Source organism: Benincasa hispida, chromosome 1 (assembly GCF_027475165.1).
Source record: "Benincasa hispida cultivar pf3 chromosome 1, pf3_genome.v1.1, whole genome shotgun sequence".
Lineage (NCBI taxonomy): Eukaryota > Viridiplantae > Streptophyta > Magnoliopsida > Cucurbitales > Cucurbitaceae > Benincasa > Benincasa hispida.
Window position 1 is genome coordinate 33,826,170 of NC_143478.1, and position 72,089 is coordinate 33,898,258.

At 33.9% G+C, this 72,089-nt stretch overlaps 4 protein-coding genes, 1 long non-coding RNA gene and 1 pseudogene across 8 annotated transcripts in view; 2 read left to right on the plus strand and 4 right to left on the minus strand.

The window, feature by feature from the left end:
- ATO (splicing factor-like protein) overlaps positions 1-1,018 on the plus strand; it is an 8,843-nt gene extending 7,825 nt beyond the window's left edge. Inside the window, exons 11-13 of the mRNA XM_039019303.2 lie at positions 1-6; positions 396-573; positions 677-1,018. The exon at positions 1-6 is cut by the window's left edge and continues 141 nt beyond it. Of these exons, the coding sequence (XP_038875231.1) occupies positions 1-6; positions 396-542 (153 nt within the window). The 3' untranslated portion in view covers positions 543-573; positions 677-1,018. The remainder of the gene's footprint in view (positions 7-395; positions 574-676) is intronic.
- A 319-nt stretch (positions 1,019-1,337) lies between these two features.
- Positions 1,338-6,323, minus strand: ORG1 (OBP3-responsive protein 1). Of its 3 annotated transcripts, none has more exons than XM_039019291.2 (14): positions 6,158-6,323; positions 5,602-5,928; positions 5,451-5,494; positions 5,292-5,370; positions 5,087-5,203; positions 4,507-4,689; positions 4,343-4,429; positions 3,748-3,854; positions 3,564-3,651; positions 3,286-3,366; positions 3,130-3,206; positions 2,429-2,564; positions 2,236-2,298; positions 1,338-2,060 (listed from the first exon to the last, which is right to left on the minus strand). In XM_039019291.2, exons 2-14 carry the CDS (start codon positions 5,908-5,910, stop codon positions 1,437-1,439), a joined length of 1,995 nt encoding a protein of 664 aa, XP_038875219.1. In that variant the 5' UTR covers positions 5,911-5,928; positions 6,158-6,323; the 3' UTR covers positions 1,338-1,436. The 3 variants fall into 3 exon arrangements, with proteins under 3 accessions (XP_038875219.1, XP_090167966.1, XP_090167969.1); XM_090311840.1 differs by having other exon boundaries at positions 5,607-5,928; positions 6,158-6,302; XM_090311843.1 differs by lacking the exon at positions 5,451-5,494 and having other exon boundaries at positions 6,158-6,302.
- Positions 6,324-9,166: 2,843 nt separating this feature from the next.
- On the minus strand, positions 9,167-17,322 carry LOC150038396 (uncharacterized; annotated as a pseudogene).
- A 12,125-nt stretch (positions 17,323-29,447) lies between these two features.
- On the minus strand, positions 29,448-39,110 carry SDG29 (SET domain group 29). 2 transcript variants are annotated; one of them, XM_039041045.2, is made up of 23 exons: positions 37,398-39,110; positions 37,218-37,273; positions 36,914-37,145; positions 35,956-36,084; positions 35,755-35,823; positions 35,589-35,657; positions 35,424-35,515; positions 35,173-35,265; positions 34,933-35,068; positions 34,454-34,556; positions 34,216-34,315; positions 33,729-33,853; positions 33,274-33,419; positions 33,081-33,185; positions 32,423-32,487; positions 32,106-32,313; positions 31,565-31,651; positions 31,408-31,470; positions 31,234-31,323; positions 30,658-30,744; positions 30,192-30,266; positions 29,979-30,079; positions 29,448-29,867 (listed from the first exon to the last, which is right to left on the minus strand). In XM_039041045.2, the coding sequence occupies exons 1-23, from the start codon at positions 38,322-38,324 to the stop codon at positions 29,777-29,779; spliced, it is 3,249 nt and encodes a 1,082-aa protein (XP_038896973.1). In that variant the 5' UTR covers positions 38,325-39,110; the 3' UTR covers positions 29,448-29,776. The 2 variants fall into 2 exon arrangements, with proteins under 2 accessions (XP_038896973.1, XP_090167633.1); XM_090311507.1 differs by lacking the exon at positions 35,956-36,084 and having other exon boundaries at positions 37,398-38,753.
- A 4,029-nt stretch (positions 39,111-43,139) lies between these two features.
- On the minus strand, positions 43,140-46,667 carry LOC120092834 (CCT motif family protein). The gene is made up of 4 exons (XM_039051062.2): positions 46,339-46,667; positions 44,596-45,093; positions 43,739-43,882; positions 43,140-43,533 (listed from the first exon to the last, which is right to left on the minus strand). The coding sequence occupies exons 1-4, from the start codon at positions 46,441-46,443 to the stop codon at positions 43,420-43,422; spliced, it is 861 nt and encodes a 286-aa protein (XP_038906990.1). The 5' UTR covers positions 46,444-46,667; the 3' UTR covers positions 43,140-43,419.
- On the plus strand, positions 43,817-48,404 carry LOC150038397 (uncharacterized). Its single transcript, XR_016527784.1, has 2 exons — positions 43,817-43,936; positions 48,061-48,404. It is a non-coding gene; the product is annotated as an uncharacterized LOC150038397 (long non-coding RNA).
- Positions 48,405-72,089: the final 23,685 nt, after the last annotated feature.

Sequence of the window (72,089 nt, forward strand, 5' to 3'; positions counted from 1 at the left end):
ATTGAAGTAAGTCTTTGCTACTACTTTGATCTCCCCATTCCATGAGCGTATTTATTGTTTTTGTATAAGAAACTATGCTTTTCATTGATAGATTAAATTGTACTGAAGAGGAAACACAGCCAAGGAGGCTGCTTACAAATATGTGCTCCAAGATGTCGCTAAGGAAAGAACTTAAGTGTAAAGATTAGAAACTAGAAAGGGTGCATCAAGATGATCCGACATTTCGACTACGTTTTCAATAAATAGATTTTACCCTTTCATTTTATTTATCAACATATGTCAAAAGGTTCTAGTCCATGGTCCGCCTAATACTTCATGCCTGCATGATTGGAAATTTAATTAAATTCTTTAGTGAGAATATAATGGGCCCGTTATTCACTCCTTTGATCTTTCAGGAGGCAAAAGACTTGTGGAAAAGAATACAAGAACGACAAGGAGTTAACAAGTGGCGACCAGATCTGGAAGAAGAATATGAAGATAAGGAGGGTAACATTTACAATAAGAAGACATATACAGATCTGCAACGCCAGGGATTGATATAAGAATCCCATTGATCATGGACGTCTTTCTCTAGTAAGTTCCATCTGAATTTCTGTCTACTGAGATATGGAAGAATGATAAGATTTTATCCTCCTTTCTTTCTGTGATAGTAAATGAGTTTTTCTAAATCTCTCAGGTTCCAATTATGGTTAGTCTTTGAAGTTTTGGAGGAAGCATTTAATCAAGTTGAATGAATAGGAGATCAAGAAAAGCTCAAGCAAATGTAATGGTTTTTTACAAGCTAAAATTTTGAGAAATCGTGTTCTATTCCGAGGTAGAAATGAACTGATATCATGGTTGTGCTATTTGAAATATAAGAAGTTCGCCATTGTTCTGCTGTCAACATCCTCAACGCAGTTGCTAATTCGTGCTGTTCTGACCTATGGCTTTATGACACTTCAAATTCGAGGATGTTTGATTTTAATTGACACTTCAAGAAAGAATTTTATGGGTAGTCGGGTCATACCTTTTCGACAAATTATATAATGAGCCGTCATATCTAAATATAAATGTGAGATACTTCTTTTAACACACATCTAACAATGAGAGAACTGTTCACTCGATTTCATTGAATTGTTTTTTATTTGGACATGGTTTCTGACATTTATCTAACAAGCGTGAACCAAAACATTGATGATCTAAAGAAAAATTTAGATTCGAAGTTGAGTTTAGACTATTAAATTATGCTCTAATATTTTGAAGGTTTTTAAAAAAGGTTTTATGGAAGTTTATAGTTGATGTTTTCATTTGGAGGAAAAAAATCATCGTTTTACTTTCTCCGTGGTTTACGCCAAAGGGACTCAAAAAGCCTAGAAGCATGGATTTACCATTGGCACATTTGATAATGAATTTTTTACAATGAAATTGGTTTAATAATTTGGGTCTCAAAGCTACCATCATCTATGGCTTTCATCCAGACAAGATCTGGTAAATAAAAGGGCAGATCCATCTACAGAACGAAGAATCAGAAGCCTGGAGTCCACATATGTCCCACAGATTAACTTCGACAAATCAAACAATTCCGGTGGAACTTGTGTCCGGACTTCCTGAATTATATTTCTTGCAGCATCTACGTCTTTGCTCAGCGGATCATCGAGACTCATTGTCAAATCAATGTCGCCTGGAACGAGCTTTACTGCTGGGAGGCTCGACGGAAGCTCCTCAAATGGAATTATCTTCCTCCATTTCTGACTAGACAACTTCTGGGCCAGAACATGCTGAGCTGTGGTGTTTTCTTCCTTCAGGTACAGTCTCCTTCCGGCTTGTATTCTGGAGGAAGAGTAACCTACCAGTTTACCATTGACGCCAATTTTATTCTGGGGCCAGTTATGACCTCTCATGACAGTGAAGCCAATGTCTGAGGTCAATGAGATGAGATTGTTTAACTTGGACTCTCTAGTAACTGTCAAGCACACGTCTCCGATAAGAACTCTAGCAGGAGGTTGACGAAGGGTGAGCCCGATGTGCCTCCCTGTTGAGTATAAAAAACGCCACTTTCCTGGGATTAACTCCTGCCAATGCTGTATAGGTGAAAGTCCAACATAAGCAGTTAGATGCCACAACTGATTATTACTTCTTGAACATAGACTTAACATGTGTCGTTTTACAGCATAAACGTATAGAACATCGGAATTGAAAGACATCCTCGTAAGTCGATGTTTTTCAGGTAATGTGATGTGTGTAAATATTCATCACCTTTGGTTTTGAATGAGGAGTCAGCATCTCCATCAATTCAATGAAGTGCGATAGCTTTCTTCGCTTAATCATAGAAAATAAGGGAAAAGAAAAACTAGTTAGTAAACCTTCTAAAATTTAAAATGTTCAGTGAGAGTGAGAGAGAGAGAGGGATAAAGGAGGAAGATGATGAAGAGATCTATTATGCACATACCTGAGGACGACTGTAAATATATTCCTCCGTAATTCGGACTGCAGTTGAACCAAGACCCCATCTAATAATTTCCATTGATGGAGCTACCCGCCATCTTGGTCCACAAAGGAATGGATGCCTGAGAGCCTCTAAACAGCTGCAGGATGGTTCAGTTACTTATTTCTTTATTTTGAAAAAAAGAACGAATTTCTCATTGAAATAGTTAACAGTTACACAGAAAAAGAGTTCCAAATGATGACCCAATGCCGGTATCTAACAATAGTTGCACCAAAGCTTTCACCATTTCCAAATCTATAACTTCCCAAATCCCATCTACAAAGAAAATGTATGCTCAACTCTTCTCCCAAAAAATAGTCGCAAAATAATACTTGAAAGTGAACATCAAGAGGATGTATCTGCTAGCTCAACTTTCCTCCCAATATAGACACTTGAACTTTTTGTCGTTTATTCCATTGTCCCCACAAAATTGCCTTAATGCCAATAGTCCAGATGACATTAGCCGTTTTCTAGAATTAGTGGCTGCTTAGCTACCCAAGTAAAGAAAGACCAAAGCATAAAAATAAAAAATAAATCTTAGTGCATTAAAAATTCCAACAAATAGATATGGGGTGACATACCCCATTAACAAAATTCTAAATATATTTTTACATTCTAACTCCCTTCTAAGAGGCTAGTCTCCAATGAAAATATATATACTTTACCTTATTCTTTTAGAAGGTTTGTTTGCAAGTAATAAGGACAGAAGGTTCCATCCTGCGCCCCAATTTCTATCAAGTATCTGCAAGATAAATGAACCAAAGATCTGCGCATACATTGTTGAAAAGTGATTGCAGGAAGATAATAATATTGATATTTACTTGTAATCCGACATTTCCAGCTGATAGTCTATGCTCAAGGACTTGTAATAGATATTCGCGCAAGCATGAAGGATCGTGGCCCTTTCCACATCAAGTAAACATGGTTACATATTTGAAATAAAATATTGTTGTATGTTAAACATGTGTCCACCCAATGTTAAAAAAATCGAAACAGATGCTGAATTAAACATTCCAGTGACAGATCTTGCCAATACAGATTGCAGTAAAAGCGGTTCTGGGCAAAAAAGTAATGCAATTATTCAGATGTCGTGTTATACCTTTGAGAAAAAGGATTTAAACTTCATGAATATCAATGGATCCATGAGTTCCTGTAAAACCATCTTTGCCATCATGAACCCCACACATCTACAACCGCAAGTGGAAAGGTATCAAGAGGACTACCCAGAAGTTTTAACAGGAAAAAAGATACTAAACAGTAATTCCTTTCTCCAACAACAATACCTCATGTCAAATGCAATCATCCTGTGCCGCCGATCCAAGTTATTTTCAGAAGTGTTATCACTTTCAGCATTTTCATGAAAGTAGGCAGCATTTCCCAAAATTCCAACCTGGTAAGACAAGTGCCGGATGGATATAAGATATGAAGGACAGTAATCTGCTGGTCCATTTCTTGAATATTAAGCTAGTAAATTAATATAATGTTTGTTACCATTTCTAAATTCAATAATCTAAAGCACATGCATAAATTTTACTGCTTCACATTCCGAGAGTAACCAAACCATAAAGCACATTTATTTAGAACATCTAATCACAACTTCAATCAAAAAGGAAATTGGGTTCCAATAAGATAAAAATACTCCCCCATATTTCAGAGTGCATTCAATTTGATTCATCAATTAACTAGCTCAGTAAAAAGTAATAAAATATTATCTCAAATATTCCCAGTTAGTATAGACAATAGGCCTTATCAGGCTTCAGCCCATGCATGTCTTATTTATAAATACGAGATTACTATCATGGTCATAAATAGAAATGATATAAATGGAAGAGCATCAGCCAATTCTTCTTGGTATCATACCGGACCAACTGTACTTACTTTGACATGTCTATCAACTGGGCTTATGTGAACATTTTCCAATCTCAGCTCAGTATGCGCAAGCCCATGGCTGTGCAAGTAATTAACCTGAGGTAAACAGAAGGAAGGCATCATGAACTAGCCACTCAGTTTCAAGGATATCCAACTTTCTACATTTTACCTACTCCAATCAAGAGATCCCTCATCAATACTCGAATGAGTCGTGAGTGGCGTGAAACTGCAGGTCCTCCAGTGGTAGTATCACCAACCTTTCTAACAGACTCTTCATCCAATGCAAGAGTAGCTTCCAATGTTGGAAGCCAATCTGATTGCTGAAGCCAATGCCTCAAAGAAAAACTACTGTGATGCTACAATTGAAAGCAGAAAGTCTGTATTAACATTACTTTTAAAAAAATTTCACATGAACAGAGCCATTGGGATTTAAAAATAAAAATAACTGTAAGAAGTCATAGAGCACAAGTTGGTTGTTCCAAACTCTTCCCAGAAGAACCAGTGCACCAAATCCTACCTTTAGTTCTAGCTGCTACAAAAAAAATCTTCATGACATGGCACTAGCCGTTCAGAAAAGTGAACTTCAGTGAAAATTGGGTTGATAGGGTTGCTAAAGTGATGGTTTCATGGGAAACTTTACAATGGCATAAAAGTTGAATGCAACAACCAATTTGAGGTAAACAAAATTTGATCAAAAGAAAAAGTACTCGGAGGCACAAAAATCCATATAATCTAACAACTTAGGACACCTACCCCATGGACCAGAGTAAATGAGGAGTGGCCATTACTCATAAGTGAAGATATGTAGCCATGAACTTGCATTGAATAGGAATGATACATCAGTCTGCGACGAGCCAGTTTCTTTAGTACCTATCCACATCATTAGTAACAGAGTCAAGTACAATATACCATTAATTGTTAGTAATTTCTTTTTAAACAATATGCATTAAATACAAACTTCTATAGCTCTTTTCCCTCTACGCTGAGCCTGAGCAGTTTTAAGCCTTCGAAGCACGACCTTTGTGTTGTATAAAGGGCTACATTAAAGAAAATAAAAACACTAGTTAAAACTTGAACTACTTGAAGAACATCAAATTCTAAAACAGAAGAAACTAACCTAAGGCGATTATTCACAAGTGCTTCAAAAACTATTTCATCCCCCTACCACATTGTTGCTAACATGTCAACAACTTGTAAGAGAAAGCAAACAGTGACATCAACTAAAAGAAAACCAAAAAAAAAAAAAAAAAGGAACAAATTTATCATACCCGACCTCCAAGGCCAGTGCTGACACAATCAAGAATCTTGAAATCCGACATCTTGAATCTGATGACATGGTCCAATTCTTCCTCCATGGAAACTGATAGAGGGCCTGGAGCATTGTCCTTCGATTCTGAAACAGATAAATCTTTTCGCACAGATGAACACAGTAGTCTTGAACATCGCGAACTGGGAGTTCTCCTCACAAAACGCACTGGAAGAGGCCCAATCAGTGTAGTCGACGGATTATCCTTATAACAAACACCCATTGCCCTTTCAAAACTTGGGTTCGAAGCCATTCCATGATACAGTCCCATGGATCACAGGTTCAGCCACTGAAAAAAAAACCCAATTGAGTAAGTCCCAAACTTTAGAGTGATTATCAAAGTTCTGAAAATGGCATGAAGAAAATTCCCTCCATCAACTAAACAGTGGGGAGACGAAGTACAATTACGGTCAAATATAGCCATCAACGGGAACAAAATTGACACAGAACATTAAAACAACTCCAAATTACAAGAAGAAGCATTCATAAGCAGAGAATAAAAAAATTGGTGGACTTACCCGGAAATCGGGGAGATGGGTTTGAGGATTTAGGAAGGAAACATTGAAAAATTATATAGAAAATGAAGAACGTGAAAGTTGCGTGGAAGAAAGAGTTGAAAACGTTGCTCCATAAGCTTTCCTCGCTCCCAAATATCTGAAGTATATGACTTTCTCTGGCCTTCTCTTTTTAACGGCTGATTTTGAATACTGTCTTATCACGCCCGCTCTGATGTTTACACGTCACCATTATTTTCGAATTAAATCTCTATTTTATCGTCTCTCTTCTGGCAGTTTTTTTCATCTTTATCCACATATTTCATAACATTTTATTTTAATATATAGGTTTCTCTCTTTTTTTCTTATTAATTAAATTAGAGGTTAAAACAACATTGTGATTTTTGTACTTTTAAGTTTATTCTAATTTAGAACCTATATTTTTAAATATTGAATTTTAATTATGTACTTATATCTTAAATTTAGTTTTTTCATAAACCAAAAATCTTTTATTTTAACCCCATTTGGTAATAATTTTGTTTTCTATTTTTGTTTTTGAAAATTAAGTCTACGGACACTATTTTCACCTCTAAATTTCTTCCTTTGTTATCTACTTTTCACAATGATTTAAAAACCAAACAAAAAATTTTGAGAACTAAAAAAAATAGTTTTCAAAATGTAGTTTTTGTTTTTAAAATTTGGCTAAGAATTTAACTATTATACTCGACAAATATACAAATCATTGTAACAAATGTGGAAGGAATAGACTTAATTTTCAAAATCCAAAACAAAAAAGGAAATGATTACGAAACGGGATCTTAATTATTAATATTTTTACTATAAATTTTTGAAAATTTGTTCACATATTATTATTATTTTGCATGAAAATTATTATTATTATTGAACTAATTTTCATAAAAGAAAAATTAACTTATTAAATTCAAGATTTATTGAAAATATAGAAATTAAAAATAGACATTTCAAAGTAGAAACTAAAATCAAACATTAAAAATAGTATTTTAAACTAAATTATAAAAAATACCTCTTTTTGAGTTAGTTTGGGTAGGTTTCAGTTATACACTTTTTCTTTATTTAAGAAATTCAATTATGTATGACATTGAAAATTTCCATACTTTTGAAAGTTGTTCAAAAGAATATTGTTGAAGAGTATTTTTGTTAAAATAATATGAAAATTGGCATGTATATAATTTGGAAGAGATATATTATAACTGTAATTTTATTTTCATAAATTGATTTGTACAATTTGATTATCAAAACATTTTAAGAATATTTTTGTTTGAGATGAATGGTTTTGAATTTTCATTGATATATCAATATTTTTATTAATATTTTCACATTATTTATAAATTCAACATCCACATGAGCAGTGAATCGACTCTTCCATTATATCGTAAAAAAATACATGAAACACAAGAAATAAACAACAATATGTGACTTATGTAAATATAATATAAATAATAAACATTTTAATATGTTTAAAAAAATATAATATTTTTTGTGGATTATTTTTTTTTGAATTTTTTTATAATTTTTCTTTGACATCATCATTTTATCGATATTTTTGTCAACATTATCGAAAAATTGAAACTTTGATATTTTTAAACATGGATAGTGATAGTAGTCTTAATCTTTTATATAATTATATAATATCAAAGGATTTAAACTATACTAACCTTTCAATGAAATGTAAATGTCTCAACCTATTGACAAGGGAAAGGTTTTTGACCTTCAGCTAAAAAGAGATGCTAAATAACCAAAAGAACATAGGGGCACTTGAATGATAGCAAATTTCTTTTTTTTATTAAAATTAAAAATATAGCAATAATTTTTCCAAATTTACTTTATTGGTGTATTAACATGTATATCACTAATATATCTGATTTACTTTATATCTGGTATATCAGTTATTTGGTATACTTTATATTTGACATATCAATGGACTAATATACCAAACCTAAAGTGTGTAAGTTATGTAATGGATATACCAAATTTATCATTCATAAACCAATTTATCAGTCAAGAAGTGCTTGTTCATTTAATATTATTTGCAAACTTAATTTCAATCCTCATTCATCTACTATAGAATATTATTTTTCTAATACATTATAATCGGTTTATAATGGTTCAACTCTATATGTTAGTAACCATTTTGAATGAATATTGATAAACTATTGATGCACCAATGTTACACTTTCAAATACTGTATACTAGTAGTATACCAACATTTTATAGTTAAAATGATTTGAGTTAATGTTGATATAATACTAATACATCAATATTATATTTAAAATGTTATATAGAAGAAATGCTGATATACTATTGATACACTGATGAAATACTTGAAATTAGTTTTTTATGAGCATTGATACAATATTGATAAACTAATTTGTACTTTAAATGAATTTTGAATAAGTGTCTAGCTATAACTACTAATGTACTGATAAGATACACTACAAGAAATCTGACATCTCCCGACTCACAATTCATCGGAAAAGTGTGGAAAACGCGTTGGGAGTGCCTTTCCCGACGAATAAAGGGTTGTCGGGAGAAACCCGTCGGGAGAGGAACTCCCGACGCACTTTAAAATGACGTCGGGAGTTCCAGTAACTGTCGACGCCTGATATATGGTGTTGACAGTTCTAGAACTCCCGACGCCCTATATTCGTTTATTTTGGACCACTTGAACAAATTTCCAACTGCTACCATATTTGATGTCATCAATGTAAAAGACTTGTTGTGCTTGGATAGCAAAGATGAAAGGCTCATCGACATACCAAAAGTGTGATGTATTGATCGATTTGTATCCTAAATCCACATGTGTCCTATTACTTTTGTTGTTATCTGTGTCAAACCATCTACACTTCAACAAGAAAACACGTCTTCTGTTCGCATATTGGAAATCTAATACTTCGTCTACAACATCGTAGAAATTGTTATCCACACTTGCATTCTCACTGATCTCCCCGACCACTAGGACTCCACTATTTTGTGTAGCTCGACGATTTTCACGCTCTACAGTGTGAAACCGTACCCCATTAATAATGCATCCATTGTAAGAGTGCACCTCAGACGAAGGTCCCATTGTAAGATCTCTTCTCCATTCATTACGACTGGTGGAGGTCCACCTTCAACTTTTCCATCATGTTGTCTACTTCGACGCCAACTATGATTCTTTGGAAGATAACGTCGATGTCCCATAAATGATATTTTTCCTCTTATCCCGAAGGACGAGTTATCTTCTTTGCATATTGGACATGCTCGATAACCTTTTGTACTCCACCCAGGTAAGTCACCGTACGCAGGGAAGTCATTAATCGTCCATAATAAGGTAGCATATAGTTGAAAAAACTCACCAGTAATAGAATCATAAGTTTGCACACTAATTGTCCATAACTCTTTCAACTCTTCAATCAACGGTTGCAAGTAAACATCAATTTCCTTTCCAGGAGATTTTGGACCAGGTATGAGCAAAGACATGAAGAAGTTTGTTTCCTTCATGCATTTCCAAGGGGGCAAATTATAAGGAGTTATCACCACAGGCCACATACTATAAGAAATGCTCATATTTTCAAACGGATTGAAGCCATTTAAAGCTAATCCCAAACGAACATTTCGGGGATCTAAAGCCAAATGAGGAAATTCACGATCAAAATGTTTTCACCCCTCTGCATTAGCTGGATGTCGCAATACATCCTCCATTTCAACTCGCTTATCTTTATGCCATCTCATGTTAGAAGCGCCTTCTTTTGATGCAAACAATCGTTTTAATCTCGGTATCAATGGAAAATGACGCAATACCTTATGTGGTATTTTTTTACCCTTGCCATCATTAACTTTGTACCGAGACTCACCACAAACGGGGCATTGTTGCAAATCTGCAAACTCTTTCCAATATAATACACAATCATACTTGCATGCATGAATAGACTCATAACTTAGGCCTAAATCATGCAATTTTCGCTTGGCTTCATAAAAGGAAGTAGGTACAAAGGTGTCAGCTAGAAACACTACTTTTAACAATTCCAGCAACATGTCAAACGATTTGTTACTCCAGCCATTGAGAACTTTGATATGTATCAACTTCACTAAAAATTTCAAGGACGAAAATTGCGAACAACCAGGGTATAATTCATTACGTGCTTCGGTCATTAAATCCTCGAATAAGTTCGTGGTATCTCTTTCTTGACCATTAAAGGACATTTCATTTTCAATCCTTCCTTCATTTGCATTTTCGTTTTCAATTGGAACTTGTAAATCGTTTATAAGATTCAACATCTCATTTTCTTTGACAATATTACTCTTTATACTATCTTCTTCAACATTCTGTATTGAATGACTTGTATGACTTCTAGATAAGTTTACTGGCTCTCCATGGTATACCCATTCAAAATATGAGGGAGATGTTCCATATGTTAATAGATGTCGTTCTACAATATCGATCTTTTCCTAAATTGAATTCATACAATTCTTGTATGGACATCTTATTCGTCCGGAATCATTAACATGAAACTTGCCATATCTAAAAACTGGGATACTCCTTCTCTATACTCCACTGATAACTTATTCTTTAGTTTAATCCATTCTTTATTCATCCTTAAAAATAAATCTTTCCTGACCAACTTGTAATCCAAAACAATAACCTGGATTAGAGGACAAAGTACAAAGTATTTATTAAGCATGAACTTTGATTAAAAATTTCCAAGTTTGTTTGGAGTATTTAAAATTTTAATTAATTTATAATACGTGATTTGATTTTTTTTTGCCCCTAATGTTATTGATATTTTCCCCTAAACTAAGTCCAAAATTAAGTAAGTTGAAACATCCACAATCCATGGCTTATATAAAAAACAATGCTAATTAAAAACAATTCACAATAACATTCATACTCCAAAAAATTGCATAAATTGAAACATCCACAGTCCACAATAACAACTCAATCCACAATAACATGTTATAAATTAATCCACAATCCACAAAAAATTGCATAAATTGAAACATCCACAATCAACAATAACAACTCAATTCATAAATTAATTCACATTCAACAATAATAACAACGCAATAACAACTCAATCCATAAATTGAAATATCCACAATCCATGAGAATCTTGTTTTGGTTTAATTTTTGGAGCTTTTGAAAATGGTATTTGGAAATTCAAATTAATTCACATTCAACAACAAATGAGAATCGATCAATAATGATTAATTAAAACATATACAACGATTAATTGAAACATCTACAATAACACAATAACAATTTGCACAAATTATTTAAATCATGATTTTTCAATTAATCAATCAATAATGATTAAATTAATATACAAGTGAAAATAATGATTTAAATAAATATACAAGAGAAAATAAAATGAGAAGATTACCAGCGACGACGGGGGGCGGTTGAAGGCAACGGTTAAACAAGACGAGGAGACGACGGCGGCGGCGGGAAAAGAGGGGAAGAATGGGAGAGGGAAGGAGAGGAGTGGGGGGAGGGCAAACGGGCGACAACGAGGAAGGAGGGGAAAAATTGCAGAGGGAGAGAGAAGAGTAAGGCGGCGACGGGGAAGGAGGGGAAAAATGGGAGAAGGAGGGAGAGGAGTGGGGGGTGGGCGAATGGGCGGTGGGCGGCGGGGAAAGGAAGGGAAAAAATGGAGGAAGAAAACTGCACAAAAGTTCGGTGGGGGGGGGGGGAGGTTGGCGGCGTGGGTTAGGGTTAGGTGAGAGGGAAGAAATGGGGAAAAATGGGGAAGAAGGGATCTGGTTACCAGATCCCATCTCCCGACGCCACCCGACGGGCGTCGGGAGAGCCGTTGGGAGTTTAAGAACTCCCGATGGCTAACGTATGGCGTTGCGAGTTTCTGGGAAACTTTCAACGCCCATTTTTAATCGTCGGGAGTTTTCTGGGAACTCCCAACGGGCCTTTACGGCATCGGAAGAGACTAATTCTTTTGATGGCTAAACTTTCAATGCTCGATTTAGGCATCGGGAGAACTCATTTTTCTTGTAGTGATATGAAATTGAATTTTGAATGAATATTGATATACTACTTATATACTAGTACAATTCTTAAAATGGATTTAAATCACGAGGAATATACTATTGATACACTAAAAATATACATGAAATAAATTTTTAATAGCTATTGATATACTATTGATCTATGTTAAAATTTAATTGAATGAGTGTTGATAAATTACCAATACACCAAATGCTTAGTATTGCATTTTCAGCTAGTAATGATATATGGTTGATACACTAAGGATCTACTTACAATTCATTTTGAATTAGTATAATATACCATTGAAATGTCAATTTAAACTTTGAATATCATTCTAAATGATATACTTTATATTTAGTAAGCAACAATATCATTACTATTGCTAAAAAAAACAATATCATTATATGTTTTTTTTTTCCTTTCTAAATCAAGTATATCAATCAATTAATATATGAAATATGAAATATTTGTCATACAATTGACATACCAAATTAAATATAACTTACACACCATTAAAATCATATAAAAAAATTGGAAATAAAACATATTAACTAATGTAATTTATAATTATTATATCACTTGACAGAATCAATGCATTTAACAAATACTATGAACATCAAAGTTGAACCAATCAAATGAAAAAAACAAAAAAAAATATTTATCATAATCGAACAAACAGTGTGGACCATAGCACAATTAAAGTCGTGATTTATCAATTGTATAAATTATATTCTTTAAATAAAGTATATCAATTGGTTGATATACCAAAATATAAAGTATATTTGATATACTTGTTGAATGAGGGTAAAATCGAAAATAAAAAAAAATCAAGAATCAAATTTACATTTGTTGCTATATTGGCAATTTTAGAAAACTATTGCTATATTTGCCAATACCCCTATGTTCTTTTGTTATCCATTGCAAATTTTCAAAATGTACTATCAGTAGTTAAAATGTCAGAAGGAATAAATTCAAATATATCATCTACTTTAGATTTAATATCCTATGAGTTTGTTTGACAATAGATAAATCAATTAAAAAAAATTTACGTAGCTATATTTATTATATTGCTGTTCACACGAGGTTTCCGGAGAAACTTGTTTCGTGGAGTCGAACTTGAGTTGGTGTTGTCATTGATGTTGATTTGATGCGATGTGGTTTGATCTCTAGTACTTGATTCTATGATTCTCTCGATTGGAAGAAAAACACCGAACGTTCTTGAAGTAGAAGTAGTAAAAGTCTTGGAAAAGGTCTTCTGCTTGTTGGTGAATTCTCTCTGCGCTCTCTAGAATTGCTGACCCCCTAAATGGGAAGAGTTCATTTATTTATAGGGCTCTCTGATGGGCTTCATGGGCTTAGGCCAGGTTGGATGGGTTTAAGCTTAGTTGGCTCATGAGTTTGGGCTTAGGACCCAATTAATTAGATTTGGGTTTACTTTGACACTTAGGCCCATTTTTGGGTATAACTAGATCAAAGCCCAAATTATAACGTCAAATTGAAAAAATTAATTTTACTCAATCCAACGTCTGTCGAAAAGACAGAATTTGTCTTCAACTTCAATTTGGGACACATGTCAACTCTTAATTGGTCACAAATTGATAATTTTGGAATTTCGTCATTAATTTAGTAAGTGGCGTGGTGATCTGTGATTGGTCCGAGATTTCTCCTCCAACAAATGCCCCATTTTCGAGATTTGTGCATGTGAGTGGATGAACATCGAAAAATATAAAGCCGACATCGAGACGCAAGTAATTTGATCTTGACTTCGATGCTCCTAATTTAATTAAACCGTGAATTTAATGCACAAATTTAACTAAATTTTGTGATAGAGGACGACCAAACTTTTAATTTGAGAAAAGCCTCAACTTTTATCACAGACCTAATTTGATTTGAAGAGATAAAAGGTAGAAATTCGAATTTAAAAAAAAAAGAAAGAAAAGAAATTTAGGTTTCATCCCTATTTTAAATTTGATTTGGAGACAACTTAAAAATTCTGAATTTAAAATGAAAATTCAAGTTTCATCCCTAATTTAATTTGATTCGAAGATTAAAACTTAAAAACATGGTTTTAAGAAAGAAATTTGGAATATGGCCAAATTTATGAAAAACTTTGAGTTTTTTCCCAATTTAATTTGATTTTAGAGATAAAACTAAAAAATTTTGAACTTAAAATAAAGATTCAAGTTTCATCCCAATTTCATTTGATTTGGAGGTGAAAACTTGAAATTTTGGTTTTGAGAAATATATTTGGAATATGGTCAAATTTACGGAAAAAAGCTTTTAACTTTGTCCCCAATTTAATTTGATTTTAGAGATAAAACTAAAAAATTTTTGATTTAAAATGAAAATTCAAGTTCCATCCCCAATCTAATTTGATTTGGAGATAAAACTAAAAAAAAAAAAAAAAAGAAAAAAAAAAGAAAAAAAAAGGAAAAAAAAATCTATATTTAACCAAATTTTGGATTTCCTGATTTGATTTTGGATTTAGTGAAGGAAAATTGACAAAAATGACCTATTTTGAGTATGATTTTGTATTTTTGACCTATTTTTGAAAAACAAGTTTTTTTTACCCCTTGATGATGAAAATGATATAAGCATGGAAAATATTGGTTGTACAATTACTCTTGTGCCCTTTATTAAATGTTCACTTTCAATTTCGACAACCAACCTACCAAATTAATTCAAAAAAATTCTCCACTTAAAAAATTTATTCATAAAAAATTATTTTATCCAACATGAATTGATAACAAATTATTTTTCACATTCCAACACTAAAAATTCCTCCACCAAATTTAATTGTTTACAACCCTACAAAAAGTTATCTACACCAAATTATTTTCAAAATGATATTTTATATAAAAAAAATGAAAAAATAGTTAGACGATCGTATAGCAATGTGAAGAAAAGTTAGATGAATATTCATCGAAGCTGAGCGATTATTAGGACTGGGTAGGGGGAGGGCACCGGGTAGAGAGGGGGCGGGTATTGGGACTAAATGATCGCTTAGTACCATCGCCTAGTACTAAACGATCGCTTAGCTATGATCGATGGGAACGAGAGGGCATCGGGTAGAGAGGGGGCGTGCAGAGAGGGGGTGGCTATTGGGACTAAACGATCGCTTAGCTATGATCGATGGGAACAAGAGGGCACCGGGTAGAGAGGGGGTGTGCAGAGGGGGCGGGTATTAGGACTAAACGATCGCTTAGCTATGATCGATGAAATGGGAGGGCACCGGGTAGAGAGGGGGCGTGCAGAGAAGGGGCGGGTATTGGGACTAAACGATCGCTTAGTACCATCGCCTAGTATTAAACGATCACTTAGCTATGATCGATGGGAACAGGAATGCACCGAGTAGAGAGAGGGCACGCAGAGAAGGGGAAAGTATTGGGACTAAACGATTGCTTAGTACCATTGCCTAGTACTAAACGATCGCTTAGCTATGATCGGTGGGAACTAAACGATACGTTGGACTTTCTAAACGATGGCACTACACGATCGTTTAGCTACGATGCATACTAAAAGATGCGATGAAGTGCTACGCGATAGTGCTGAGCGATCGTTTAGATGTAGACCTAAGCGATCGTGGCATGGGAACTAAATAATACGTTGGATTTTCTAAATGATGGTACTACATGATCGTTTAGCTATGACGCGCGCTAAGCGATGCAATCGTTTAGATGTAGAGCTAAGCGATCGTGGTGTAGGAACTAAACGATAGCACTACACAATCATTTATCTATGACGCGCGCTAAGCGATGCGATCGTTTAGATGTAGAGCTAAGCAATTGTGGCGTAGGAACTAAACGATACGTTGGATTTTCTAAACGATAGAGCTAAGCGACCGGTTTTCTCAAGGCGCAATCCAGTTCAGCCCCTTATTAAATGGCCCACTTTCAACCACCAACCTACCAAAATAATTCATATTCCACCTAAAATTAATTTATCCAAAAACTATTTCTAGACTTATATCTCTTCATCAAATTGTTTCTCTTCATCAAATTGTTTCTCCTCATCAAATTCTCCACTAAAAAGTTCTCTTTATCAAAAGTCCAAAACTTGAATCTCACGAAGCTGTAATTTTGTACACTCTGTCAAAAGAAGGTATGTATTTCATTTTATATGTATTCTTAATAGTTCATGAATGACCCCCCTCTCTACCTGGTGCCCTCCCCCTACCCAGTCCAATACCCGGCCAAGCCGAGACCGGGCGCCACCTACTCCTACCCGGTTTTACCTTCGTTCTTTCCTATCTTTCCCGCCCATACCCAGTCTTTCCCACCCATACCCGGTCGAAATCACTTATGGCCCGACTGGTCTACCACCGGGCACAATCCCTCTTCCCCAAGTCTATCCTCAAGCAACCTCAAACTTGCCCGCCCAGTCACATACCCGGTCACAATGTTATGAAACCCGACCGGGTAAGACTGATTTTTGGAAACGCATTTTAGGCTCAAACATATTCAGAAAATGCTGAACATGATGCTTTTAGGAAAAAAAAATAACATTCAACATAGATCTAACATAGATTTCAAATATTCACACAAGAACACTTAACATAAACTAACACATTGAGTGAAAAAAATGAAAATCCATACCTTAGTTGAAAAATCCCAATGATCTTTAATGAAAAGGAGAATAACAAGGAAATGGGGAATGGGAAGAGTGAAATAGAGTGAGATTGAGCTTTTGAAATGGAGAAGAGTGAAAATGGAAAAGAAAAGTGAGGGTTTGGAGGGTTTGAGTGAGTTTTGAAATGTGAAGGGTATTGGGTAATTTTCATTCATTTTCAAAATTGTGGGGGTCAAAAAAACATATTTTTTAAAAAGGGTCCAAAAATCAAAATCAAAACTTGAAAAAGTCATTTTTGTTAATTGTTCTTTAGTGAAGCCTCTATAAATATGTGGTCAGACCCTTGCAGTTCCATCTCAAACAGTCTTAAAAAAAAAAGGTAAATTTCCCCTTTTTAAAAAAGGTAAAATTTTCCCTTTTTTTCTCATTTTTTCTCTCTTAGCGCCCGAGCCACCTGAGCTGCCGGAGCCACGAGCCACCAGAGCTGCCAATCACCTCCAGCCATCCCACGTAGTTGAGCCAAGCCGTGTTGCCACCTAGCCCAGCCCAGTCGAACCACGTCTAATGAACGAAGCCGAGCCACCGTCTGTTCACTTCTCAACATCGTTTTCTACCACCACTCGCGCCATCGTTCGTCCCCCCGTTCACTGCTAGATCCATTCGAGACTCGCTCGCGTCGTTGCTCGATGCTTTCCTTGCTTGTCCCGCCGTCCACCGGCCGTTACTTGCCGAGCCTATGGTTGCTGCATCCCGCTAGCTGAAAATATGGGGGGCCCTAGGGTTCCGACGCACCCTTCATTTGCCTTTTTCCTCTTTTTTTTTTCAACTGAAATTTTTCTGTTTTCTTTGCTTTTCTTTCTTTTCTTTTTTTCAGCAAAAAATTCTTTCTGTTTTTTTTTTTCACTTTTTTTTCCCTCTATTTTTCTTTCTTTCTTTCTTTTTATTTTCTTTTTCTCTTTTTTTTTTTCTTTCTTCTCTCTCTTTTTTCTTTTAACTTTAATTGAAACTATCCTTTTTTCCCACTAACTTTCCCCCTTACATTTTTTTTTATAGAAATTAAAGTGACTCACAACTCGCACTTTAGGGAGTATCATTTTTCTTAATCTCACCGATCCATCAGTAATTTTCTGCAAAGGGTGAGTTTTTTTTTTTTTTTTTTTTTTTTTTTCAAAGAGGCTTATAATTCCTCATTTGATCAACCTAGAGATGACCTCGAAAAGGTCTACCCTTGTATATTTTGATTGTCATGGGTAAGAAGGAGGGGGGAGGGCCTAGAAATGCTTACAACTCCCCCATTCGATAAACTTAGGGATGATCCTGAAAAAGTTTACCCTTGTACATTTTGATCGTCATGGGGGAGGGGGGGAGGGGGGTAGAAAGACTTATAACTCCCCCATTTGATCAACCTAGGGATGACCCCGGAAAGGTCTACTCTTGTACATTTTGATCGTCATGGGGGGTCCCGAAAAGGCTTATAACTCCCTCATTCGACCAACCTAGGGATGGTCCTAAAAAGGTTTACCCTTGTACATTTTGATCATCATGGGGGCCTTGGAAAGGCTTACAACTCCCCCATTCGATCAACCTAGGGATGACCTTGGAAAGGTCTACCCTTGTAAATTTTGATCGTCATGGGGGGCTCCGGAGAGGCTTACAACTCCCTTATTCAATCAACCTAGGGATGACCCCGGAAAGGTCTACCCTAGTACCTCGATCAACATAGAAGAGCCTTGGAAAGGCTTACAACTCCTCATTCGATTAACTTAGGGATGACCCCAGAAAGATCTACCCTAGTATACTTGCTAGACCCCTCATTTTTTTTGTCGTTCTCTCTCTCTCTCTCTTTTTTTTTTTCAATCATCTTTGAACCATGCGATTGAGACTCATCCCCTTATGACACTTTTTTTTTTGGCAGAAGGATGGTTTACTTCATCGAGCACATTTCATCTGGCGAGAGATACCTCATGATTCTTAAAGACAGGGTTCAGCCTATAAAGGATGGACTTAGCCTTCTTGTGGCAAAGTCTAATTAGTTGGCTCTTTCGCTAATCGCTGGCTAAGTTAGACAACAACGTGATCCTTCCTAAATTATCAATGGACGTGCCTTGGAGTTGGGGAGAACACCATGGGTTTTACAATCTTCTATTCATGAGGAGGCCCCTAACCCTGACCGAGTTCTAACTCTCAAATGTTGTATAATTGAGGGCTAAGTCCACTGGAAAACCATAATGGAAGTTCCTGGAGAATTCAGCTTTGTTAACTGTTATTGGGAGTGGCTCGAATTTATAGTGGTCGAAATGAGCGATTCCTTTGCGACATCAGTTTATTTGGCACAGTGATGACCTCCCTATACACGTATGATTGCAATGGTGACATAGTTCGAGACTGTGAAGCTTGGTGCCCTTAACCAACACTATTCGTACCGCGGCGGGCGAAGTATCAATTTCTTTGTGGGACCTCTGGTCGTTCGGGGTTCTTCCAATCAAGCGAAGCTTTTACGAGGAGGTGGTTTCTTCCCTCAAAGAGTTAACCAAATTCACCTATTTAAGCTCGTCCACCGTGGATTGACAACCGTCCTCCAGACCTTGTGGAGCATTCTCCACTTCCTCCTCGATCATATCATCTTCAGATTCTTCAGTGATGGTGATATGGTGGCATGAAGTTTCACCTTCCTCCTACTCTAAATTTCCATTCTGAGGGTTGGTGAAGACAACGTCGTGCCTCTTTACCTTGAGCGAGCCCTTGCTTGTGTTTAAAGTAACGAAGGTCTTTCTCTTCATTCGTGAGGGGACGATACTACGAATTTCTCTGTCACTTTTTGCCTCACTTGATGGTTTCTTGTTCGATAGCCTTTCAACGTCTTTAAGGACGAGACGTCGCCAAATTGACGCCCGAGGTATTGGCCTCATCTTTCTTATAGTCATATTGAGGGTTTCACTGTGAGCTTTTACTTTCCCCGTGTCTCACTAGAGACATGTTTGTCGAGGTAATCTTCAATGCTCTCATGCTTCAGGCGATAAAAAAGGGGGTGCGGGGTTTTCCTTCGCTTTCTTTCGGAACTGCGCCTAATCTCTTAAAGGCTGAAGGTCGCGCCACTACCGGCGGCTGACAAATGATTTCCTCCTTTCCTTTATTAGGCAGAGTCAACCTTTGAAAGGTTGAGTGTCGAGTAGCTCCCGAAATCGTATGTGGACTTCCCCTTTCTACTTCCATCATACTCAATCTCTCGAAGACCAAAACATGTGCTACAGACGACCTAATATGGTCGAAGGCTGAGGCTCTTTTTATTGGGTTGATGCCTTAAAGTCTCGTGTCCTGTAGTTTGTAAACAATTTGTACGAACGTTTGTGATGTATAATATATGATATTTACTTCACTTCTTGATTTTGCTCATTTGGATGTTTTATTTGCTTTACCACAAACCAATAAACTAAAATCCTTGGTTGTCTTTATGTAATTTAAGCATGTATGTAGTGACATACAAGTGGATCATGTCTTAAGTGATAACCAAAATGGTTTGTAGTATATGGATGTAGGAGGGAAGCCTTATCCTAGTAACGCTACGGATGTGGCCCGCTTTGTGGAATAGTTATAAGTGTTGTGACTTGTCACAGATGGTTTGATCCGGGCATCCTATACAAAAAGTTTGTATAAGACCCGACCAAGAAGTGTTAATGTCTCGTTATATACCATTGTTCATGACAGAGACTTCACGTCACTAGGATGATCATAGGTAACATGACCTCAATCCTGAGTGAGTTGGAAACTCTTGCCGTTGAGGGCGGTCCTTTGATTTACATGGGTGCGAGTGGCCAGGCTGCCGACTCAAACCTAACACTTTGGGGATTCGTCTGATTTGGGAGCTAGGAACTCAGCTACACAAGATGGAACTCACTCATTCTCCGAAGCAGGGGTAAGTAGATAGATAGCTCCTTTAAGGGTTGATCCCAGGGCTTGAACGATGTGGCGCCACACACCTTCTCATGGCCGAAGAGGTGTTCACACATATTTGGACTATGTTGTATTGTTCATTAGAGGGATCAGTGATACTTAAGGAGTGAGATGTAATTAGAGGGGCAAAATGGTAAATTGACCCAATTGTACTTATGAGCATCTGTGAAGGGTTAATGTACTCATGATTGGTTATATCCGATGGACACAGAAATATATCTGTGGTAAGAAGAGTTCAGCTGTCGGTCTTTAGTGGAATGTTTGGCAGTTAATGGATGATGGATCTCGTGGCTAAAGAGTTTAGTCAGTTATTCACGTACCGTTGGAGCTTCGAGCCATAGGTCCATAAGGTCCCCTTGGTAGCTTGGATACAAGTCGAGAATCAGTTTTTGGGCCAGTTTGAAATGTTCAAACTGATAAGAGGCAGTTTAATTATATTGATATAATTAAACTGGTTAATTATATATGATATGATTGACTAAATGTATGAGTACATTATTTTGAAGGAAATTGGATATAAATATGATTTATATCAAGTAGAGGAGAAAACACTATAGTTGATATATGATTCAAACTATAGGTTATGAATATAATAAGATTATATTTATTAATTTATTATTTGGACGGTTATGAGATAATTGGCCGGCGTTTTCTCCGAATTAGTGCGTTAGTGGGAAGTTCAATTCAGTTTTAGTAACTGAAAAATAAAATGAAAGTGGTTTTCATTTTACAAAGGAGGCGCATAATCCTAAACGGGGTGAAAAGCCTTCTATTGCTTAGTGTTTGAGAGCCTATACGATAGCGCCCGCTCACTAAACGATCTCACACCCACATGCCCTTCATCTAAACGACCGCTTACCTTTTCATAGACGATCACTTAGCACCTGAGCGTAACTAAACGATCGTATAGACGATCGCTTAGCTTTTACTATACGATTGTGTATCCTGCACTAAACGATCAAGCACTCGACTATATGATAGTCTTTTCATTTCTCCCACTTGCTTGATCTTAGTACACGATAGTCTTTCCTCCTCTCCTCTACCAATTCTATCAAAGCCCGCCCTTTGGATTCTTACTCCGAGAATATTGAGGGCTCCGAGTGGTGGTGTCGTCTCCATTGCTTGTTGTTCGTGCGAAGCTGTTCGTGTAGACGACCATGGTGTTGCTAGGCGATTACTTGCTGGACTAGAAAGAGCGAGAGGAGTTCATTCACGGTGAAACCGAGTTTTGTGATGTTCTCCAGGTCTTTTGTTTTTTTATCTTTTAAACATGCCAATAATTTAGTGTTATCAATGCATATCTGTATGTTCGAATGTATATGTGGAAATTCTGTCACAATGAATTGGAAACATCCGCTTCCGCTCATAGGTACTCTTGTATAAGAGTTCCTTCACTTTTATCTTTGCCCTTCTTTTCCCTTGCATCATCGACTTCTTCTGCAGTGATATGATTGCTGTTGGCCACCTTTTCCTTCGCCTTTCTGGCTATGCAAACTGACTCCGATGATTTATATTCGAGTCTCGTCCTCGAGGTAGGTATAGCGTGCCCCTTTTGCAAAAGCTTCTTTTGGGTCGACAAGAGTCTAGGTTGCTCATAAATATTCAAGCTCTTGAACTCATGTGAGTTGTGAAGTCATAACCTGCCTTCACCAACAACTTATAAGCCTTAGGATCGAATCCGTCTTTAGTTCGCTTCTTGGGCAGATTTAACTTCGTCATTTCTGCCTCCAACTTGTAGACTTCCTGCTTCGTTATCGGTGTAAGAGGTGTGATGAAACTCTTCTTTAGGATTTCTATATCGCTGACCTGCAAACCTTTTGAGCATTCCGTAAAAGGTGACTCCCCCTTCTTCCGTCTCGACAAAGGGACATAGCACAGAATTGGAGGTCCTAAGGCCTTTTCATCCCTCACCATTGGTGTCTCTCCAACGCGGCGGAGGTCCCACTCCCTTTTGAGCTGGAGGCCTACGCTTTGTTACCTGTTTCATTCCTTGTACCAACTGGTGACCTTGATCAAGATCTACCTGCTTTCTTTTCTAACAAGGTCTCTGCTGGCATTACTTCACCGGAATTCTCATTCTTCAAGTAAAATTTCGCATCCGTGAAGTGAGATTCGACCTCTAAAAATGGATTAGAGTCTGCTTCAACCTTCTTAATCCCATCATAGTAAAACTTGAAACATTGATGCAACGTGGATGTAATCATACCATTCCCATGAATCTAAAGGTGCCTCAGTAGCAACCCATAGGTGGTTTTTGAGTTTATAACGTGAAACAATGCATTAGCCTTCAGGTTGCCGAGGAAAAGCTCTAAGCATATCATGCCTATTACCCTTTGGCTGCCTTGATTGAACCCCTGAATCACCAATTATTGTTCGAAAACTCTTCCATGAGGATGCCTAACTTTTTCATAGTTGCTTTAGATATTATATTGATAGTGGATCCATTATCGATGAGAATCCGACCGATTTTTTGTTCCCGAATGAGACATCAAATGCTTATTGTGTAACTTGGATCCTAGCAGCAGATATTCGTCTGAGAAGCCTATGGACGTACAACACGAGGCATACACACGTGTTGTGGAGGTCGGTGCACCAGATACATTGGAATCTAACAACGCCTCAATGAAGGTCGTCTTAGCTTCTTACGGGAGTGAGAACAGGTCATCTATGCTGAATGGCGATACGCTCATTGATTCTTCTGTCGATTTTAATATGCTTAGGATGGTATCTTCTTCTATGGTGCTGACAACATGACATGTAGTAATCTCTGATGTTTCTCCTGAACTCCAATCGCAGAAGTTCTCTGGGAGGAAATCTGCCAATGTCACCTCTCGCTTGAGACGAGGAACGTTCTTATCTCCCTTCTCAACAGTCTTGGGCTTTTGAGCCTTCTTTCTTCTCGTCCTCTTCTGGGTCTTGCTCCATCTTCTATAACTTCGATATGAGCATGACTCTTTTTTGGTAGGGCTCAACTTTTTCTTCTTTCGGCGTGTCACGAGGATCCAACCTTCGTCTTCGTCACTATCAATGCATTCTCCTTTGTTTTGTAGATCTATGACTTGGATCTTCTGTTGGAACCGTACAATCACAAGTTTGAAGGTCCTAAATTTGGACCAAACTTTCCATTTCCTTATAACATACGACCGATGTCAGTGTGCTTAGAGTTACTTCCACTGAGGCATGATTTGTTTGAGCAACCTCATCCAAGTCTAGCTTAATCTTCCTTTCACGAGCCAATCTTAGGATCAACTCCTTTAGCACAAAGCATTTTTCAACTGGGTGGCTAACGACCCTATGGTACTTGCAGTAGTTGGGGTCATTTACCTTCTCTGCCTGTTCTGGCCATTTACACTCTGGTAACTAGATGAGTTGCCTTTCCAGTAGTTGCTCAAGCATATCCGCCATATCAGAGTCAGGGAATGGGTAGACTTTTTCCTGCCTCTCCTTCAAGGTTAGGCGACGTCTTTCGCCTTCCTCCTCTTTCTTTTTCGTCTTTTTTTCCCCTTTTGTGGAAAACTTCAGTGGGGTCGTATTGATGACCATTGATTTCTCCATGGCGGTCTTCACAATCTTCTCAATGTCCTTTATCTCATTCTTATCTTTCTTCATCTCAGGGATCAGTAAATCCTTCGTCCTCCTATTGGTGATGCTCAACTCCATGTCGTGGGCGTGAATCACTAATTTTTCAAAGGTATGAAGGAAATTGGATATGAGGATTTTCATGAGCAACAGAATGATCGTTCTAAAATTTCATTCGTATTTGAACATACACAATTACAATCAAGAAACGGAAACTAACCGGTCATGCATACAACGAAATTATACCATGTTTTTCTATAAGATCAAGTAAATTACATACCTTTGAAGACTCATCTTCAAACACCCTTGATCACAAACGCTCAAACAATCAGCAAAACAACAATCATGAATGCTCGAATACTTCGACCACACCACAGCATGATCACAACGATCTCCAAGACCACGAACACAGCGAACGACCTCCAAAAACCTCGAACTATGTCGAGTTGAGTATGACACCACCACAATGGCTACCTTGGTATTCTTGGTGCGAGAACCTAAAAGTGTGGGCTCTGTGTGGACTTGGTTAGAGGACGAGACCGGAGAAAGAACAATCATGTAAATGATTGATCAAGTGGGAGATGACAAGGTCTATCGTATAGACGATGCCCAATCGTTTAACAAAAGCTATGCGATTGTTTAGCAAAAGCTTTGCAATCGTTTAGCTATTAGCCAGCTGAGTGAATTATCGTGTAGTGTCACTCCGCGATCATTTGGTCTCTCTTCAGTTATCATTTAGTGAATCTCATTCACTTGACAGCCAACCGTGAGTAATTCCAAGAATAGAAAATCTCTTTTCAACAACTACTAAATTTAGGAAAACATTTTTCCTTTTATCTCATGGTTACCATGAAACTACCAATAACCTCCAACTCAATTGGTTATTAGAGAAAAAGATATAATTATCCAATAATTAATATTATTATAAATATATATGATAACCAACTTACCATACTATATTTATAATCTATAGTTTTAATATTTCATCTCATGAAACATATAAACCATGGTTCTTTTTCTATTTCATGGTACTTAATATAAATCTCATTTACATTAATCCTCCACTTGATGTATTTCATACATCACATCGATCATATCATATATAATCGAATGACCTTTTGTCAATTTGAACATTTCAAATCAACACCAAGAACTGATTCTCAACTTGAATCCATTGAGCTACCAAGGGGATCTTATGGACCTGTAGCTCAAAGCTCCAATGGTACGTGAATAACTGACTAAACTCTTTTGTCACGGGATCCATCATCCGTTAACTGACAGGCACTTCACTAAAGACCGATAGCTGAACTCTCCTTACCGCAGATATATTATGTGTCCATATCAGCCAATCAACAATGGATAACCCTTCACAGATCGCTCGTAAGTACAGTTGGGCCAATAACCGTTATGCCCCTGTAGTTACATCTAACTTCTTAAGTACCACTGATCCCTCTATTGAACATAAGTCATAGTCCTACTATAACTGAGTTCTCTTTTCCAAAGAGAAGCTGTGGTCACTATGTTCAAGACCCGGAATCAGCCCTTAATGGGGCAATTTATCTACTTACCCCTACTTCGGGGAAGGATTGAATTCCATCTTGTGTAACTGAGTTCCTAGTTCCCAAATCAGAAAAGTCCTTAAAAAGGTAGGCATGTTGAGTTGGCAATCTGGCCACTCTCACTCATACTAATCAAAGGACCACCCTCAAAGGCAGAAGTTCTCAAAACATTCAGGATTGAGGTCATGTCACCTATGGTCGTTTAGGTGAGATGTAAGTCTCCAGTATCAACAACGTTATATATAGAGACTAGTCATCTCGTGGCCCGGTCTTATACAAACTCTTTGTATAGAACACCTCTGCTCACATGTTTCTACATGAATGGTGAAGATTTACCATCTGTAGTAGTTCACATCACTTACAAATCTCTACAAAGTGGACCGTATCCATAGTGTCACTAGGATCAGGTATCCCACCTTAATCCTTATATTACAGACCTATTTAGGTTATCACTTAAGGCATGATCCACTTGTATATCTCATATACATACTTAAGTTTACATACAATAACCATGGAGCTTTGTTTATTGGATATGAGTAAATGCCAAATAAAATAACTCTTATTTTATTCATAACAAATTGTATATATTACAAACTACGAGATTCCGTGAGAATTAGGACACCAATCTCAACAAGGTACGGGGCTTTATTCCCTGCAGAATACAGAGGAGTCCCCAGTGCATACCTTGAGTACACATTTCCACAGCAGATAATTCGGTGAGTTAGTCTTTGCAGTCCAGACTCAAGAGTCCTCCATCGGTTGATGTAGTTTGACCGACTCCCCTTTTTGTTGCTTAGTGTTTGTCAGCTCCATCATGCTGGCGGTGCATCTAGTGCTATAGAAGCGATTCAAGAATTCTTTTCAAGTTGCTCCCAGCTGTCGATCACCTCAGGCTCTAGGTCCGTGTAACAGTCAAAAGTGTTTCCTTTGAGGGTTCTGACAAACTGCTTGACCAGTAGATCTCCTCTGGTTCCTGCGTTCTCGCACGTTTCCACGAAGTGGACAATATGCTGTTTGGGGTCAACCTTGCCGTTGAATTGCTAGAACTTTGGAGGTTGATACCTAGCCGATATTCTTAAGTTGTCGATTATCTTGGAGTACAACTTGGAATACATGAAAGAGGTCTGAGCCGGACCTCCATACTAAGCTGTTATCGAGGTCATGATCATGTCCTGTAGTTGACTGTTGCAATTAATTTTCTTGCAACACAGTTTTCCCTTTGTAAGTTGCTTTGATGGCAAGTGCCTAGCTTGATTCAGCAGCCTTTCAGACTGCATCTTCTCCCTCAGGGCGGCAATCTCATGATCTTGCTCCTTCATGGCTTTCATTAGGAAATTTATCTTCCTTTCTATTTCCGTCATGGCTGCCTCGGTTGTTACATCTGCCAACATGACAGAAATCTTCTCTGGGCGTGATTCTCTTTTCGACTTATTGGGGGCAGAAGTAGAGCTGTCAAACAAGAGATTTTCCTTGATGACAATCCCGCCTTTAGGGGACTTTTTCATCCACCTTAGGATGTCATGCACGACGACAGAACTTTGCTTCTCTTGCATAACTTCCTTTGAATGGCTGTGGGTGATAGGTCTCATGTAGGAGTCGCTTGCGAAGGATGCTTTAGATGCGGCTTTCCTAGATGCCATTGGGTTGCTCAGATGTTGTGAGAGAGATGAGAGGTAGAGAGGTCCCATTGGACATGCCAATTTGTTCACACGAGGTTTCCAGAAAAACTTGTTTCGTGGAGTCGAACTTGGGTTGGTGTTGGTGTTGATGTTGATTTGATGCGATGTGGTTCAATCTCTAGTACTTGATCTTCTGATTCTTCTCAGTTGAATGAATGTGCTTGACTTGAATAAGAAAATCACTGAACGTTTTTGAAGTAGAAGTCTTGAAAAAGTCTTTGTGTCTTTAAGGATCTTGTGTCTTCAAGGAGCTTCAGGAGTCTCAAGAGTTTTCTACTTGTCAGTGAATTCTCTCTGTACTCTCTGAATGTAGAATTGCTACCCCCCTGAAATGAGAAGAGTTCCTCTATTTATCGACTCTCTAATGGGCTTGGGCCAGGTTGGCCCATGGGTTTGGGCTTAGGGCCCAATTAATTGAATTTAGGCATACTTTGGCACTAAGGCTCAAATTAAGCCCATTTTTTGGTGTAACTAGACCAAAACCCAAATTATAACATCAAATTGGGTGAAATTAATTTTACTTAATCCAACGCCTGTGACGAAAACACAAAATTTGTCTTCAACCTCAATTTGGGACATATGTCAACTCTTAATTGGTCATAAATTTGATGATTTTGGAATTTCGTCATTAATTTAATAAATAACGTGGTGATCCGTGATTGTTCCGAAATTTCTGCTCTAACAATTGTCATACTATTTCTGTCCATTTATATTATATTGTAAGAAGAAATAGATATTAATGTTAAATTTTAGCGAACATGGTTTCTATCCGTGCAATGACGACAATTTATCATTAAATAATGAAGAAAAAAAATTCTACTGGAGAGATCTAAATTTGAATTCGATAACAACATTTTAAAGTACGATAAAAAATAGAAGCTAAAGGATGAAACCATTAACAAAGAATAGAAGCTCAAGGACGAAAATATTAAATGAAGGGAATTTTAAAAGGGATAAAATTAAAAGTACAATGATAAACAAAAAATTGCAAATTTGTTCATAAAATTAAAATTTAGTCTTTATTAGTTTATAATTAAAATTTGATCCCTATGTTTGATAAAAGTTTTATAAATAGAAGTTTATAAATAATTCCTTTAGTGGAACTATTTATAAAATTTTTATACCATACGTACTATTTATGAAGTTTTATCACATCATAGAGACTAAATTTATAAATTCTAGGTCTGTTTGATAGTCAACTCAGATATTGTTTCATGATTTCAACTCAAATTCTGAAAAACAATTTTTTTATGTTTTCAGTGTATCCAAATTTTGAATTCAAAATTTTAAAATACAAAAATATATTAAAAATGATAAAAACAATAACAATTATACTATTTCATGTTATAGACTCAATCATTTTTGTTAAACTTAAAATATATAATATATTACATATATTATATGATATTACAAAACAATGATTATACAAAAATTTTAACATAAAACAAGTTAAAAAATCAATTAGTAGTGGCTTATTTCAACCTAGTATTTAATAAGTAACTAAATGTATTTTCAATCATATTGAAAGATTTGTTTAGATTAGAATTTAATTTCTGAATTTGCTACCAAACACATATTTGAAAACATGAAATACAACTTTATTTTTATTGAATCCCTTGTTTTCACATTTCTGTTTTCAAGTTGCCTACCAAAAGACCCTTAACTTTCTCCAAATCATAGTGAACAAACTTACAATTTAACCTAAAATACTTAACAAGTTTAAATTTAACCAATATGCTCTAATAGAAAAAAAATCATTTATATTTAGAGTCTAGATCACAATTATACTAGAAACACAATAAATAGTTTAGTGGTTAAACACCAATTACTATTCCAAAAATGGGATTGGCACATGTTTAACACAGAATATGTATCACTAACAATTAAGGGCAGCAATTATTGAGATAACTATAAGTAGAAACCAAATAAGACATTTGTGGCAACAAGACAGTAGAACACCCTGGGTCAAACATTCAACTAACTATTAAGATGGATAATGAGTCAAAAAAATTTACATCAATGCCCTAAACCAGAACCCCAGCTAATCAATATGTAGCCTAGCCTTTATTAAGGTTTAAGGTTTTTGAAATAAAATAAAATAGAAAAGGGAAAGGGGGTGTAGAAAAAAGAAAAAGAAAAAAAAAAAAAAACTGAAGAACTTTCCTTTTTCCTGTTGGCTGCAAGCAATGCAAATTCAGTATAAGGTGAGAGATCCCACAGATGAGGAGAATGGGTTAGCATCTTTGAGGGAAAACAATGACTGTGATGTGTGTTAAGGTATCCTATTGTCCTAATTCATGAACTTCCGACAGTTTGGAGCTTTACATAAACACGGGACTTTGAACTCATCGGGTTCGTCCGGATCGAACAAATAATCATACCTGTCAAATCCAAACAACACTCTTTGATTTAGAAATCAATCAGAATCCATCCATGAGCGAGCATGTGCATGTGTGAGTGTGTGTATGTGTACGAGAGAAAGAGAGAGAGACGTTAGCTCTTCGCCAGCAGGGACATTAGCCTTGGCAATGAGTACAATCCGACTTTCGTCGTCGCCCACACTCATGATCCTTGCATAGCAGTTTGGCATACACTGCATGGAGAAATTGAGACAGACGTTTACGGTAAACAAAACATCAGTCCTCTAAATTCAAGCATTAGCCACAATTAGCAAAAGTTAATTAAGCTAGGCTGAAACAACTTACTGAATGGTTGATCAAGCGTGCTATATTTCCTTTGTCGGTGGCATCGACAACTACTTCTTCACTGATCTTAAAAAGCTGCCAGAAATATCACGAGTCAACAACAGTATAAGTTGATATACTCTCATCAAAACGATGTATATACTTAAGGATGTCTGGATCAAGATTTTGTTTAGCCTACGATTGTGAAGCTTTAGATTATATGATAGAAACTTGGGTTTGTGTATTCTATATTTAATTGGTAAGACAGTAGTTTGAAAGGTAGGTTCCCCTAAACTATACAAATTAACCTTGTGAACCAAATGCATCCTACAAGTGGGAATAATAGTTGATAGTGATCTCATTTTTTCTCATGGTGGTAGTTGTGGTTGTCATCTACTCATAACATTGTCTTTAAGGACAAATTTCAAATAGCACAAATCATCAAGTGAAAATTTGAAATTGATAAATGAAGGAAGAATCAACATACATAACAGTCTTTGCCTGCCAATCTGTACCGCGCCTCCCTTAGATCAGCAACAGTACGCCTAACTTGTTCACCGCGATATTCAAGAACCTGCACAAAAAAGGGGGTTCAACATCAGTCCAACCATGTAGTGAACATGATTGCTATCATCATGTTAAGAGGCATTCGACAAGTGGGGTGGGGGATTCACATCTATGGCTATCTATGGCTTCTCGGTCGTGGGCATATGCCTTAACTTGTTGAGTAATGCTCATATTGACAATCATTATGTAGAGATAAAAAAGAACCAATTTAAAGATGCAGCTAATCACACCAACTACTGGTATGCAAAAAGTTTTCAAGCTTGCAAAGAAATATCATTCATCTATCTATAAAATTTTACATGCTTTCTCCCAATATGACCTAATTGAGCATGGCAATACATCTCATAATGAATAATGTTTAGTAGTTGATGACAAGCAATGACTCATCATGAAGTGCAATTGAACACATCCTAACCAGAGGAAAATTCACAAATCAATACATGAGCTTAATATCAACTCAGCTTCACTAGAACATCTAATTTATATGGCTCCATACCATTTCTCCTTCTTGAATGTTTCTACGTGCAAAAAGCCCCCATCCATGTATACCAGATCTACCAAAGCATACCCGATCGTTCTCTGTTCTCTGGAATCACACACCGCATATGAGAAGAAAGTTGGATATATCAAACAAGTAAACTTTCATTCGTAGAAAATGAGAAGGAATTACCTGTAAATGGTGCAATCGATCCCGAAATGAGGAAAAGATCTTTGGTTCCTCTACCATTGGTAACTGTAACGCAACAAAAGAAGTAAATATCAACTTGTTCTAAGTGGAAGGGGATCAAAGAACTTCAGTATATACTTAAAACAAGGATAAACTTTACGCTGAATGTATTAAGACTTCGTAATTCTTGTGAAGGATGATGGCATGGCCCCATCACTTTGTGAATAACCGCTTCCTCAACCGTCCTCTAGCAACAAGAAAAGTAGTAGAAAGATGCATAAGGCAATGAGTGCTGTGTCATATAAATAACTAAGAGAATGTCACTATAAGAAACTATAAGTACACAAAATAAAAGAGAAATGAACTTGGCAATCGAAGATCTGAAATTTATCAATCCAAAGCACACCACTTTCAATTTGCTCAAAATTTTCACCTTTATAATTATTTTAATTGAAACCATCTTTACAATTTTTTCACTTCGTTTATGATTTCAGTCTCCGTATATCCTCCAGATGACTAAGTGCTTTTTTAATTAGTACAACCACTAAAAGTTGGCATAAGGGCCAAAGGACAACAAATTTAAATATCTTCAAAATCATGAGTTCAAATTTTGATAGCCACCTACCTAAGATATCAAAATTTGTAGAAATGAAAATTTTAAGCAATCCAACAGTAAATTTGATATGCAGAACATGGACTACCTTCTTCACGCTAGTTGATCTTTTATAAACCTGACACCTTGCAGCAGAAAATGGCTCAAGTTCAGAAGCTTCAGATACTTCTTCTATTTCCTTTCTGTTAGATGAAATTAACCTTGAACCAGCTCTCTTCTTATTCTGAAGAAGGCTTTTCGTAGAAAATACCCCAAGAGGAGTTTGTATGATAAGAACAGTATCTGGATTGGGAGCCCTAAACCAAGGTGAAATGATGAAAAATTACATAAAATGTGATCAGAAACCAACATTCATGTAGAAACAACATGAGATTTTTCCTACAATTCCAAATCAGAAAGCAATACCTATGATAAGCACAATAAGATACCATTTTGGTAATTTGTCTACCATTCTTCTCCAGGCAGTGCAACTGGGAAAACACAAACAATTAATTGTATTGGACATCTAGCTTGCTAAAACATTACACGTGAAAATGCTCATAATAATGAGTTATGGATTCGGGGGGATACAGCACAAACTATTGTTTCAAATGATATCTATCAGGATTTGTTTCAAATATTCATCCAATTTTACAAAAACTTGAAACTTAAAAAAAATAACCAAAATGGTTTGTAAAGCTGCAAGTCAGAGTATTAACAACTTCATACATAAAATTTCGACACGAAAGAACAGCAAGAGAAGATGCATTCAAATATTCAAAAGGGAAAAAAATCTATAGAACGAAAGGAGATGATGCTTTTTGATCAACCAACGGTATAAAACTTGGAAAATGCAAATAAATTTCCAGTAAGAGGCTAGTGCACTTAGAAATAACTCTATGATAAAAAATGGAGACAATTTATAACTTCAACTACCAACCACAGCACAAATTCAGAAATAGGAGAGAGTATGCAGGTAGGTAATCATCAGCACTGAACCTCAGACATAGGAAGGTTTAAGGGTATTGTACCATCAAATTACATGTTTAAGAAAAACAATAAGTGCCAGCACAATTAAGAGTACCTCCATGCAATAGCCTGCTCTTGATGCACACATAGCATGGTAGTAAGTAGAGCACTTGCAGCATTGCATGCATGAACCGTGAATTTGTTTACAGATTACACAAATCTGGAATTCATGAAGACAAGTATTTAGTGATTAGGAAAATTAAAGGAAAAAGAAAAGAAAGCACAATTGAAAATTATAGACATCAAACCTTTACAAAAGAATTTGACGGAATGCTCAAGATACCAAGAGCAGGCTCCATTTTCTCATCACTGGCGAAAGAGACTTCGGGTCTGAACCAAGCACAGGTAACATGGACCCATAGTGTGTCAACATCGGTGGGCTTCAAGGCACCACCTATGGTATAAAAATTATCAGCAGGAGGGCAAAGATATCGGTTATGATTCAACATTGAAATCAAAATGTATGATTTGTGCAGGCAGTTATAACTTAAAAGATCTATTCCAAGTGATAGCCAGATAATCACAAAACTAATTAGCCAAATGATCGGTCAGGATACAAGATTTTGGGAGACTTGAAAGAGATCATAAGAGAAGAACTATATTATAAAGAGAGCTTGTTCTAGTCCGATGCTCAAATGTAAAGAAAATAATAACAACATCAAATTGAAAACTAGTTTGATCCACAAAATGAAGAAAACAAAACCTTTTACTGGACAGAGGCAACATTCCCGCTTAACATCAGGAGTTTCACAAACTTTACAGACCCAAGATGTTAAATCCCGAACATTTCTAGCTCCATAGCATTCTTGATGAACTGCTATCTGACATCTGATACATTAGTTCCCACAAAAACGTCAGTGATAATATATTTACAGAAACAGATTTGTTTTGAACAAAGAGATCTAAGAAAACAAGTTATTTCAGAAGTCCGAATAAACATGCAATTTCTATAGTGAAAAGGAATATGCTACAGAGATTTCAGTAGGCAGACACTTAGTGCCAAGGGAGGTGGAGCCGTTAAGATGAAAACATAGTCTCTTAAGGGCTAGACCAAATATTTAAAATTTATTTAATATCAACCTCCCAATTTTCCATAATCACAAAGTTGTAATATAGAAAGTATGGGTTTTTTTAACCTAATATTGCATTTGAATACAGTTTATAAGAAAAATAGTCAGTTTTTACAATACCTGTTGCAGATAATAATCTTATTGTAGTCCCAATCTTCAACCCATCTACAAACAGCACATCTCTCTGTTGTCCACTTTGCATAAACAGGTTCATATTTCTCTGAGACAGCAAGAACGGTGAAGTTAATTTGGGTTATCAACACTTGGTAGGCTACTGTAGCACTAAACACACTATTTTCCTCGACAAAGAATATTACATCTCTCTCAAAAAGAGGAGCAAATGAAAATTCAGGTATACCCTGCAGAAACGCGAGCAACTTTTGCCTCCGTTCTTTCATGGAAGGCCGTTTAGGGTGCTTGACAGAAACGACACTTGCATGGTACTCAGCTACTTGCAGCATCTGCAGGGTCAAGTAATATAATATTCGTTTTTATCTATGAAATAAGGTTATTCATTTTGAAGACCAGAAACCAAGAGGAGGACTTGGTACCTCCCAAAATGAGATTCGGAAGTAAAGATGCAAGCACAATGCAGCTACTGGGAAATAAAACTAAACTAGGATAGAATGAAATTCATTCCAACATATCTGACCAAATTCATAGTATCAGTGAAATTTCTATACAAGTATTCATTGAATAGTTCAGAAAGCTAAAACCTGTATGAGTAGAACAATCAAGTACTACTTATTGTACTGTTACGAATCTATTATGGTCCCCTGAAAGTCATAGGAGAGGCCATAAGCAACATGCATGAGTGAAACGAAGAGTCACACTTACCCATTGTTCTAGGGATAGCATGGAACCTTTAACCCTCACACTGGTCTTCCAATTCCTTGACTTAGATCCAGTATGCCGTTCCCACTCACTAAGTGCTTGTTTTTCTGTACCACAAGAACCACACTTGCACACAACTCTGCAAAGAAACAGAAAAGTGAACTTGCATTATGTACGCTTACAGAACGAGAGAGGGAGAGAGAGGGAGAGAGAGAGAACTATAGTAAATCAATATAAGCTTACAGGTGAAGGCTTGGAAAATAAATGCCTTCCACACCATTGCAGAGCACAGTAACTTTATTTGCACGAATCATTCCATCATTACTTGTCTTCCCTCTGTAAGGAAAACTAACAATCATCAGAAATTATGAATAGCAGAACCTACCTATTTCAGTATAACATAATTAACACAAAAGCAATAGTTGAACCAAGTAATAATATAACCAAAGATATTTTTAAAAAATTAAAATAAAATAAAAGCTATCTTGAATTACTTGATTTTCGGCCGCGATTTTTCTGAGTCTGATAGTTCAAAATCAAACTTTGCTTTGCACGTAGGGCAGAAATAATCAGTACTTCCCAGATCCTGAAAAAACAAAATTATTTAGCTGTGGAAAGATCTCACAGAGAGAGAGAGTGAGAGAGCATAACGAACAAACCTTGAACAGGTTGCTTGAAATTTTGTCACACTCTGCATGCACCCATACTTTACAACCATCACAACGAACCTATCACACAGAAAATTTGGAATATAAATTAGATTGACATCATCTTTAAGTACAATGATAAAAGTCAAATCCATAGTTCTGCAGCATGTTCACGCACCCAACTACCACTATCTGAATGATTCCAAATCTTTTTGCATATGCCACAATAATGCTTTGAATTGGTTAACTGCAGACATAGTATAATTCACTTTTAGCACAAAGAAACTACGAAGGTATAAATTTGAATTTAAAGGCAAGATTGTAGGTAGAAAGTTCAAAGTCAAAAGAAACTCTTCCAACAAATGTGTATTAGACAAACCCTTGTGCATGATTTACATAAAAACTGGGTTCCAAGAGGTGAAGCTCTCATTTTCTTCACCAATTTTAGAGGAAGTGTTTGGCCACATCCCTCACAATGCCGTCCATCTTTCTTCTTCGCATACATTTCCTGCATATTATTAATTTCCTTGTTGAAGTACAACCATGGGGGAGCAAACCCAATTATTCAATGACCAAAGAAGAAGAAGGTCCAATTTCTTAAACCAATTACAGACAAAGTATAAGCAAAAAAGATATTATATTGCTTGACAAATTTATTTCAACCTGCAATAGAATGTACCTTTCATTGAATGAATGAAAAGGACTACACGCCTATAAAAGCCAAAAAACTCATAAAAAATTCTTCCAATTGACACCAACCAAAAGACAAATCATAGTTGCAAAAACTCCGATCAAGACAGTTCCAACTAGAGGAAACCAAAATGATGTTATCCAAACAAAACTAAAATCCTTGTCCACTCCTGGAAAATTCTCTATCTTCCCAGACTTCCCAAAGGAAGGATCAAACCTCATCAGAGCAAAGGATTGGGTTTTTTCTTAAGATTCTGCAAAAACTAAAAATTAAAAGTTCCCTCACTAATCAAGGGAATGCACAGCCTGCTTGTCCCTCCAAAATTATCTGAAGAATTCGAGCATGACCAGAGAGTTTTCCAAGTTCCTAAAGCAACTAGGTTGCCAACCCAAGATCACTCAATTGCTTGAAAAGGACAGAGAATGATCACTCTAGAATTTTGAAAATTTAGCTCTTCTACTTCTATATACCTTATTCTCTTGCTGTCCACAAAGATGCCATCTTTTGGGTAGTGCCAACCTCCTATAGATTGGTTTATTTTTAATTTAATTTTCCTCAGCAGCTTTACAATGAACGTCTCTCACATATGTGTCTGTGGGTGTGTATAAGAAAACAGTTAATGGAGGAAATAAAATAGCAGTAGTACCATAATGCAACTAGTCCGTTTAGGAGGAGAATGGCAGTCAGGATCCTGGTTAGAACCAGTAGCTTCCTGAGTCCCTCGAAAAAGAAATTCATCAGCAATCGTATTTCCTGCTGCCATATTAATATCTGCAATCAATTTCTCTGTGAACCCACGTTCTGCCAAAAATGCTTCCTCTATTGCAATCTGGAACTCGTTGGATTTGCATCTATCCAATTCTGGCTGTCCTTGGAACCTAGTAAATGAAAACTTTGGCTGAGCATGGAGTTCACTATGAAACGTTCCAACAATAATTGAAGAGCTATACCTGTCTACAAAATCCATAAATGGAAAGATCATCCCCCGCCTCACCCATGCATAATCCTGCTCACGATCATTGAAAATTTCACAACAGCGAACCACATTCTTCCATAAATAGAAACAAAAGGGTCTATAAAATGCTTTTCCCCCCTAAAAAAGAAACTTCTACTTAGTTATCCATACATACCCTTTGATTTTCATTCCCTCCAAAGAACATAATGCAAGCTGCATCTGGAACACAAGCTCTTAAAACTAATTCGGGTGCCTGAGTTATGGGATCAATGACAATGGCAGGCCAAAAAGGTTCTTTCCTCCCTGCCTTTGCCCATACAATATCACCTGAATAGAAGTCTTCAGGTCCATATAAACCATCCTTTGGTTTAGTTTCCTTTGGGATTCCATCTTCACCAATTACATCAACTGGGAACTTCTCATCTTCAACAACAGTCTCGTGTACCGAGGTTAATGAACTGCGAGAACTCGAATGTTTCCTGAAGTCGAAATTCTTGAACTCCATACCCGCCGGTTCATCTTCCTCCTCTTCACACAATGCCGGACACTTGACAAACTTGAAACCCAATTTATCACAATTCTGTACTTTCTTGGCAGTCCCATTACAAATTCTAGGAGTCTTGAAACTGAATTTCTCCTTCTTACATTTGAATTCCTCATCGAAACTGTAATCGCGCAAGCTAGTCTTGCCGTCTTTCTTCCAATTCTCAATAACAGAATCGTTAAACCGAGAAGGAAGTACCTGAACCCGTCCTCTCGAAGTTCTTACAAGCGGCGGTCGTGGGACCTCGGGCGGCCTTTTCGTAGCTTCTCTTGCTAATGATTCCCGGCTATTCGACTTCGACTCCATTTCCATGGCGGAACAAGATATCTGTGTACACCACGAGGCTGTAATCCCTTTGTTGTTTGTGCCGAGAATGTCGTGAAGCTTCAAAGGGATTATTCCAGCCGCAACCTCGCCAAGAAGATTAAGTGGGTAATAACCGTTTAGCTTTCTCTTCTTCCTCGCCGCCGAGCTCTCATCGTCTTCACCAACCGAGTCGCCAAGTTTGCACCGTTTCAGATTCGGCATTTGGGATTTCAGATTGCGTTTGATTATCATTTTGTCTGGATGATAAACGAATTTCACTTCATAAAACTCCAACCCCTTAATGCCAATTCGAAGTTTACATTCACAGTAGAACCCCAACTCCTCAAATTCACATAAAACCCTCTTTTCCTCAAATTCGGCCAAGAACAGAGCAACGGAAAACAATTGAACAGTGAAATACCACTCGAAAACGACAGGTTGGGAGAAGAAAAACCAAAATCAAACACCAAAATCAAATAAGGGAAATTGGGTCTTACACAAAGAGAAGAAAGAAAACGAAACAATCGAAATTCCCAGACCCTGAAATGAATAGGGATCTGTTCGACGAAACTCCCCTCTCTCTCTTTCTCTCTCTCTCTCTCTAACTGGGTCAGAGCACAGAAAAGAAAGAAGCCAGACAGAGAGAGAGGGGGGATAATATTTAATAATAATTACTCCCCAAATACCATTCTAATTCTAAATAAATTATCCTCTGTTTCCTTTTGGTTTCTCAAATAATCCTTTCGAGTGAGAAAAACAAAGGGGGCTGGTGACAGACACAATCCATATGAGAAGAGAGAGATAGAAAGAGGAGTCGGCGTTGGTTTGGCTTATCAATGTGATTTCGTTTTTATGTGTCTTTGTTGCAAATTTTTCAATATGCGTTAAAGGGCTCTCTCCCCTGTCTTCATAGATTTCAAGAGAAATTTCCTTTGTTCTACTCAAAAGCCCAATACCACTCAACTTCTTTCCTTTTCTTCATTTCTCTAACAATTTTAAAACCAATTTCTATTTGTTTTTGTTTTGATACAGAGTGAGAAAGAAAGAAAGAGAGAGTTTATGGTGCTTGCCAACTTCATATATATGATCTCAAAATAAACCAAAACTTGACCAAAAAATGTTGAAACACCAATGAAATGACCCAAATTTTTCTCATGTCCTCGTCTTTATAAGCTTCATGGATTGAATCAATAATGGGTTAGTTTCAAAATTTTGAAAAAGTGATTGGTTTGAGAATTTTCCTCCAAATTAAGAACTTGCCGGAGCAGACAGAGGCAGGAAATAAAATGGTGAGTGTTTTATGGATGGTTCTCTGTTGGATTTGTCCAAGTGATATTGGTATTTTGGCAATAGAGTGACTGGAAATTTTCGATTCAAGAGATGGAAATGAGAATTTCCCACCATTTTCTTGGAGGGGTAATATGGTAATTTGGGATTATTATTTTTGTTGTTTATTGAAAAGAAACCCTTTTTAAAGAAATGGGTTGACCCAAATGAAAAAAGAAGCTAAATTTGTTCATTTCCTTATTTCTTTGGTCCTTTTTGAAAGATCATTTACTCACTGCTTTATATTATAGTTACAGTCACAGAGATGCAAAGCAGAGGGGCAGAAGGAAAGGACAGAGAATGAAAAATATGGGAGCGTTCGATGGAATACGACGTCGTATTGCAGCTGCAGGTTTTTTTCATTTCTGAAACAAAACAAATTAGTTCCAATGGCAATGTCGGGTCACGTGAAGAAGAATAAAATAACAACACATCACATGGAACTTCACTTCACTTAACTTGAAAACTTCACTGCCGTTTTAATGGTTTCTTCTTCTTTCTCTTTTGGTGAGCTTAGTTTAGAAGCATAAAAAGTTTACTTCTTTTTGTGTTGTTTTCTTGAAAATCCACACACCCTTCCAAAACAACAAGAAGATTAAACTCAAGTGGCCATTTTTTCTTGTTTGAGTTCATGAAAATGGGGAGAGATTTGTGATGGGTCTCTCCAAATAACTTTGCCAAAAGAAAGAAAATAGAAGAAAGATGGACCATCATGACTATTACCTTTGTTCTTAATTGTGTTTGAATCTCACCCTCTCTCTCTCTCTCACTCTTTCTTAGGCATAACTATAGAAAATGGAAATGAAAAAAATGTTAATACTTAAGTGTATCCCATACATCATTCATATTTATGCATCTTACTTTCATCACACACATAGAAAAATAATTAAAATATTTTTAAAAAGAAGTAAGAATAATTTGCCACATGATAGGTTGTGATTAAACAATTTGTAAGATGCACAAAGATAAATACTGCTCGAGATGCACCTAAATATTTTTCATGAAGAAAAATCATCTTTGTTAATGTGAGAATCTAGTTAGGCAGGTACATTGACTCAATAAGTCGTACGAGTCATTGAACTATTGTAAGATCTCACACCACGATAGGGCGGTTTCCAATATTCTTTTATGTTTTTAAATTAGTACTTTGGTCCGAAATATTGTTTAAATGAGTGTAAGATAGATCATGTACCTCATTAGTAATTAGTCACCTTATTTATGCATTTATGACATGTGTGTATTACCGAATGTTGACATTACGAAGTAGGAGACAAAAGCTTGGTTCCACCAACTCGGTAAGCAATGTCTAGGAGTGATGGTTGCCAATTATAGGTCACCACCATGGTGATACAAAAAATATTGTCAACTTAGATAGTTGATTAAAAATTAAGCATTCAAAAGTAATTCATGAAGAAGAGTCGATCAAAAATGATTTTTGAGGAGGAACTTTTTTTTAACCATTTTGAGGAGAAACTTCCAATACAAAAATAAGTTATTGTATTATATAAATTCAATTAAATGTATAAATAGTTGTATTATATGAATTCAATTAAAATGTATAAATAGTTGTAGAAGATTCATTAGATGACTTATTATCTTTTTTTCTAGTTCAGATTTATGAAAGACTTCTTTTTCCCATATATACACCATTATCTTGCTTTAAATTTTGATTAAATGTATAAATAGTTGTATTATATGAACAAGTTTCTATACAGTGGTAGATCCAAAAATTTTGTTAACGGAGGACTTTATATAATTTAATAGAAAAAAATATAACGAGTGGGGCTTGAACTTGGGTCTAGAAAAGGCTGATGGGCAGATTTACAATGAGTTAGCTAATGGTTTTGATAATATACCAATTTGAAGGGGGACTCGAGCCCCCCTGGGTCCATACTAAATCTACCTCTATTTGTATATTAGGGCATATATGGATTGACTAAGAAAAAAATTGTTTTCTGTAAAGTCATTTTGATTTAAACACTTTTAATAAAAACTGTTTAAAATAAAAACACTCATGTGTTTAGTTAAATTTTCAAAAGTGCTTTTATACAAAAGTTTGTTTGGTTTGTTATACATTAACATTATATTAATGTCAAATTATTATTATTAAAAAAAAAGACTATTAAACATTATGAATTGGTCATCAGAGTGATCGTAAAAGTTGGTCACATAAGGTAGTTGTTGGAGGTGATCGTCAGAGTTGGTCGCCGGTGGTAGTCGTGGTCAATATTGGATGTCAGTTGTGGTCTCCGTTAGAGTTGGCCGTTAGAATGATCACTAGAGGTGATCGTTAGAGTTGGTAATCTGAATAAGTTGTACACAGTGTTGTTATCGCTAAAGGGAAGGTTAAAATAACTCTTACCTCCCATTTTCTTAACAAGCGCACAATCATTCAAGAAAAGAAAACCCTTCAGACAACTAACTTGCATAATTTTCTTCATCAATAAGTATGAGAGGAGAATTCTTTTAATATTCTTCCAACAGAAGTAGCTGATAGATAGTTATAGTAATCAGGAGCTACATTTTCCAGAAATTTGGAAGTTCAAGAGAACAAATCATATCAAGAGTCCAAGACAATGTATTTATCTGAAAGCAAGGAAATCGATTAAGGAATAAAGAAAGTTTCAAGAAAAGTATTGTAGAGGAACAAATGGAAGAAGGCATGAAAGAAAGCCTTCATGGACGCATTAACTTTGTAAAGAGAATGGGCACAAGTACGAAATATATAGATTGTCTCACAGTTCAAGCAAGGAATCAACCTTAGAAGTTATCAACCAGATCTGCACTATTTTAACATCTGAATGACAAAGTATGCAGCAGGGTAGGAAAAGAAAAAGAAGCACCTTATAAGTTATATACAAAAAATGTCAAGGACTCCTAAAAAACTTCTATGAAATTCTTCAAGCTACACCATTTTCTGCTGTGAAACTATAGAAGAAGACCACAGCAAACCAGCTGGCTCTGTTCGTGTCTATTCTTCTATTCTCTCTGGGAAACTGATGCAGAAAAGAAGTCATTCAAAGAAAGATTGAATGAATTTGTGACACTCTAGTGCCCTATCAAGAATTCAGTCACTTGTCATTAAGAGTGTTGGGATGGGTCAATCCAATCCCATCCACGACAATATAACATCGTTTTTATAAATTTATGGTTAGCCTCAGATTCATTCGCACTCCAAGCAAGATTATTTCTATATCTAATCCAAATTTATGGGAGTTGCATATATTGAACACTTCTAGTTAAAAGACATATTTAAAAACTACAAAGGTCTACCGAACTACTTTGGGAGCATTTGGGACAAGTAATGAAGTTATTTAGTTGCGGGTTAACAACGTAAGATGTTAATAAGTCATGGAATTGATGTTTTTTAGTAGTGAGCCCATGAACTCTTTCAGTCCAACAATCACCCTGCTCCACCCAATCCTATTCCTTGGACCAAACATACCCCATATGTTAGAGTATTTTGATGTATTCCTAATAGAACCAAAACTACCCAATCCAATTTTTAGTTTGGGTGGTTTCACAATACAGTTAAAGTTAGTTGGGTTATAGAAATCTAGAAACCCTAACGGTTGGGTTGTGATAGGAGAGGACTTTGTAGGCTCTACCATAGTATAAGAATATATGTTACATAGAATGATTTAGTTTTCCTTAGACAACTCTGTTTTCTTAAAACAAACGTGTAGGCAGATGTAACGGTTGGTATTTAGGCTACTCTATTCTATCAGCAACACGCCTATCTCATACAAATTAATAAACAAAGTAGAACTTTTATTTCCTATTTTATTCAACGGATACTATATGTACAAATCTCGCCAACTGTTTTAGTCTACTGAAGATACTAACACAAATCATAGATGACAAAATACCCTGCAGGCTTTTGGTTTGTGGACTTTATTGAGTAAGATCTGATCTGAACTTTCCACAAACTTTATTTCCAAGGCTTCTGCTAATCTCTCCCATCCCACCCACCCAACAGAGCTAGCTTTTCATTCCTATATTGCATTTTATTTTTATTTCTTCATAGAACAAGCATTGAGATTGAGCTACTGCCCTTAACTTCAGATTCATCGGTCTTTGCAAACCTTCCACGGATCCTGGGTTGACTGTCTGCAAGAGCCTTCCTGCATGCATACTGAAAACCAGAGCATACAATGAATTTCTGAAGAAAAATTCACAAAGTTAAGACACTGTATGTGCAAAAGTATGTGGACTACATGCATAAAGGCATAGTGGGAGTGTCTCACACTCACAGGGTTGTTTATGATAAGTTTCTCATAATTTGTATCGAAAAGTTTCTCATTCTTTAAATTGAAACATAATTCTTTCTTTTCTTTTACCTTGATCTTTCTCCCAAAATTCCTCTTCGTCTTCTTATTCCAGTATCGAGAAAGCTTTTCTAGGCGTTCCTCGCTGGTGCAATTGCTGAACACAGGTCGGTGGAGGGGAGAATGGGTCATGCCTATCTTGTCACTGCCGAGTGTCTGCCAAACAAATCCAAAAATTAAAGATCTACTAAGTTGAAAGCCAGAATCAAGGTAACCATTGTTGTATATGAAGCTTCCTTATGTTATGCAGTTAACAAATGGACTATTTAAGCCAGATATGTGAACAGAAAATAACCGATTGAAGTATATAATCCTGGATCTGGACTTCCAAGTAGAGATAGACACATTTACCCCCCCAAAAAATCACAGTTAACTACAAGGTTCTCAACTAAATTTAAGTTAAATCATTCTGCTTGGCTGCTTATTATCATGATATTCCCAGATGCAAGAGCCAAAATTATGACCATATCCGACACTGTTTAACGCAGAAGAGATGGACTAGTGTAGATTGTTTTTCTAAGTAGAGTATATTCTCATCATATGCTAAGAAATTGCCTCTTGGTACAGTGTCCAACAACCATAGCTATCATAAACTTGTTAGGCCTTCCACTAAGCCACTGACTCATTCTCCAAGTGTGCAAGCACTCGTAAAAATCGTCACCAAGGAAAATCTTTGAGTTCATTACTCTTTTCATGTTAAAAAAAATTTAATGTTTAATTCTTGCAGGAAAATGATGAACAATTTTGCAAATATCAATATCTGTACCAACACCAAACCAAATGTGATTTTTTACTTAGTAACAGTGGTGGCCAAAATCTAAAGCATTATTTTATATATATATATATAAGGCGAAAGTAAGAAGTCTAACCTTAATATCTCCTTCACTAAATGCCCTCCTCATCCCATAAACAGAACTGAAGTCCATGTCTGGGAAATCTATAAAACTTGGTTTGATGGTAGGTCCTTGCATCAAATCCATCGAACTTAAGCACTCCAAGCTAGTACTTTTCTGGATCGAGACATCAGGGAGTGGCTTGTTTTCTGGAATTTGAATTTCTTCTGGGTTCAGCACTGGAATTTCAATGTTCAGATCTTCAGGCAGGGGTCTTTCTAAGGCTGCTTTTTCCAAAAGATCCTTTTCACATTCATAGTAGACCTCATTTAACAGCTGGTCATTTTGAAGCGATTGGAAGTCTGCAACTTTTAGTCCTTCTGGAGAGATGACTTCTTCAGCACAAGATATCATTGAAATGGCTGCCATCACAGGATCAAGACCTATGAAAGTTTCTTCAATGAATGGTTGTGGTTGTGGGGCTTCAAAGAGATCTCCTTCACCAACCATGTCATATTCGCAGATGCTGGATATCTGCATTATATTCAACACATGTTCATAAATTTAAGCCATGGTGATGCAACCAAAAAACTCTCAAGAAATCACCACGGGATTCCGACCATAGTACAGATAGACAACAGAATATGAAGGCTTAGTCAGTATAAAAGATCAAAGTTGGGCCTGATTTAGATGGTAGCGAGGAGAAAATCATGTTCTAATGAGAAGGGAAAAGGTTGAGATAAGGTAATTGCTTTATGTTGAAAGGAAAGATAAGATAATTAGTTTGAGTTCTCTAATTAAACCATGCTACTTCTGTTCACTTTCAGGCAAAAAGGAAAAGGAAACATGAAACCTACAAGAACCAAAAATGAAGTCAGAACTTATAAGTTTTTAGGCTAACACTAAGAAAAATAGTGAGAATAACTCAATTATCTCTAAGAGGCCTTCTTAAGGGTCCAAAAACATCCATAGTTTCTTTTCCTACACTTTTAGCAGAAGAGGATACAGACCATCTTTTTCAGGCTAAATCTTTTTCTTTTTTCCTTTACTTTCTGTGGAGCGTTTTACTTCCAAATAGAGTTGATTGAAAAATAATGGATGTCAGGAGGTGGAGACTTTTACTCTTTGAGGCTTTTTCACAAACAGTAGGAGTGCAAGTGCGGTTAGAAAGTAACATCCCAGCAAGTAGTTTACATAACAGAATGAGACAGAAAATGGAAGAATGAGACTAGAACACGAAACCCCATGACTGAAAAAGAAGAGTTTTGAGCCCATTATGTTCCTTTCTATTTATACCTATATATTTTTTCACATCCAGCATGTAAAGCAGAAACAGCATATAGCCATTACAAAATGTTTGTTGACGAAAAGAAAAAGTGGGAAAAGAATTCCCTTTATCGCCTTTCTTTTCACATTCAACACCATTCAGCACTTCACAACACATATCTACCAAAAATTTCCCTCATCTTCTTTCCAATTAACCAAATCAACCCAAAATTGCCATGGAACCCCAGTCTCCACACAAACTCTCCTTCATTAAAAACTCTTCCACAACCTTGTATCTTCCTCTTTCACTTCATCCCATTTCAACAAAAAGCAGAGCAGAGAAACTAAATGTGCATAATAAAGTTCAAAACGAACAATAACCAATACCCAAAACTGAGAAAAGCAGCTTAAAATGAAGTCAAACAGTGCAAAGCAAATGCTGACCATATCAACCCAGAAAGAGCAATAAGCAAAAACAGAGATGAAAATCAGAGAAATGGAAGAAAGTAATACCGTTGGAGAAGAACATGGCTGTTGGGTTTTGTAAAACTCCTCGAGTTGTTGAACCTGAGAGAAGTTCTGAAAGTGAGGAAACAAAACCCCATTATCCGCAAACATTTTTCTTATCACAATGAAACAAAAATCTCTTCAGCTTCAAGAAAAATCGTGTTTCAAAATGCTTAGAAGAGAAACAGAGCAAGCAAAAATAAGTAGAGAGAGAGAGGATGAATCATGAATGGGTTTGTTTTGGAGGTGGGAAAAGAGTGGAATTTATACTTGTAATTTCAATGGGAGAAGTTAATTTGATGACTGAATTTAAGGCACCCCTATGATGATGATGATATAATGAGGTTTTCAGCAACACAATACAAATAAGGACAAAACAAAAATATATATATATATCATTTCCATTATGCAACAGTCCCCATTGCTCCTCATCATCTTAATTTTTTTAATATTTCTTTTTGTGAATTTTGTTTTTTTAATTGAATAAAGTAACTAAAATGATTCCCATGGAAAATATATAAATATATATATATATATATATAAAATAACAATACAATATTTTGGGAGGGAGTTAAAAATTCCAAAATCTACATTTTCAATAGTATTTGACGTATATATTTTATTTTTTTTTCTTAAAGTCAGACTTCTACGATAAACAATGTTATATTACTTTACATATTTTATAATCGTCAACGCTAAATTGAAGACAAATAAATTAATAATTTTTTTCTTTTTAAAATGAAGGTCAATTTTTTAGAAAAATTAAGCTATATATTTCAATTTGAAATTCTAAAAAATGGGATATTAATGACATTTTTTTGTCCGTAGAAAACAATATTTGTATATTTTTTATGTCGATTGGATAATATATCTTTTTAAACGAGAAAAAAAAAACTTTAAATATTTCTTGGAAGTAGCTGAAGGTGAGTTGCGGACAACCAATAGAATATGGGTCCAATTGTAATATTCACGCGCTATTGAGGAGCGTGGAGATACTGATCGTCCATTTTCCATTTTATTTATTTATTTTTTAAATTATCCTTTTTTTTTTTTTTTTTTTTTTTTTGAGAATTCATATTGTTTTTAATTTAACTTTTTTGGTCTATTTTTAATTATATAGTTTAATAGTATGTTTTTGGCAATTACCTTTTTCTTCATCCACTTTCTACATATTAACTTAATTTCACCATTACACACTTTGATCACTTTGATCTTGTGACTTTTTTCACTTATTTTCATGAGTGATTAAAAAGTGATAAAATATGAAATTTGTGATATCAAACACTTAGGGTGTGTTTGAGGGTTGTAGGATTATTGTAGGTTAGGTTAAGTAAGATCTGAAACTATCATTACAACCTAACTCTAAATTACGTTTAAATTGTAGACTACTATAATAAATTTTAGACAATCCCAAAAATTGTAGACTATAATATCAAATTTTATGCAAATCCAAATATGTCAAGTATTATAATACTTAGTTGACTTTTGTCACTATTACGTAGAGACATTTATAATGTGTCAATTACAATATCTAGTTGCACACTTTAGTTTTTTATAAGTAGTAAAGAGTTGTATGAAGGGACCCTTATACCATAACCTCTACATCCTAACTCCCCAAAAAAATCATTCACTTTAACGTTCATTATTGATATTGACTACCCATGTTCTGAAAATATAGGTAGATGGGAAAACACAAATCTTATATCGTTTTCATTGGTCTTATCCCAGGGATCTACCTATTCTGGCATGAATATCACGGACAAGTCAGTGGGTACAAGGGGGCATTATGCAAGTCGTATGAAACATTCGATGAAACGGAGCACGCGTATAGGTCAACTAAGCTAATAGCTCTCATTGTGGGATATCTCAGTACAACGCACATTGAACAAGTTAGTGAACAGAGCGTAGTACAATGTAGTACAATTATTGCAACTGTAATAGGCTTCATTTTTTAGATGATCGTAATGTATACTTGGTTTGGGATAGTTGAATATGAGTGATGTACTAGGTTGTCGCGACTTGTTATTTTGTAACTAAACCCAAGTTCACTGATTCTAAGCGTAATTCATCCTTTCAACATCTACATACTCCATCCATTACCTTGGTAAGATGGAGATTATTCATGAGCCGTTTAAAATCATAACAAATATTACTGAGTCTCAAAGATAATTCTTCTTCACTTTGGCAACACTGCTTACCAATAATAGAAGGATAAAATAACAACCAGCGAACATTAGACATTGCATTTAGCAATTAACGTTCTTCCACCTCATTTACGAGAGTGACTTGGCGTGTCGTGAGAGTACTCGAATGGATGGAAAGGCATTTATGATTTTATACAACATGATTAGAACGACGGGATGTTTGGAGCCAGGTAGATGTGTTGGTATTGAAGAGACGATGGTAATGTTCCTCTACATTCTTGCTCATGATGTAAAGAATAAAGTAGTACACACATATTTTTCGAGATTTAGCGAGATAGTTTCGAGATATTTCAATGCAATTCTTAGAGCAATAATACAACTACACACAGTGTTGTTGAAAACCTTCAAACCAGTTACAAGTGCATGTACAATGGACGATGAAAATGGTTTAAGGTAGAAAAAAAGTTCCAGTACTGTTCTATTAATGCATATGAAATAAATTGTGCTGGCATCTTCTCAAATTATCATGATGAAACAATTTCAATAGAATTGTCTAGGGGCATTGGATGGCACATACATGGAAGTGAATGTTAATGTCGTAGATCGACCAGGATATAGGACGAGGAAGGGGAAAATCGCCACAAATGTTCTTGTGGTATGTAACCAAAATGGAGAATTCATCTTCGTTATGCCAGGCTAGGAGGGCTCGACCATCGACTCTAGGGTCCTAAGGAATGCAGTTGCGCGACCGCATGGATTGAGGGTTCCAAATGGTATAAAAATCACTCATGTACATAAGCAATCTTCAATTACTCCATTAATATACATGTATTACAATCCCAAAAATGGTACAGGGTATTACTACTTATGCAATATTGGCTACCCTAATGCTGAAGGATTTCTGGCTCCGTATAAAGAGGAACGGTACCATCTCTCAAACTGGCATGGCACGAGCAACACACCGACAACACCGAGAGAATTTTTCAACGTGAAGCATTTGTCGACAAGAAATTTTATCGAGCGAGCATTCAGACTTTTAAGGGTTGATGGGCAATTCTTAAGGGTAAATCCTTCTACCCGGTATAGGTTCAATGTCGAACAATAACTACATGTTGCCTGATTCATAAATTAATCACAAGGGAGATAGGGATCAATGCTTCACTTGATGATTCGCTGGACGAGAATTCTGCTTCTACTGTTACGAAAGGAGGGAATATTGAATTTATTGAGACCTCATATGAATGGACCAAATTTAGAAATGATTTTGCTGCCGAAATGTTTTCTTAATGTCAAAGATCATGATTAACTTTTCTGAAGAAAGAAATATTTAAACAACTTATCTATTTGTTGAACAATATTCTCGTGCTTCATTTATGTCGTGAACATTTTTAATTCGACTATTTCAATCCATGGTTTTTGCTTTTTATTTTATAATATGTTGCACAAAGTTATTTAATTTTCAATAATGTTTTTATGATGTATGCATGGTGAATTAGAATGGCAGACGATGAAAAAAGATCGAAACACATATGGACAAATGCTGAGGATGCTGGATTGGTCAATGCCCTAACCTTTTTGGTGGAATCTGGTTAGAAGTCTGACAATGGGACCTTCCGACCAGGATATCTACAACACTTATAGCAAATAATGGAGGAGAAGTTTTTTTAGTGTGGCCTAAACCAGAATACCATCAAATGTAAGATTAGAAGTCTGAAGAAACAATATTCGGCAGTAACGGAAATGTTAAATCAATCAGGGTTCGAATGGAACGGGGCGTTTAAATGCGTTCAGGTGGATAGAGGGATCTTTGACGTTTAGGCTCAAGTGAGTTTTTTAAGATATTAAATAATGTACATCAAACCTGTTTTTGTATAATTTCTAATATTACTCCCATATATGAATGCAAAGTCAACCTAATGCGAAAGGATTGTGGAACAAGTCATTCCCTCATTATGATGAACTATCAAGTGTGTTTGGGAAGGATAGAGCAATCAAGCATTACTGCGAACCACTAGTGATCATGACATCAAATTTGTTTTGGGAAATGGAAGACGAGATTCGGTTAGGGTCACAACCCTATCCCTGATAATGAACAAATCTAACTGCCTGAGGATGCAGTTGAAGAAGATAAAAAAGATATAACCACAGGGGAGACGAAGTATACCAGATATTTCCAACGGCAGAGCAAGCGTATCAACTGAGCCATCTAGAGGGAGTAAGAGGAAACGTCTCACATTCCAGAATGAAATGATCGATATCATGCGATTAACCGCTGATATGCAGTCAGCGCACATGGGCAAACTTGTTGCATGGTAAGCTGAGAAATATAGGATGGAATTTGGACGTCGAAAGGAGGTAGTTCAGGTCATATTTGGCATTGAAGGGCCCACTGAGGATGATAGATGGGACCTGATTGATATAATTGGCATAGACATACAGTAAACATACCTCTTCCTAGCTGTACTAGAAGAGAAACGACTATGATACTGTATACGCCTACTTGCTCGGACCCACTAGACTGTCCATCTAATATTTCTACCTAAAAAAACATATATTTTGTAATTTTTTTTTAAACGACCACATGTTCGGTCAGTTGATATTATTTTTGTGATCTTCAAAACAATATTACTGTGCTACATCACATTCTCACCATCATTATCAAATGGAAAGTAATTATCCTATGTACAATTTCAGTTTTAGATATATGATCCATATTATATAAATATAAATTGTTATGTTATCCAGTTATTCAATGTTCATGTCTACAATATGTGAAATAATAATGTTAAATTAGCAAGATTCAATATATATACATATAATATACCAATTCATTAGTAATCGAGTAGCAATATGAATATATTTTGGTAGTATGTTTTACAGATTGAAGAGAATTAGAATTATTACAATTTTTTAAAAGAATATATGAAAAATAATCTATTATGTTCTACAAATTGAGATTAAAAAATTGAGATTGTCCAATTTATGTCATAAAAGATTTGAGAAACTAGGTGTATAGTTGAAAAATAATCAATAATGGCAAATTATAAATCTAAAAGAATAAAAAATGAAATAAAAAAACAAACCGGAAAAAAAATATAACCAACCTCATTCACAAAAAAACTGCATCAGATACCTCAACTCAACTCTGCACTCAAACAAAGACTTCCGAACTCAACTCAATTTAACTCTGCACATCAAACACAAACAATAATTACCAACTCAACTTAACTCTGTACTACAAACACCAACAATTTAACTCCCCAAATAATTTAACTCTCCAAATAATAATTACCAACTCAACTCAACTCAATTCAATTCTCTTTTATTACACACCAAACACCCCTTTAGAGCATCAATTACAAGAAAATGTCAAATCTAAGTTATTTTTATATAATACTAATATATAAATTAGATTTATTAAATAAGTAGTATTTTTATGAAGAAAATGGATTTGTTACAAATACAATGCGTGTACGTACATTATTGTTGACAAAAAAAAAAAGCATATAGAAAAATATTTCAAAAACTTTTTTAATAAAACATCTATAAATTATATTTCTATTAAAATGAGACTTTTTGAATAAAGATTTTAGTTATATCCTCGTATTATTGAAAGGTTAATGAAATATGTTTCAATTATATTGACACATATATCTCATATAAAAAAAAAGTTCATGGATTGGAACATTCGATAAAACATAATTAAAAATAGACGATTGGAACATTCGATAAAACATAATTAAAAATGAGTTAAATATTTAATTTAGATAATAACATGTAGATTAACTTTTTAAGTAGCCAATTAAAACAATTACGTTATTAATTAATTGAAAGAAACAATGAGATACAAATATATAAAATCTATTATCTTAATATGGTTATTTTTTTCTTTTGTGGCTAGTACAATCTAAAACGATGAAATGCACATGTAATCTCATGACATGACAATAACAAATCACTAAAAATCTATCAGTCTAGTATCGATCGAATTTTTACTTTATCTTTTATGTTTGTCTTTATATATAACTTATAATATGTTGAATAATTTAGGTAATTGATCTCATTCATTATGATTCAATTTTTAAGTGTAACACAAAGATTAATGAGAAATATTATAAATAATGTGGCAAATGATGTGAAAGAACAAGATATGATTCCTGCCACTATTGGAAAGCAAGTGTATTATTGTTGAACTTTTAATCTATTTATGGAAGAGCAAATTCTATTTGTGAAGGTTTAAAGTTTGGAGGCCCACAATTGTACCTTAAAAACCATTACCGTAATGGTTTTATATCATTTTATGATTCAATCTCAATAATTCTAGCTTATTAGATATTTCAATACTCCTAAAAAAAGTGTACTTATTTCAATTATGAGTCTTTTTTCAGTAATATGAATTTGATTTTAAAAGTTACGGACTGATATAAAATTTTTATCACTTCGTTGATTCGATAGATAAACTATTTTAATTTAAAAATTGGAGGTAAGAAGATTTGAACTACTATCGTAGTTACTAAACACACTTGTACGTCAATTGAGCTATGTTCAGTTTGGCAACAAAACATCTGAGTTGAATTTGTATGAAAGATTATAGTTCTTGGGTAAATCAATAGTTTGTAGAGAGAGAGAAAATTATGGAATTTAGATCTAATATATCAAAGAGATATACATAATTAAACAATGGTATTATGGTCAATGCGAGCATGGCTTAACTTAGATACGAATGTATTAGCAACTAAAAGGTTTGTAATTTGAGTTCTTCTACCCCTGTTGTATTAGTATTATGAAGGAAGTGAAAAATTAGATGGATTTAGTATGTAGATTAAATTCATTTGTAAGACTTTTAAATTGGATTGAAACCATATGATGTCTCAACTATAAATTTGATACATATGAATAAAATTAAATTTGTAATTAAACCATTGATGAGCTTTGTTTGAGTTTCGTCAAGTTCAATTCAATTGATTTATATTTGACGTATATTTCCATTATTATTTTATATTTTGGAGCGTTACTAACAACTTATTTCTTCATTAGAAGCATCTCATTTCAATTTGAAGAGTTCTTCTCTCCTCCCTCTCTTTTTTTCTCTGATCTTGAGTTGAGTTAAGAGAACATCCAAGAGTTCTGTCATATCCAAGTACTTCGAGGTTATTGTGTGCTACCAAATTAGTCATATTGAGACGATCATTGTAGTATGCTTTAGAAGCATGTCTCGACTACCTATTGACGTTTCCACAAGATCTCGAAGATTATATATCATTCAACTTACTTTGAGTATGAACATCATTATTGTATACAATGTATACTCTAGTTACAGTATCCAATTAAGATGTAATCAATTTGATAGTGTTATTCAATTCTTATACATCGTCTCTCCCAAAAGTTTATAAAATGATTAGGTTAATATTGCGAAAAAAAAAGTTTATTCCATATTCATTTTTTTTAATATATATTACATATTATAGATATATATCCCTAAAAGAAGTAGACAAAATAAATAATATTTTCTATAGAATCTTTCTATAAACAGAAACTTTTCTACACTTTGATGGTATCTATACCGATAATTAACATTTAAAAGTTTATGTGATCCACATTTGGGAATACCGTTTCTTTCTTTCTTCCTCTAACCCACAAGCATTCAATAATAACCACATAAAAGATTTTCTTGTTTCCACATTAAAAGAAAGAACATGGACAATATAATATATATATATATATCATATAATTGAGTATCTTACAAATTTCTTGTGCAATAAATCTTAAACTCTAATTAGAGGCTATTGCCACTTTTAAGAATTAACAAAATGGGTTTGTATGCAATTATTGTTTTATAATATGGTTTGAAGCAATAAGAAATTGTGAGAGGCAAATAAACCAATAATTTAAGATAAGATATTGCTATTTTTTTTAGCAAAAGAAAAGAAAAATAAAGACAGATGTATAGATTCTATGCCCAATTTGATATATATATATATGTGTGTGTGTGTATGTATATATACACATTTATATCCAAATTCTCTTTTGGAAATGCCCAAATTCCTCCTTCATCCACATTTATGGGTTTGAGGTGTCTTTTTTTTTTCCTTCTAATTATTATTCTTTCTAAATATTTTATTTTATTTTATTAAAACTCGAAAAGGAACCATAGAGAAAGAATATAGAGGATGCTCGATACATGATTGAGTAATGTTCTCAAGTGGCTAGGATACCATAGCAATATTTAAATAACAAAAGAAATTTAATTTTAACCCAAGGAGTTTTATTTTTGTCTTTAATTATTAGTTTATAGCTTCAATATATTATTTAAGAAGGATAGAGTTTTATTTTATTATTATTTTTTATAATAGAAAGATGAAGTATTTAAGATTACATATATGGTTGAACCCTACCATATATATTTTTTTAAATTTGGTTTCGGCATTCTTAATTTTAAAAATAATAAGTTTTCTTGACTATCTATCAGATTTATAGAAATACATTTAATATTTATTAAAAATATAAGAACTAAAATAAACCAAAATTGTATTCTAATCTAATTTAATTTTTTATATATATTTTAAAACAGCAATTTTAAATAATTATTACTTATGAAACGTTATTGAAATTTATCTAATGGTATTTTTATTTTGGGTGCCTTCCAAATAGAGAATGTTGTCCACAAATGAAAATATGGCTTATACTAAAATGAAAAAGAATGTATACATCAAATATTATTTAGTTTTCATAAAGAAATTTTAATATTTAAAAATACTGGTCTAATGAAAGAAAAGACTATATATATATATATATATATATAAATAGAGTTGGAATAAGTCACGTGGTTCCTAAGATATATAGGATTATCTTGGCTAGAATTAATAGATGGCATTGCTTGTTCAAATTAGACCACCATTTCCTTTGATAAGATATGCATTATTGTACCCAAATTGAATCACTTCTCAAAATTGTCTCTTATGCCCTCTCCTTGAAATTTAATTAACTATTAATTACTCATTTGAGATTTTTCTTTTAAAAAAAACAATGTTATTTTAATAAGTAATAACAAAAATGGTTGAGAAAAAAATTATGATAAAAATAGAGTTGAGAAATCGTAGACCCGAGTCCATGATTTTAAGCTCCACATGGCTGTCATGTTCTAGATTTTGCCACCCGTCCACGAGTTACAAGCTCAACTTTCTCTCTAATTTCTTTTGGACATGGAACATATGGACCTCGTCCACGATTTCCATACTCTATAATCATGTACGGTCCATAATTCTCCAAGTCATAATTTTCTTCTCAACCCTATTTTATTTAATACTTATTAAAATAATATTATTTTAAAAAAAATCCTAATTTGACTATTCAAATTATTTGAAGAAAATATTAGACAAAGAACCTGATCAAATAATTCTTTTTGTAATAATCTTTGTTTTCATTTGGTAAAGAAGTGATCTTATCTATCACAAAAATTGAATCAAAATCGAAATAAATAAGTCAATTAGTATTCGATAATACGAGTGTAACAAAAATACCAAAAAATCAAAGTAAACCAAATCAATTCATTGGTTTATTTTGGTTTCTAGTAAAATTGGATATCTTAATTTATGTTTTGAATAAACCAAAAATTGTTGGTTTAAATTGGTTTTTAATTTAAAAAACCATTCAAAATCGAATCAAACCGAGGGTTATATACCCTTAAAACTAAACTCCAACCCTATGTCTTTAATATTTTAATTATTATAGTGAATGTATATTTGTAGGTTAAGAAAAAGACAAATTGTTATGATCCAAGTAGATTTGTTACTTAGAAAAAGGTCAATAAACAAACAAAGACCCAATTTTAATTTGAATTAAAAAATATTCAATTCGAAACGAAGGAAGAAATAAAAATGAAAATTTAAAAGAAAAACAAAAGGCCCAAAATGGCTAAGAATCAAATCGGATAAAAATGGATCAATTAGTTTTACTTTTTTATTAGACATCGGTTTGATTCCCTTTTCTATAAATTAATGGGTTCAATTTGGTTCATAATTGATTTCAAAATCGTGAAAATCAATTGAGAATGTATCTTATAAAAATTGGAAGACACTTTTATCTTTTAAGATAGTATACTTTTGAAAAGATAATAAAAATTTTATTTTTGAAAAATATGATGGGATTAAATTAAAGCATAATTATTTAATTTTCGAACAAAAGTTGAAAAGTTATACAGATCCTTTTTGTATGACATATATGTGCATAAAAAATATGGGAACAAAAATGGAAAAGGGAAAAGAAAAAAAAAAAAAGTACTATGCTGGAAAGTGAATTTGAAGTTCGTCTTGAAAAGGAGAGATTAAGTGCTACACTATGAGATGACCTAACAATCTGTCTACTCCAATGTATACCTTTTATTTACTTTATTATTGTTAAATATGTACAAAACCCAAGACATTCTTTCATTTAGATTCCTTTTCACAACCAATTAATTTTATAAAATATTACTTTTAATTATTGATTTATATGTTCGGTTGTCTTTTCTAAAATTCAAATCGAATTTTGAAAAAAAAAAAAAAAAAAAAAACTCATATCATTAAATCACTTGAGTAAAATTAGGGTTTTTATATCTTTTAAAGCCAAAGTAAGAAAATCGGGAGGAAAATTTTCTACCCAGTCACGATTCAAAAGATCTATCTAGCAGTTCTAGCAACGTAGTCTGCTAACATATTCATGAACGACGAATAAAACTAAAGTCGATACATTCAAAAGCTTCGTCGGAATTTCTTCTATCCAACAAGAAAATTCACCATCTGATGAAATTTTCTTGTTAATTAAGTTGATAGCTTGAGTGCAATCTGATTCTACATTGATTCGACAGAAGTTCATGGATAATGACTATTTAATTTCATTTTTGATAGAAAGTACTTCAGCAAGAGAGGCCTCATAATCGATTTGGGAATAGGAAGCAACTATAGTAAGAAAATGTTTTTTTTAGAAGTTTTTAAAATTCAAATATGTTTTTTAGTAGAATATAGTGTAAGAAGATTCAAACCATAAACCTTTTGATTGCTAATACATATTCTATACTGATAACACTATTAGGCCCATTTTGGTAATTTAAGATGTGTTTTTTTTTTTTCTTTTTTTCTTTTTTTTAAAAAAAGGTGTGAAACAATCATAATTTTTACAATTAAAATAGTGGAGCTTTTTAACCTTTTTCATTTGAAAAAAAAAAATAATGAGAAAGGTTTGACGAAATTGTAAATACAGTGAAACCCACTAAAATAATTCTCTTCATGGGGAAAATTAATTTAATTGATGATTAAAACATTTTAAAATTATGGAGGGAAGAATAATATGTTATGAAAAGGAGTTGTAAAGTAGGCAAAAAGGTGAAAAGAGTTCATTCCAGAATGCTTAATAAACAAGTAAGAGTTGTGACGAATTGGCGATAAAAAAAGGGGGAAAAAAAAGTGAAATTCTTTTGCTTTGGCCAATAGGAAAAAATGGAAAACCTTGAATTCCCATATGGGGAAACCAAAAAAGTAAAAATAAATACATAAATGAAAAGGAAGCTTTTAAGGAACCTTCGCAAAACCACAATATATATGGAAAAAAAATATAATTTATATTTCTAAATTTTAGGGATGGTATGAATTTAAATCTTGAGTTAATGACTATATCAATTTAAATATGAGTTTATGTGAGTGTATCAATTTAATTTACACCCTTTATTATGTTCCGTTTAGAAATACCTCATGTAAAACTAGTAATTGTATCAATTAAACTCCTAAGCTTTTATTAATGAATCAATTTACAATTTTACTCATATTTTCCTTTGAGAATCATCGTAAACCAACATTTGAAAAAGTTTACAAACATTTGAGAATTAATGTTTTTAAAGATAAATGCAATGAAGGGTCTAAATTGATTGGTTTATGAAAATTTAGGAATGATTGACTCAAATTATAAGTTTTATACGATATTAGTTGAAGGAAATCTAAATGAGGGTATAAATTGATACATTTATGAAAGTTTAAAATACAGGTTAATACTACTCTTACTTATGGAATTTAATTGATACAACTCCCAAAGTTTCGTAGTATAAATTAATATTTGCCATTTTTAAGAAGTGAATTTTAGGTGAAAATTCAATTTTATTAATGCAACACTACAAGATAAAGATGATCTCTCGACATTGTCGGGAGTCCACTAGTTGAGAGATATGCTATATCGAGATACTATAAAACCACCATCAGGAGTTATAAGTAACTCTTGACGAAGTGTAACCAACGTCAAAACTTTTGTTTAAATGTGGCATAACTCCCGACAGGTTAATCAGTGTGTCGAAAGTTATGTGTAACTTCCAACGTCAGTTCTATGGCTTCATGAGATAGGCCTCTGTGATGGGTCGATAGCGATTTCTAGATCACGTGAACTCCCGATGAATGAATTTATTCGTCGGGAGTTATGCATATCTTCAAACACTTACATTTTAAGCATCAAGAGATAGCCTTTAAAACTTCCAGACGAGATCTATAAATCAATTTCGTAGCAGCTAGGGTTTGTGTTGATTTCTCTCTGTCGTTCTTTGTTTCATTGCCTCTCACCAGTGCCCTTCAGTTGATTGCCACCATCGCCCATCGATTTGAAGATAGGGCGTGTAGTCGTTGGTCAAGTGCTGCCGTTGAGCTTCTCCTGCTAGATTTTGTGCTGGTGAGCACCATCGATCTTGAAGGTATGTGTATCAACTTGAAGGTTTGTGTATCGATCTTAAAGGTCTATATATCGATCTTGAAGGTTTGTGGTCGCCATCGCCCATCGATCTTGAATGTTTGTCTATCTTGAAGGTAGGATCATTGTGTATGTTGAATTATGTTATTGGTATCTCATCGAAGTTGTTTTCGTGATTTAACTCAAAATTAGCTTTGTTCCTTTTTTCTGTTTTTGCAGATATGGAGTCATTCTTGAAATTTTGCAGGGGCAGAAAGATTTTTGGAGAAGATTAAATGGTGCATTGTTGATTTTGGAGAAGGTGGTCCGTTGAATCCTCAAGTTTGTGAACTGATAGCTATAGAATCTTAGAACAATGCTTCACCAATGATCTGAAGATCAGTTCTAGACTACTTACTGCTTTCTTTCAACTATTGGAAAAATATTTGCATGTCAAATTGTTAATGAACTTTCATTCATCTTTGAAGTTTGCATCATAATATAGGATTTGAAGGTGAAAATTTAGTAGGAACTGATTATTGCTCTTCAAATGTCATATGATCTCAACTTCAATATCTATTTATTCTTTTGATCCCTCTCTTTTTATCTTTCATGCTTTAGTTCCAAATTGTTTAGATCAAATTGGAATGATTGTGCTGGGAAGTTTTTTTCTTGATTATGATACCCAAGATCACATTGAAAAATTTCAATATGATCTTGGCCGCCATCACTATTTGCATGTTTAATTATAGATTTCAGATTTTTCGTGTGGATTTTTTAAGATATTAATGGACTTTTTAGAAATTTCTCACCCTTTTTATTCATAAATTTATTTGTATTTTCCCTTTAATTCTTGTTCTCAGTGTTTTGTTTTCTATAATTTATAGTTGAGAAATGCATCCATAAGTCTATAATAATCTCATTCTTATTTCTATGAGCATATATAAGCCTCTAAAAGTTAACCACCCTTCATTATGTACACAATATAGGCTATAATTTGTTTTAGATTACAAGTTGGGTTAGAAAGTTAACCACCATTCATTATGTATACAACAAGAATTGTATGAATTCGATGTGGGATTCATTAGAGGGTGTGGAGCGACATCTATTAACATATGGAATATCCCCTCATACTATGAATGAGTATATCATGAAGAACCAGTTAACTTACCTAGAGGTTTTGAAAGACATACAACTTATTCTATACGTAATGATGAAGAAACTAACATAGAGTGTAATTTTGTTGAATAAAATAAAATGTTGAATCTTATAGACGATCTACAAGTTCCAATTGAAAACGAAGACAAAAATGAAGATGGCATTGAGAATGAAATGTCCTCTGATGGTCAAGAAAGAGATACCACAAACTTATTTGAGGATTTAATGGTTGAAGCACGTAATAAACTATATCCTAATTGTTCGCAATTTTCATCCTTGAACTTTTTAATGAAGTTGATGTTGGATTTTATGTCCTAAAACTCGTAGTTTGTAAATTAATAAACATATTATGTTTTGTTTTTCGATAAAGTTGTTATTGAAATTGTAATCTTGAATCCAATAAACTAAGGTCCTGAGGCTATTTAATGTAGTTTGAACTTTATGTAGTGACATAAATGTTGATCAAGTTCAAATATATAGCCAAAATGGTCTATAGTATATGAATAAAGTTGGGCGCCTTATTCTGGGGACACTATGGATGCGGCCCACTTTGTGATTAGTACAAACGATGTGATCCTGAATCGTTCATATAGAGATATGTGAGTGGGGGCATCCTATGCAATGAGTTTGCATAAGACTGAACCATGAAATAGTCACTTTTTACGTTCTAAATGATGTTTTATGTATAAAACTGATTATTTCGTTAATTGATGACCTAGGTAACTTAATCTTAATCCTGAACTAACTATGAACTCCTGTTCACTCGGAATTATCCTTAGATCTGCATAGGTGAGGGCAACTCATCATTGCTGGCCCAATAAGCCTCCCATTTCAGGGGAGGTGGATAGTTGGGAATATAGGGTGCAAGATGGAATTCACTCCTACTCGTTATAGGGATAGTAGATAGGTTGTTTCCTTTAGTACTGAATCCAGATCTTGAATAAGGGGCCCCACCCTCTCCTTGGCTCGAGAGGGGTTCGGTTTATAGGTTGGGCCTTAAATCAATTATTTATTAGAGGATCAGTAGAAATTAAAGAACAAGATGTAGTCTTGGGGGTAAAACGGTTTTTATGACCCAGCCGAGATTACGAACAACCTGTGAAGGATTAGCTTACTAATCATGGTTATATCAAATGGACACAAATCTATCTATTGTGAGGAGAGTGCAACTACGAGACTATAGTCCGTTTGTGGTAAGTCCCGATACAAAGTTAACGGTGACAAGGGTAAAAAAATTTCCACATAAGGTATTACGTCATTTTCCATTGATAGCGGGATTAAAACGATTGTTTGTGTCGAAAGAAGGTGCTTCTGACATGAGATGACATAAAGATAAACGAGTTAAACAGATGATGAGTTATGACATCCAGTTGATGCAGAGGGGTGGAAACATTTTGATCTTGAATTTCCTCATTTCACTTTAAATCCCTGAAATGTTCGTTTAGGATTAGCTTCAGATGGGATTAATCCGTTTGGGAATATGAGTACTTCGTATGGTATGTGGCTTATGGTGCTAATCCTTTATAATTTGCCACCTTGGAAATGCATGAAGGAGACAAACTTCTTCATGTCTTTGCTCATATCTGGTCCAAAATCTCTTGGAAAGGAAATTGATGTTTACTTGTCGCCGTTAATTGAAGATTTGAAAGAATTATGGACTCTTAGTGTGTGAACTTATGATTGTGTTACCAATGAATTTTTTCAACTATATGTGACCTTATTAATGACTTTCCTACATACGAGGACTTATCTGGATGGAGTACAAAAGATTATCAAGCGTGTCCCATTTGCAAAGAAGAAAAATCATCTTTCGGGATAAGAGGGAAAATAACATTCATGGGCATGTTGATGATGACTTCATAAACGATGAAGAGCAATTATCTCCCCATAATAGTTCAAGTGCTCAAGAATAATTTGATTTAAATGACGATGATGATTAATCATGTTAACTCAGTTCTCTTTCTCTGTTTACACATATTTAATATTGATTTTATATTGTTTTGTCTTTTTTGTGTTTGTATAAATACGATGTCAACCCCTAACAGGCAACACATCTTCTGTTGACTGAAATATATTCTAAACTCTTTTAAACTTTAATCTCATATGGTAGCTCTCCATCCACCTGGAGGAAACGCATGCACTCGCGAAACATCGAGTTGGAAAAATACGTCAAAAAATATAGGAGAATTCCAATTGTGATCAAACAAGGGGAGAAAAAGCCGATTTGTCAACATTCTCTGTACAATTTAATAATGCAATTGGTGTCGCTGTCAGATCCGCATTTCCAGTACGATGTCATACTTTTGCTAATATTCCAAACGAATTTGTAGAATTGGCTAAGAGTCAATCGTTGGAAAATTTATAAGTTTGTTCCTTTAGATTGTTGTAAACATCATATATGCTAATTATTTCTTAATTCTTTTTTAACCTTATTTCATGCTTGATTTAGCAAACCAAACACTTAATAATTTTATCGAACATCAAATGCAAAACTCATTCAAAGAATTCAGAGTAGATTTGCACAGACATTACAGGAGATGTAGCAACCCTCAGCAAGCACATGCCAACCCGCCAAGCTGGCTTAAGAATAGATTAAAAGATTGACATTTTTGTGTGACCGTTTTTAGAATGAAGAATTTCAAGTTATAATAATTAAGGATGTCTATCATTTACTTTTACTATTATGAAATATCTTTTTAATTTTTTTTTTGTTTGAATGTAGGAAATTTTAGAGACGAATGGGAAGAATAGAGAGAAATTACCGTTCGACCACGTAGGCGGATCGAAGTTTCCTGCAAATTCTTTTTTTTTTTTTTTTTTTTTTTTGTGGAAGCTTATGAATTTTGGGTAATTTGTGGGGTGGGTTGAGATTAGTTTTCACACGAGGGGTTGAGAGTTCTTCTTATATTTAATCTTTATATATATAATATTGTTCTTTAATTAATGTAATTGTATGTAAACTACTATTTTGGAGATGTTGTTGGAGGTGCCGTTTGGAGATGTCATCACACTTTCTTCTATGTATTCATTAAGGCATATTTGTTTTATAGACCATCTTTGCCAACTTTTTTTTGTGTGTAATAAAGAATACTATCGACTTTGTTTTTGTTTTTGTTTATTTGTATGTCAATACGTTTTATTCTTTATATGTTTGATTTGTTTAATAATATTCTAAATTTTAGGTTATTCAGATCGAAATTAAAAAAAAAAAAAGCTTCGATAGTGCTATTTCCCAACGAGGGTGTCAAGAGTTCTATTATCTCTCGAAGACTAGTCAATTGGGAGTTTGATTTCAGAAACGGAGTTTCTCAATCAAACTCTTAACGACGACAGTAACATCGTCGGAAGTAAATGAACTTCCGACGTTGTACATTAGGTGTCGAGAGTTATCCTAACTCTAGATAGTGTGTATACACATGTCAGGAGATGGTCTCCCGATAGGTATATCTCGACTAAACTCCCAACGACTATTTAGTCGTCGGGATTTGATCTCCCGACGCATTTTTTTACCATTTTCCCATGATTTGAAGTGTCGAAAATGGGGTGTTTTCTTATAGTGCAATTCTGAAGATGAATTGTGAATTTTTATCATCAATTGTTAACTTTATTAAATCCAACCTTAGATTTAGATAGGTGTAACAGCGTAATCTACTTGATGTTTAGTTTTTACTGCACAATAAATTCACTCATTAAAATAAAAACTAACATAAAAATCTCCCATAAATCACTAATTTCAGTAAAAAGTCAGAACAGTTTTGACTCAAACCTTCGTCAATAATTGTATTAAATCCAGAAAAATTAATACGCAAGATTGACTGTTAAGCTACAACTGAACAGCTATTCTTTTAAAAGAAAAAAACATCGTGGTGTAAAAAATTCTTGATTTCAAAAAATTATACATTATTATTATTATTATTATTTAATAAAAATTAAACCTAGTGTCATATTTCTTTGAAGCCACATCCATTTTTTTTAATTAAGTGAGTTATATATATATATATATATTTAGTGGATACACTTTTTCTTTAGTTATATTGAAGTTGGCATACACTTTTCTAACTCTTAAGATGAAATTGTATGAGATTGATCTTTGAGGTAAAACTTGGTCCACTAACCTTAACCAAATTCAATAGTAGAAGATGTAATTTTATGTACTTTGTCGATGGTTGTTCAAGATAAGGCCCAAAAGTCACAAGTAGGTCCATATGATATCAGAAGAAAGCATAGGAGAACATCCCAAAAGATTTGACCAGTCGAGTTGATAAATAATATACCAATCGAAGAATAATCGAGTTGCATTCGGCCTGACACCTTGTAATCTCGAGTGTTGGGAGCAACTCTGACATCATTGATGTTCCACATAGTATCATTCGACGACCTCTAAAGAAAAAGTAGGATAATCTCAAAGGAGATTTTACTTCTTGTATGTTTAGTTAAACCATACATTTCCTGTACTAACTTAGATATCAGAGTATGGTAGACTCAATACTACACCGATACGAAGATCTATTACATCAATGAATGCAAACAAAATTTGAACGCTAACATATTTCCTAAAGAAAATTTAAACATAAATGTTTGAAAAGTTGTAAGTAGGGAAAATGTTGATGTTAATGTGACTTGTACAATCAATTATATGACCCATGATGTAAAAGTAATGTAAGAGTCACTAAATAAAAGAATAAACAGAAGCAATTGAAGTAGTTGGGAGGAAAGATCGGAACCTATTGAATGGTGACAAGTGTTGGATATTGGTTTGAACATATATGAATAATGGATGACATAGGTAGGAGACAAAAAGGTTGAAGGCATAAGGGTTTGGTTTGGTAATTGGTAATGTCAATTCTCATCCAAAATGATTATGGTTGTTTTATGGCACATACATTATACAATTGGGTTTGGCCATTTCAGTTCTTTTGTATTTCTTTTTTGGCATATACATGCAACAAAGAATAATGGAATGGGCCTATTATTGGAGCACTTTCTTCTCTCTCTCTCTCTTTTTTTCTTTTTTTTTCTCTCTCTCTCTCTAATTAGGTGGAGGGATACCAACACACTTACAAAAATAAAATCCTTTAAATTAATAATTGTATCAATTTAAACCCTAAATTTTCGTAACTTATCTATTTATACTCTCATTTAGATTTTGTTAGACTATCGTGTGAAACTTAAGTTAATTAAACTCCTAATTTTCATAAATAAATCAATTTAGATTATTCATTACTATTACTTTTGAAAATCATTCATGATTCTCAAACATATGTAAATTTCTTTAAATATTAGTTTAACAAAATAGGAGTAGATGCATTGATAAGAAAAATCTGTCCAAAAATATAAATTGATTCATTTATGAAGTTTGAAGGATATTATTAATATAATATAAGTTTTAGATGAGTTTTTTCTAAACGAAATGTAATAGAAAGTGTAAAGTGATGCATTAACAAAAGTTTAGATTTGATGATACAATTATTAATTCACGGTTTAAATTGATATAATTGTTAGAGTTTAATAATATAAATTGAGATTTTGCCAAAATTATATGTAGTACTTTTTAAGAAGATTATTATATTTTTCTTAAATATTTTTTTTATTGGATTTTGATGTATTAAAATATGACTATTATAATTTGAAATTTTATGTTAAAGAAAGCTGAGCAAACTCAAATATTAAATGAAATGCCAAAATAAAAGTATTAAAAAGTTTAGCACTATTGTACATATGTCCCATATGTCCTTTTATCTCAAAATTTGATGATTTTTTTTTCTTTTAAATTTTCTTCTAGAAAGATTCTCTCAAGCATATTGAATATGTTCTTTCTTCTCCACCATTTTTATCTCTGTATTTTTCTTTCTTTAATTACAAAAGTTTCCGGTTTTAAGAGCTAATTATGTTTTAAAATTTCTTTTAATTATAAAAAATATATTTTGTTCCTAAAATTTAATATAATTTAAAACTAAATTATAAAACGTCGAAAACATAACTCAACTAACTTAAAATATGAACTATCGAGTAGTCAAAGTTTTGATTCTGAATGGTTAAAAGTGAAAAAAAGATAAATTAAAAAATAAAAATCGTGATTAGTTGCGGCTGACAAGTGACAACTCTATATTAATTATCCTTTTTCCTTTTTTAAAAAAGGGAAAATTGTCTGCCAAATGCCAATGAAGTTGAAAACTGAAGTCTAATATTAATATTTCTTTTAGGAAAGAATATGAAAAATAAAGTACCCGTAAGACAGTTTTTTTTTTCTATATATCCCGGTTTTTTTTAGTTTTAACGATAAAAATATTGAGACCTCAATTTTATGGAAATTTTGAGAAAAATTATTTAAATTGATGAAAATTATTATAATTAGTTAATTGAATTTTGATTAGGGCTTAATTAGACTATTATTGACATTTTTTAATCATAATTTATATAAAGCTAATATTTAGATACCTTTTATAAATATTTGTGTAAATGTTGATGCAAGAGAATAAATTTTAAAAAATAAGTAGAAAATAATTACAAAATAAGATAAAAATTAAGAATATTTTGAAGGAAGTGATGTGATGTAAAAATTGAATGAAAAAAATTTGAATAAGATTAAAAATAAATATATATTATTTTTTGTGGTTTTTTCGAATTCAATTTCTTTAGAAATTAATGTTTCAGGTTGAAAATAAAGTTTGAAGTTGAGAAAAGTTGGAAATTAGAAAAAGTAATGCATAGAAAAAACTTAATCCTTTGTCGAAAATGATATTGACGTGTGAAAATATAGAATTGTGTATAATCAGGACCATAAAATTGAAAATTTTAAACTGAACTAACGTAGTTAATTAAAAAAATGAAATTTTCTCGAAATCTCAAAATTTCATCAAAATTAGGGGAAAATTAAATCTCACCCAATCAAAATTTCAAGGTTGTCGAAATCTCGAAATTTCGAGATTTCGATGGAAATTTTAAACTATGGTTCTAACACTAAATATTTTGGATTTTTTGCAAAATATTAGAAAAGTAGTTGTCCCACGTCGAGAAAATTTAAACAAATGATAAGTTCCAAACATTATAAAAAGAGTACGTGACTTTGATTCTATATCGGCTCCATTAGAATCATTCTTAAGTTTGAATGTACGAACTCTAGTTAAATTTACTTTTCATATTCTTTGGTTCGAGTGTGAGATTAAATGGTGCGAGTGATATAAAAGTTATGAGATAATATTTTTGTGATTGGGATTAGGAAGATAATTCTATGTGATTGTAACAATTTTTCACATAGTGAATTTCTTTCTAGTAAGTCCAAGTTCTCTTCAATTTGGGGGGTGTTTGGTTCACCAACGTGAGTTTTGATATAATATACCAACTCATTGTTTGATCCGTCAACTTTAAATGTTGGTGAAGTTGAGTTGGTATATTTTACCAACTCATCCCGACTCTCTCTTCTTCCAATGTTTTCAATGGCTTCACCCATCAGCCACGGTCACATTCTGGGAATTAATCCCGGCTCCGACAACCACCTCCTACGAAAACTCCGACGACCAACTCCGGGCTCTGATAACCGCCTATGATGAAAACTCTGGTGACCAACTCTAGGCTCCTACAACTACCTTCGATGACAGTTCCGACGACCAACTCCGAAAAACCAATTCCGAGCTTCGACAACCACCTCCGTGGACTCAACTCTGACGACCATCTTCGCGCTTCCAACTCCGATGACCAATTTCAAGCTTCGACAACAAACTTCGATGACCAACTCCGACAACCACCTTCGTAGGCTCCGACAACCACCTCCGACTACAAACTCCAATGAAAAACACCTTCAATGATCACCTTTGAACGAGCAACTTCGACAACCCATTTAGGACTTCGATAACCACCTCCGACGACAAACTCCGACAACCAACTCTAATACCACCTTCATGCGATTAATATTCAGGCTTCCATAGGCACCTCCGACTACAAACTCCAGCAAAAATCATATTCGGTGATCAACTTCGATGACCATCTTTGCTCGACCAACACCAGGATTTCAAAAACATCTCTGATGACGAACTTCGACAACCAACTCCAATACCACCTTCATGCGACCAACTTTAGGCTCTGACTACAAACTCCAGTGAAAGCATCTTCGATAATCAACTTCGACAACCACCTCTAACTATTATAAGACCGATGATTGTTAAATTATGTTGTAGGATGGATGATTATATAAAAAAATATTATTTTGTCTACATTAAGTGCAATATTTATACGTAAAAAATGTAAAAAAAATATTTTTATTTAATTGAATTCACATATCAAATGAGTGTTAAGAATATTTAGACGAAAAGTAAGTATTTAGTTGAAAAGTATGTAACATATAAAAAAAACATAAAATGAATTTTTTTTTTTGAAATATTTTTCAGCAAGAATTAGTGAAAAATAGAGATTTTTTATCTGATGATCCTCTAAATTTAGAGGAATTGAAAATGAAAATTTTAAAGAAATGTGGTGACATTCTATTGGCTGCTAAGATGATGAGAGAGATTAAATTAAAAAAAATCCATTACTTAGTAAAAGTATAAAGCAACAACAGGAAGAAGAAGACGATAATGAAATTTATGGAGAAGAATTAGGAATAAAAAAAATTGATTTATCTTTGGTTTAACATTTCATTTAACCATATTTCTACCAGAAATGTAATGAGTTAATTGTTGTTCATTGTAAAAAAAGAAAGAAAGAAAGAAAGAAAAATTTTAACAATTAAAAAAAATTGCAATACATTTTATTCAAACAAAGATGAGTAAAATTACTAAATAAAAAGTTACAAAACAAAAATAGTAAAAGCATGTTATTTTGAATTAAAAAAACTATACCTGATATCTCAGACATATGAACTCACAACCCAAACACAAACATATGAGTTCAAGCCAAATAACTCTGCACCCAAAGACATATAAACTTCACAGATATATGAACCATATGAACTCCAAACATCTATCTCAACTCAATGCCCCAAACAGCCTCCAAGTTTTTCATGCAACTTCTTGTATTTCTCAGTTTTATTTTTAAATTTTTAAATTTTTATGTTATTTTTCTACCTATTCTTACCAGAGTAGTAAAAGCCTTTTCTCAACAACATGTATAATGAAGAATACAAAAACGGAGGGTATATGTTTAGATACACTCATGTTGTCACATATACGACCTTCATCCCCATGCCAACTTGACATTCTCAATCAATTTATATTTCTATAGTACTTTGAAGTTGGATCAATTTTTAGTCATGTATTTTGAATTTTCCTATTTTAATCTCTATATTTTCAATAATCTTAAATTTAATCTCCATTGCAAATTTATTATTGGATTTTAAAAAACTTTTTTGTTAAAAGATTTTTAATATAAATTTTTATATTCACATATTATATTTCTTATCATGAAAAATATTATCATTATTTAATCAATTTTGGTAAAAAAATTAACTTTGAGAAATTAAATCTAAGATTCTTAAAAAATATAGAGATTAAAATTGAACAAAGTATACATAATTGACACGATATTTTAACTTTTAATAAATTAATTTAATCAGAACCTATCTGCTTATCATTGGTAAGGATTTAAATGTAGTTAATTATTGGGAAAAAAAATTAGCTTATAATTTATTGTTCTTTTTTTCTTTTTAAATTATTACTTCTTATAAAGAGAGGGTGAAAGTGAAAGAGATGGATTCGTATGAGAAGAAACAGCTGGGATGTGATAGATTCATAGTGCCTGTCTTTTTTTAGACCAATTCTATTAATTAGAAACTGCTTTTGCCAATTTGCAACTATTACCTTTTATTATTATTATTATTATTATTATTATTATAATTTTTGTGAGATTCTTTTACATATAATTTATTTTTTATCGCTAGAAGTTGACTCATTAGCGCCATTTCATTGTCAAAAACTTCTGTATTTATTGAGGCTGTTCTTAGGGAATGGAATAATCTTATGATGTCTCCCTAAACCATTCTTTTTGTGTAAAAAATCGTCAAAGTTAAATTCTTTCCCTTTTTGTCAACTTTCTTTATCGTTTTTTCTAAGAAATTTTGAATCAATTTTATGTCGGATCTATTCTTAAAAACTAGTAGTTCATATATCTTACAAATATAGCGAGGTTTCTTAATTTTTTCAATGTGAAATCTTCAAGATGCCTCCCCATCTATTTGGGTTTGTTATTTTTAAATAATTTCATTTTTTTATTGAATTTTATGGATTCTAATATTATATTAAATAATATGAGTTAAGACTAGTTATCTAATAGATTAATCGATTATTTAACTTCTATTTCGATTAAATTTACAAAGAAACAAAACATATGTTGTCTAGTAAAATTTTGTTAGTATATCTTATATGAAAAGACGAAACGATTGTCACTACTACATAATAAAACCTGATTCAAACTCATTAATGCTCAAATTTATTCCATCAAAAGTAGTTTTGATTGCTTATCTACAAAATGAGTGCTAAGAATGTTTTGAGATTGTTAATTTTGTGGTGTTTTGTTGGGACAATTAAATTAGTACGATTAGAACTCATGAAGAAATTGATAAAGAAATAATACAAAATTTCCATCCGTTTTTTGTCAACTCTCTTAAAGAGTCTAGATAAAGACTCACATCAATTAAGGAAGGAAGTGATATATGATTTATAAAGAGATGTCTAGAGTACTGAATTGATTATTATAGTTAGTTATCATTATAGTCTATGAATTCTAATAATATGTAGGTTATAGTAGTTTGTGTTTGGGTTGTAGATTATTATAATCTAGGTAGGAAACAGTAAATACAGTAACAAAGAGAGAAAGAGAAGATAAGTAGGAAATAATAAACACTACTGTAACAAGGAAGGTTTTTAGAAGATGAGTATGAAATAATAAACATTACTGTAACAAAGAAGGTTTTAAGATAATAATAGTGTAGTTAATTGTATAGGTTATAATAAGAGAAATTATTTTAAATGACAAAACTAATGAAAATATTTACAAACATAGCAAAATTTCACCATCTATCTGTAATAGATCGCGATAGACTACTATTTGTGTTTCAGACATATTAGATACAGATAGTAGTCTATCACAGTCTATCTAATTGTATAGGTTATAATAAAGGAAGTTATTTTAAATGACAAAACTACTAAAAATATTTACAAATATAATAAAATTTCACTATCTATCTACGATATACTACGATAGACTACTATCTTGTAAATGTTAAATTCATTTTTGCTATTATTTGTAAATATTTTAGTTCATTTTTCTATACTTAAAAGCAACCCTTATAGTAATTGGAACCCCAAACATGAGGTGAGCTATAGCTCATTCCACCTCTTTGAAGTCGGTGGCCGAAAAACCATCTAAGTGTTGATAATTATCTACACTAGTATAAAAATCTATTTGCTAAAATCAAAAGTAAAGCCATGGAGATTTACGTTCAAAATGGATAATATCATATTATAGTAAAGATAATTAGAAGTTTTGTTGTCTTTATCAAAATCAATAAAATTTGTACTTTATGTAATAAGGAGAAAACAATTTTTATGCAGAGATTTTTAGAAAAACATGATATATATTTTTATAAGCTTTACAATATAAGTTCAATATTGGTTACAAATCTTTAAATCAATCCTTATTATTAGTTTGAAGTTAATAATTTTTTTAAAAAATATTTAGGTGTATCTCGGATATCACCTAGCTTTGTGCATCTCACTAACTTGTTTATGAAGAGAATCGAATTCCCACAGCAGAAGCGAATGATCGCCTTGTGTTTGAGAATTC

Coding starts and splice junctions, on each gene's coding strand:
- SDG29 (XM_039041045.2), bottom strand. CDS start 38,324: ATGATAATCAAACGCAATCTGAAATCCCAAATGCCGAATCTGAAACGG. Junction 35,824..35,955: donor TATGTAAATCATGCACAAGG/GTTTGTCTAATA, acceptor CTATGTCTGCAG/TTAACCAATTCAAAGCATTA. Junction 35,069..35,172: donor TATTTTCCAAGCCTTCACCT/GTAAGCTTATAT, acceptor GTTTCTTTGCAG/AGTTGTGTGCAAGTGTGGTT.
- ORG1 (XM_039019291.2), bottom strand. CDS start 5,910: ATGGGACTGTATCATGGAATGGCTTCGAACCCAAGTTTTGAAAGGGCA. Junction 5,371..5,450: donor CTTGTGAATAATCGCCTTAG/GTTAGTTTCTTC, acceptor TCTTTAATGTAG/CCCTTTATACAACACAAAGG. Junction 3,855..4,342: donor CAGTTGATAGACATGTCAAA/GTAAGTACAGTT, acceptor TTGTCTTACCAG/GTTGGAATTTTGGGAAATGC.
- LOC120092834 (XM_039051062.2), bottom strand. CDS start 46,443: ATGTTTGCGGATAATGGGGTTTTGTTTCCTCACTTTCAGAACTTCTCT. Junction 43,883..44,595: donor TTAGTGAAGGAGATATTAAG/GTTAGACTTCTT, acceptor TTTGTTTGGCAG/ACACTCGGCAGTGACAAGAT. Junction 43,534..43,738: donor ATTTTGGGAGAAAGATCAAG/GTAAAAGAAAAG, acceptor TCTGGTTTTCAG/TATGCATGCAGGAAGGCTCT.